This window comes from Neomonachus schauinslandi, chromosome 8 (genome assembly GCF_002201575.2).
Source record: "Neomonachus schauinslandi chromosome 8, ASM220157v2, whole genome shotgun sequence".
Taxonomy (NCBI): Eukaryota; Metazoa; Chordata; class Mammalia; order Carnivora; family Phocidae; genus Neomonachus; species Neomonachus schauinslandi.
The window spans coordinates 8,928,143-9,000,231 of record NC_058410.1 but is presented as its reverse complement, the minus strand read 5'-3'; the positions used below and the strand labels follow the sequence as shown (position 1 = coordinate 9,000,231).

Below are 72,089 nucleotides of genomic sequence, written 5' to 3'. Positions count from 1 at the left end.
GAAATAATGTATCTCATTGATTCATCTTATAAAAACACAGGACTGAATATTAGAGACTCAGGAAAAACCAAAGCCATTGGGAGAGGCATGAAAAACAGGTTGACACAAAAAACATTCCTAGTTGTAGGATAAAAGTGAACAAGGTGGTGGTCATTCGGGCAACCAGTGTTCATTAAAAATGTGACCTATGAGTTGAAGTGAATTTTAAGCACAGGTCCCTGCAAATTAAGGGTCAGTGGAAAACAGTGAAGCAAGGGAGTCTGATGTAGTAGCTAGGTTCACCTTTAAGCCAGTGCTGGCTTCTTTTGGCCACTCCAGCCTCCATTTATTCATGCAGTGGACGTTTGCTGATGCCTGTTGTGTCATACTGGGAATGCAAATGCAAAATCCTCACAGACCAAGACTAGTGGTAGAAACAGGCTCGTTAACGGTCCTAACACCACATGACAGGGGCTAACAGTGAGGTGAGACCAACTGCTGGCAATGGACTTCTGGCCCTGGAGCCAAGCAGGCCATCCTCATCCTGCCAGGATGACAAGAAATGCCATCCGGGGATGCGTGGGAGCAATGCTGCCGACCATGGTCTCATGGCATCCCGCGCCCGTGGCTGGGGAGAATGGCCAGCTTAGGGTATGTCTGCCTGCTGGCCAGCACGTTGTGTTGCATATGGATCAACACCGGGGGGGAGGTAGAGAAAGGATGGCTGTTTATGATATCCCAGTGAACACCTCTGGGCAGCTGCTCCCAGTTAGCCAGCTCTGACCCTGTGAAGTCTTTCTTTGACTGGATCTGGATCTGATGGCCACTGGTCTGTTCTGCAATGCCTCTTGAGAGTGATGTCAAGGCTGGACTCTTAGTCCTTGTGGTTGAAATGGTGGTGAAATACTGATGGGATGAGGTGTCCTTTGAATTTAGGGAGGTGAACTGAGAGGTAAGGGTCAACTGGTCCAGGACTCATCCTTGAAGACTGGCCTTCCAGAGATGGAGCTGGCCTCCTGTGGAACAGGACCACTGGAGTCTGGACCCTGCTCCACAGAAACTGGCTACAGCTGGATGCGTGAGGCAGGACAGTCAGTCCTGATAGAATGCTGAGGGGCAGATCGGGGCGTGGGTCCCAGACTCCGATCGTGCCAGGGGAGGACCTGGCACTTAAACTATTAGCAGCTGCTCATATGCACAAAGTAATGCAGGGCTGAGCTTCTTCTCTTAGAGGCGAATGCCAGCCCAGTCCCTGTGAGCCCTCCCGCGGTGGTACGGGATGGGGAAGCTCTGTAGGTTGCTACTCTTGTCTCTAGGTCTTTCTCCCCCAAGTGTTCTTCAGGTGTGCTCTGTGTGCTGCCAGAATGCTGGAGCCCCAAGGAAGGGACGCTCATACTGAGTATTTAAGGATGAGAAGTTTGCTAAGTAGGCAAATGGCATGTGTGTGTGTGGGGGGGGTGGGGTGGGGTGGATGGTGGAAGAGATGACTGTGGGCAAGAGAAATAACAGGTGCAAAAGTAGGGAAGTAAAGCAGAGCAACTGAAACTCAGGAAACTGTTAGTCATTCAGTTTGGTAAGAACAGAGGGTGCATGTGGGATAGTCATGGGCAATGAGGCTGGAAAGACAGGAAGGGACCATATCAAAGAGAGCCTTTATTTTCTAGCAAGGACTTTGGGGTTTTCAGGGGGAAAGTGACACAATCAGATAGGAGTTTTGATGGATCACTGCAGCAGAAGTGAGGGATGTGAGACGAAGCAGGCAGTCACAAGGCTCCAGAGGAAGATGATAAGAGAGGGGACCCTGTTGGGTTGAATGACTGCTCATGGGATTATGCCAAAGAGGCTCTGAAGCCACAAAATGGAAGAGCCATAAGACAGAAGGAGCCTGCATACTTTATTTTTCGGAAGGGAGCTGCTTAAGAGAGTCACTTTCCCAGGAACATCTGAACTGGGTTTTGCATAGGAGTAATATAAAGTTTTATTGTGTTTAAGCCATTGAGATTTTTGGATTTATTTTGTAAGTATTTTTCCGGCTTTTAGCCTGTACTGATGTAGAGAAGTAAGGAAGTCACTGGTAGTACCATTAACCCAATATGGTGAAGTCAGAAAGGCACTGATTCGAAAGATGATGATGAATTTGGTTTACCTCTGCGTTGAATTTGAGACCAGTGGGATAGTAAAATGGAACCTGCTGAGAAACCATTCTCCATGAGTCTCTTGAGTTTCTGCAGATCTTGAGAGCAAGGCACTGACTGCCCTTTGTTTTAGACTATCTTTTCAGGGATGTTTGTACAGCAAACAACCTGAAAAAACTTGAACAACTTTTGAAGAAAAAGATAGCGTCTCCCTCTGGAGTGAAGAAAAGGAAAGACTTGCATCCTCCAAGCTCAGAGCTCCTCTCCTATAAGGCAATCCGTTGCATGTGCAAGTCTTACCTGGCCTTCTTCATCTGCCGGGTGGGGAACTTTAATGTCCGTGGAAGTCAGGGAGATAAGCGCTCTGGATTTGAAACTTGAGAGCTCACTGGAGACTTCAGTATGACCAATTTCAGGGGGTGATGAAGACAAAATCCAGATTTCTATGGATTGAGGAGCCAGCAGGAGATAGGAGTGGGAGGGCGCGTGCATCCAGAAGAGGATGTGAAGGAAAGGGGACGGGGTTATAAGGAATGAGGCGTCTAGGGCTTGGAAAAGGGCTTCTAATATGATACACGCATGCACGCATGTGCGCACATATCCCAACACGTACACGTGTACATATATATGTGGCCATACCTTACCTTGTGTCCTGGGTTTTCTAGTCTGGCTCCACTTTACTTTTCTAAACCAATTTTACACCTGTTTCCAGCATGAAATATTAGTGTAAGTTTAATAAGGTTACTCACTCCATACTCCCTCCCCAAAACGATTTGCTTATTCCTACTTGAATGCCAGTAGAAACCCTAACCACTGTTCAAGGCCTATTAAAAACCCCTTCCTTCACGGAGGTTTTCCCTGCTTCTCTCCAGTCTCTCTCCCGTTAACACTGCGGGCTCTTCTCTGTATCTCTTTCCTGGCTTTTCATAAGGCATTTCCAGGTGTGTCTCAAATCTTCTAGACCAGATAGGTTGGTTCTTCCAGAGGCAGGAGGGTATAAGCAGTTGAGAGCTCGGGCTTGAGGATCAGACAGAATTGGAATCAGGTACCGGCTCTGCTATGCATGTCACCCATGTTCTCACACACACAGTTGCCTCTCACGTAAAAAGGGGATTCTTATCTTACAGGACTACTGCGACAAATGAGATTGGTGCATGGAAAAGGCTTGATATGGTGCCTGGCTCATAGTAGGTATGTACTGTTGTCCACATAGATGCTCATTTGCTGCGTAAATAAACATTTAACTTTTGATTATCAAGAACAAAATTATTTTTATGATTTTTGCTTTAAACAACTCCATGACTTTTAAGAATTTAAAAGGAGGGGCGCCTGGGTGGCTCAGTCGGTTGAGTGTCTGCCTTCAGCTCAGGTCATGATCCCAGGGTCCTGGGATCGAGTCCCGAATCAGGCTCTCTGCTCAGTGGGGAGCCTGCTTCTCCCTCTCCCTCTGCTGCTCCCCCTGCTTGTGCTCTCTTTCTCTCCTGCTCTCTCTCTCTCTCAAATAAATAAATAAAATCTTTAAAAAAAAAGAATTAAAAAGGGGAAAAGTGGAGAGAAGAAAACCATCTTTTGCGTGTCTCCAGATATTTACTCTTTCTCATCCTTTTTATTATTTTCGAGGATCCAACTTTCTCTCTGGTATTATTTCCTTTCAGCCTGAAACGTTAGCATTTCTGGTAATGTAGGTTTCTTGGTGATGAATTCTTAGTCTTCTTTCATCTGAAACTGTCTTTGTTTCATTTTCATTCTGGAAGGTTGTAGAATTCCAGGTCGATTGCTATTTTCACACTTTAAAAATGTTGGTCCATACTCTTCTGGCCTGGATAGTTTCTCAGCAGATTTCATTTGTTAATTAGATCGCTGCTCCCCAGGATGTAATGTGGTTTTTTTCTCTTACCGCTTTCAAGACTTGCTATTTATCTTTGGCCTTCAACAGCTGGACTATTGATGTGTCCTAGTGAAAGATTTTTCCTGTTTAGGCTGCTTGGTGTTCATTTACCATCTTATATTTTTCTTTCTTTTCCTGTTCTTCACACTGAACAATTTTTATTGATCTTTTTTCAAGGATGCTTACTTTTTTCTCTGTCATCTCCCTTTGTCTATTAAGTCGATCCAATAATTTTTAAATCTCAGATATTATTATTTTTCATTTCTAGAATTTCATCTGGTTCTTTCTTTAATCATTTTTATTTCTCTCCTGAGATTTATTTTATACTCACTGAAAGCATGTTTTACTGACTTAATCGAGGAGAGTTCTTTTTTTAAAAGATATTTATTTACTTATTTGACACAGAGAGAGAGAGATAGAGAGAGCACAAGCAGGGGGGAGCAGGAGAGGGAGAAGCAGGCTTCCTTTTGAGCAGCGAGCTGGATGTGGGGCTTGATTAGGTCATGACCTAAGCCGAAGGCAGACACTTAACTGACTGAGCCACCCAGGCGTCCCTGTTGAGGAGAGTTCTAATAGCTGTGTAGAATCATTGTCCACTACTCCCAATATCTGGAACATCCTGGCATTAGACTCTGTTGATTTTCTTCTCTTTTGAGAATGTGTTCCATTTTCTTGGTTCTTCATATGATTGGGTAGTTTTTGATTATAGACTGGACATAATAGATGTTAAATTGTGGAAATTCTGGATTCTGTTATTTTTCTCTCATGATCATTGTTTCTTTTGTTTCACCAGTCAATGATCTGTTTGAATTGCAAAGTCTATTTTTTTGGGTGACAGCTCCAGTCTCAGTTCGGATATTTTGTCTAGATATGCTGCTGAGTTTGATTCACGCGTGCGCGATTCAGGGGTCACTCAGACATGTTGGTGGGGACTTTGTGAAACCCTCTCTTGCTTTTTCCCCTCTGAGATTCCTCCATTCTCTTCAGTGGCCATGATTCTGTAGTTTCAGGCTTTTCTGGCCAAAGAGACTGCTGTTTTTAATTAGCGGCCCCTCTAAGACCATGTACTCTTCGTGGACTACATTGAGCTCTGAAATAGAAGCCACGAACACAGGGGACCTCCCTGGTACAGCTCCCCTCCCTCCTCTCCTCCTCATTGAGGGATTTGCTTTTTGTATCAGTCCTGCAGTCAGGTCTTATTCTGTCATTACTGGAAGCGGAAGTTCCTATTTGTTGTTTAGCATAAAAGATGATTTATCACAAGAAGGCAAAAATATAACTTATCCGAATTCCACTGGCCTTGATGGGAAGGTAAAAAGCTAGTCCAATCTTTCTGGAAGGCAGTTAACATCATATGTATTTAGAACCTAAAATTCCTTAATGACGAATAGTAGGACATTGTTAAGTCAATGTTTTTGCTTTAAGTACTGTTTATAAACAATATCAAATAAGATGGGAAAATGCAAAACAAATTAAATCTACCAGTTTATTTATCCATTCACCTACTGAAGGACATCTTGTTTGCTTCCAATTTGGCAATCATTAATAAAGCTGCTATACACATCCATGTTCAGGTTTTTGTGTGAACCTAAGTTTTAAACTCCTTTGGGTAAATATCAAGGAGTGCAACTGCTTGATCATATGTTAAGAGTATGCTTAGTTTTGTAAGAAACCACCAAACTGTTTTCCAAAGTGGCTGCCCCATTTTGCATGCCCACCAGCAATGAAAGAGAGTTCCTGTTGCTCCATATCATGTCAGCTTTGGTATTGTCAGTGTTCTGGATTTTGGCCATTCTAGTAGGTGTGCCGTGGTATCTCATTGGTGTTTTAATTAGCATTTCTCTGATGACATATGATGTGGAACATCTTTCCATATGCTTATTTGCCGTCTGTATATCTTCCTTGGGAATGTATCTGTTCAGGTCTTTGGCCTACTTTAAAAATCAGGTTGTTTGTTTTCTTACTGAGTTTTAAAAGTTCTTTGTATATTTTGGATAACAGTCTTTTGTCAGATACGTCTTTTGCAAAGATTTCCTCCCAGCCTGTGGCTTTTTTTTTTTTTAATTCTCTTGACAGTGCCTTTTGCAGAGTAGAAATAATTAATTTTAATGAAGTCCAGCTTATCAATTCTTTCATGGATTATGCCTTTGGTGTTGTATTAAAAAGTCATCGCCAGGGTGCCTGGAGGGCTCAGTCAGTTAAGCATCTGCCTTCTGTTCAGGTTATGATTTCAGGATCTTGGGATTGCAGGCTCCCTTCTTTGTGGGGAGTCTGCTTCTCCCTCTGCCCCTCTCCCCACTCGTTCTCTCAATCTCTCTCTCTCAAATAAATAAAATCTTAAAAAAAAAGTCATCACCAAACACAAGGTCAACTAGATTTTCTCATGTTATAAGAAAGTTTTATAGTTTTGCATCTTACATTTAGGTCTTGATCCATTTTAAGTTGAAGAGTGTAACGTCTATGTCTAGATTCAGTTTTTTCATGTGGATGTCCAGTTGTTTCAGCACCGTTTGCTAAAAAGTCTATCTTTTCTCCATTATATTGCACTTGGTCTTTGTCTGGATCAGTTGACTATACTTATGTGGGGTTTATTTCTGGGTTCCTTATTCTGCTCCACTGATCTATTGTCTATTCTGTTGTCAATACCACATTATTTTGATTACAATAGCTTTATAGCAAGTCTTGAGGTTGGGCAGTGCCAACTTTGTTCTCATCTTTTAATATTGTGTTGGCCCTATGGGTCTTTTCCCTTTCCATATAAACTTTAGAATCAGTTTGTTGATATCCACAAAATAATTTGCTGGGATTTTGATTGGGATTGCATTAAATCTGTAGATCAAGTTGGGAAGAACGGACATCTTAACAATATTGAGCCTTCCTATCCATCAACATGGAATGTGTCTCCATTTATTTAGTTCTTCTTTGATTTTATTCATCAGATTTTGTGGTTTCCCTCATATAGATCTTGTACATATGTTGTTATATTTTTACCTAAGTATTTCATTTTGGGGTCTAATGTAAATGGTATTATGTTTTTAATTTCAAATTCTGCTTGTTAATTGCTGGAATATAGAAAAATAATTGACTTTTATATATTAACCTTGTACCCTTTAACCTTGCTATAATCAGTTATTAAATTTAGGACATATTTGGGGACTCAGATTTTTTTTTTCTTTTTAAAAATTTAATTTTTTTTTAAATTTAATTTTTAAATAAGTTTTAAATTTTAATTCCAGTATAGTTAACATACATTGTTATATTAGTTTCAGGTGTACAATACAATGATTCAACAATTCTGTACATTACTCAGTGCTCATCAGGATAAGTGTGCTCTTTAATCCCATCACCTATTTTGCCCATCCCCCACCCACTTCCCCTCTTGTAACCATTAGTTTGTTCTCTAGAGTTAAGAGTCTATTTCTTGGTTTCTCTCTCTCTCTTTTTTTCCATTTGTTCATCTGCTTTGTTCTTAAACTCCATATATGTGTGAAATCATGGTATTTCTCTTTCTCTGACTGATTTATTTCACTTAGCATTATACTGTCTAGTTCCATCCACGTTGCTGCAAATGGCAAAATCTCATTCTTTTTAATGGCTAAATTATATATAATTTAAGTTCTTTTCCTGTTGCTTCATTAGTAGTATATAGAAATGCAAAGGATTTCTGTACATTGATTTTGTATCCTGTGACCTTACTGAATTCGCTTATCAGTTCTAGTAGTTTTTTGGTGGAATCTTTAGAATTTTCTATATATAGTATGTCATCTGCAAATAGTGAAAGTTTTATTTATTCCTTACCAATGTGGATGCCTTTTATTCCTTTTTCTTGTGTGATTGCCATGCCTAGGACTTCCAGTACTATGTTGAATAAAAGTGGTGAGAATGGACATCTTTGTCTTATTCCTGATCTTAAGGGGAAAATGTTCAGTTTTTTACCATTGAGTATGATGTTAGCTGTGGGGTTTTCATATATGGCTTTTATTATGTTGAGGTATGTTCCCTCTAAACCTATTTTGTCAAGGGTTTTTATCATGAGTGGATGTACTTTGTCAAATGCTCTTTTTGCATCTATTGAAGCAATCATACGGTTTTTGTCCTTTTGATTTGCAAATATTGAACCATCCTTGCATCCTGGGCATAAATCCCACTTAATCATGGTGGATGAGTTTTTTAAATGTATTGTTGGATCCAGTTTGCTAATGTTTTGTTGAGGATTTTTGCATCTGTGTTTATTAGAGATATTGACCTATAGTTCTTTTTTTGTAGTGTATTTTTTTTTTTTTTAAAGCAGGCTCCATGCCCAGCATGGAGCCCAATGGGGAGCTTGAACTCATGGCCCTGAGATCAAGACCTGGGCTGAGATGAAGAGCTGAACACTTTATGACTGAACACCCAGGCACTCCTGTAGTGTCTTTATATGGTTTTGGTGTCAGGGTAATGCAGGCCTCATAGAATGAACTTGGAAAACTTCCTTCCTCTTTTATTTGTTGGAATGGTTTGAGAAGAATAGGTCTTAAGTCTTCTTTAAATGTTTGGTACAGTTCACCTGTGAAGTCATCTGGCCCTGGACTTTTGTTTGTTGGTAGTTTTTTTGATTACTGTTTCAATTTCATTGCTGGTAATTGGTCTGTTCAAATTTTCTATTTCTTCCTGATTCAATTTTGGAAGGTTATATGTTTCTAGAAATTTACCCATTTCTTCTAAGTTGTCCAGTTTGTTGGCATATAATTTTTCATAATATTCTCTTATTATATTTTGTCTTTCTGTGGCATTGGTTGTTATTTCTCCTCTGATTTTGTTTGAGTCATCTCTCTCTCTGTCAACAAATTTGGCTAAAGTTTTATCAATTTTGTTGCTTTTTCAAATAATCAGCTTCTGGTTTCATTGGTATCTTCTATTATTTTTTTAGTTTCCATTTTGTTTATTTCTGGTCTAATCTTTATTATTTCCTTCCTGGTTTTGGGGTTTTGTTTGTTCTTTTTCTAGCTCCTTTAGTTGTAAAGTTAGGTTGTTTATTTGAGATTTTTCTTGCTTTTTGAGGTAGGCCTGTATTGGTATAACATTTCCTCTTAGAACAGCTTTTGCTGCTTCCCAAAGTTTTTGGACTGTTGTGTTTTCACTTTCATTTGTCTCCATGTATTTTTTGATTTCTTTGTTGATTTCTTGGTTGACCCATTCATTGTTTAGTAGCATATTATTTAACCTTCATGTATTTGTGTTCTTTCCAGACTTTTTTTTTTTTGTGGTTGGCTTCTAACTTCATAACGCTGTGGTAAGAAAAGATGCATGTAATGACTTTGATATTCAACCCTGAGATCATGACTCAGTTGCTCAACTGGCTGAGCCCCCAGGTGCCTCGTATTACTGGTTTTTTGATTTACAGTTACCAATCGGTTTGTATATCACATCTTCTGGGTATAGCAGTTTATATTAAGTTGATAGTCACTTACGTTTGAACCTATTCTTTACTCCTTTCCTCCCCATGTTTTAGGTATATGGTGTTATACTTTATATCCTTTTGTGAGTTCCTTGACTGATTTTTACAGATATAAGGTTATTTTTATTGATTTTGTGCTTCCTACTTGCCTTACTCTTGCTTATGGTCTTTCCTTTCCACTCAAAGAGTCCCCTTTAACATTTCTTGTAGGGTTCGCTTAGTGGTCATTCTTGGGAATGTTTGGGAAATTGTTTCTCCTTCTATTCTGAATGATAGTCTTGCTAGATAGAGTATATAGTCTTGCCTGCAGATTTCTTTTCTTTTCTTTTTTTTCCCTTTCAGCAGTTTGAATATATCATGCCACTTCTTTCTGGCCTGGAAAGTTTCTGCTGAAAAGTCAGCTGATAGCCTTATGTGGTTTCCCTTGTAGGTAACTGCTTTCTTTTCTTGCAGCTTTTAGAATTCTCTATCACTACTTTTTGCCATTTTAATTATTATGTGTCATGGTGTGGACCTCCTTGGGTTGATTTTTTTGGGGGATTTGTGTGCCTCCTAGATCTAGATTTCTGTTTCCCTCCCCAGATTTGGGAATTTTTCAGCTATTATTTTTTTCAAATAAATTTTCTGCCCCCTTTTCTTTCTGTTCTCCTTCTGGGATCCCTGTAATGTGAATGTTATTATGCTTGATGATGTCACTAAATTCCTTAAATCTATTCTCATTTTGCATAATTTTTTTTTCTTTCACCTGCTCAGCTTGCTTACTTTCCATTACTCTGCCTTCCATGTCACTGATTTGTTTTGCTTCATCTACTCTACTATTTATTCTATCTAGTGTATTTTTTTTTTTTTTAGTTCATGTCTTTTATTATTAAGCCATATACAATTACTTGTCTTCTGGTTTGTTGAAGCAATAAGTCAGACATTTGCCACAATAATGTCTGTCGAGTGGCTAGCCACGAAAACTCCAGCACCACACTCATCTAGTATATTTTTATATTTCATTTATTATGTTCTTCATCTCTGATTGGTTCTTTTTTATTTTATTGTTAAGGGTCTCACTGATGTCCTTCACTCTTTTTTTTAAGTACAGTGCGTATCTTTATGATCATTTAAGATCTTTAAATATTCTTTAACAGGCATATTACTTGTCTCCATTTTGCTTAGGTCTTTTCCTGTGATTTTATCCTCTTCTTTCATTTGGGGCATAATCCTCTGTCTCCTCTTTTTGTCTATCTCTCTGTGTCTGTGTCTGTTTCTGTTTCTTTTTTTTTTTTTTTTAAGATTTTATTTATTTATTTGACAGAGAGAGATATAGTGAGAGAAGGAACACAAGCAGGGGGAGTGGGAGAGGGAGAAACAGGCTTCCTGCTGAGTAGGGAACCTGATGAGGGGCTCGATCCCAGGACCCTGGGATCATGATCTGAGCCGAAGGCAGATGCTTAATGAGTGAGCCACCCAGGCACCCCCCTCTGTGTCTGTTTCTGTGTGTTAGTTAAGACAGCTATGTTCAGGGCAGTGTTCAGTTCCTGTGGTGTTAATTGGCCAGTCTGGGCTGCCTTGGGCTTGAGGTGAGCCAGACTGGGCATTTGCCAAAGATGCAGTAGCACCAAACTGCAGGGCACTTTCCTTCTGTTGTCCCCTGAGAAGATTTCATTGGTGGGCAGGGCCTGCAGTCAGACCAGATATCTGCCTCCAGACCACTGCTGGGGGTTCCATCTGACTGGTGGGTATGGTTATCTTTCCTTCCTCCCAGGGCAGGAGTCACTTGGAGTGGTGCTGGCCACTGTGGGGGCTGCTTGTGCATGGCCAGTTCTGTGGTACTGCCCTCTATGGACTCTGGCCAAGAGTGCATATGAGAGGGTAGATCTGAGGAACCCCAGTTGGGAAGGTGTGTCAGGGCCCTGGTGCTAGCAAGCTTTGCTTGCCACCATTCCTCTGTGGGCAGGGCTGTGCAGCACAGGGACTGAGGTGGGCCATCTGGAGGGGTGGATTGGTGGAAGCACTGGGCAGGGAGGATGGGCAGCAGTGTTAACCAGCTAGGTAGCAATTTCTGCAAGGGGCTGTGTGTTTACACTGGGGGGCAGGGGAAGGAAATGGTGCCTGCCAGCTCCTTTGTTCCTGGATGAGTACCCCAGAGTTTTCTGTCCCTCTGAGACGCACTGTGACATTAGTAAATACTCTCCTTCCTGTATGGATTTTCAAACCGCTTCCTCTATGCTGTATCTCCACGGGCTATTTGTAGTGCCATCTATTTAAAGGCAGGGACTCAGTCTCCTCTGCCCACTGGCTCTTCCAGAGCCGAGCCTGCTGATTTTTAAAAAATTCCAGGTTTTAAGTCCCACTGGTTATAAGAACTCATGAAATTCAGTCCCTCTGGTTTTCAAAGCCAAATGTTATAGAGATTCATCTTCCCCATGTGGGCTTCCCAGCGTGGGGGTCTCTTCTCTCCCCTTTCCATGCCCATGGCATCCTTCCCTCCTGTGGATAGTCCTGTAAGTCCATTTAGTTTCTGACCACTTCTCTGCCTTTCCAACAATCTTCAATGTGTCATCTTCTCTACATTTATTTGTGGAGTTTATTCTGCCAGTCTTCAGGTCATTTTTTCAGTTATTTATACTTATGTGAGTGTTATCTAGTTGTATGCATGGGATGAGGTGAGCCTAGGGTCCTCCTACTGCACCATTTTCCCCAGAAGTCCGGACTAGATTTTCTACATAGACAATCATGTCACCTGTGAACAAAGACAGTTTTATTTCTTCATCCCCAATCTGTATACCTTTCATTTCCTTTTCTTGTCTTATTGCATTAGTTAGGACTCCCAGTATGATGTTGAAAAGGAATGGTTATAGGGGACATCATTGCTTTGTGCCTGATCTTAGTGAGAAAGGTTCTAGTTTCTCACTTCGATGTTAGCTTGTGGCTTTTTATTCCTCAAGTTGAAGGTTTCTCCTCTGTTCCTAGTTTACTGAGAGTTGTGTGTTTGTTTGTTTGTTTGTTTTAAATCATGAATGGGCATATTGAATTTTGTCAAAATCTTTTCCTGCATCTATTGATACAATCATGTGATTTTTCTTTTTTAGCCTGTTGATGTGATGGATTATATTAGTTGATATTCAAGTGTTAAGCTAGCTTTGTATACCTGAGTTAAATCTAAGTCATGGTAAATAATTTTTTTTATACATTGTTGGACTCAGTTTGCTAATATTTTGTTGTGGATTTTTGCAACTAGGTTTATAAGAGATACTGGTCTGTAGTTTTCTTATAAGGTCTGGGTGGTTTTAGTGTTAGAGTAATGTTGGTCTCATAGAATGATTTAGGAAGTATTACCCTTCCTCTGTCATTGGAAGAAATTGTAGAGAACGGTATAATTTCTTTGTTACATGTTTGGTAGAATTCACCAGTGAACCTATGTGGGCCTAGTGCTCTGTTTTGGAAAGTTAATCATTATTGATTCAATTTATTTAATAGATATAGGCCTATACAGACTATTTCCTCCTTCATTTTTTTTTTTTTTTAAGATTTTATTTATTTATTTGTTAGAGAGAGAGCCCAAGCAGGGAGCAGCAGGCAGAGCAGGCAGAGGGAGAAGCAGGCTTCCCGCTGAGCAGGGAGCCTGATGTGGGGCTCGATCCCAGGACCCTGGGATCATGACCTGAGCCAAAGGCAGATGCTTAACTGACTGAGCCACCCAGGTGTCCCATATTTCCTCCTTCATTTTTAAGAACAGTTTTGTTGGACTTCTTGAATGGCAGCATTTTCTTTTTTAGTTCCTTGAATATACTCATTGTCTGCCCTCCATGGTGTCTGATGAGAAATGAGCTGTTCATCTTACTGAGTACTTGTATATAAGTTATTTTTGTCTTAACTGATCTCAAGATTCTCTCTGCTTCTGTCTCCTGATAGTTTGACTATGATGTAATTGTGGATCTCTTGAGTTTATCCCACATGGAATTGAGTCTCTTGGATGTAAATATTAACATTTTTCATCAAGTTGAGGATGTTCTCAGCCATGGTTTCTTTGAATGTTCTCTCTGTACTTTTCTCTTTCCTCTCCTGTGATTCCCATTATGTGTCTTTAGTATACTCATGGTGTCCCACATGTCTCTGAGGCTCTGTTCATTTCTCTTCATTTTTCTTTCTGTTCCTCGGAGTGGATTCTTCCATTTGACTTAACTTCAATTTCATTGACTCTTCTGCCAGCTCAAATCTGTTATTGACCCTGTAGTGAATTTTTCATTTCAGTTATTGAGCTTTTCAATACCAGAATTTCTATTTGGCTCTTTTTTATGATTTCGAACTTCTTGATATTCACTCTTTGGTGAGACATCATTCTCAAACTTTAATTCTTTAGACAGGGTTTCCTTTAGTTTTTTGAACACATTTATACTAGTTGATTAATGTCTTTGTCCAGTAAGTTTAAAATTTGGACTTTCTCAAGAATAGTTTCTATCAAGTGCTTTTTTTCTTTGCATGGGCCATACTTTCCTATTTTTTTGTATGTTGGTTTTTTGTTTTTGTTTTTGTTTTTTTGATTGACGTTTGGACAACTTAAAGAATGAAAATATGGTAACTCGATATCAGATTCTTGTTCTACCCCTCCAACCTGGATTTTTTTGTTGCTGTTTGTTGTTGTTGCTGTTTATCTGTTTAATGGTTTTCCTGAATAAATTCTGTGAAATCTGGATTTTTTGCTGTGTGCTACCTCTGAAGTCTCTGCTCAGTTAGCTTACTTGGTCAGCTAATGATTAGACAGAGATTTCCTTAAATGCCCTGAACCGGTAAGTCTTTCACCCTTTGCTGAGGGACTTCTATGTAGGTTGAGACATGCCTTCAATATTTTGGCAGCTTACAACCCTGACTTAGCTTTTAACTCCTGCTTATGCAGATCCTGAAGGTCAGCCAGAGATGAGAAATTAGGGCCTTCTCAGGTCTTTCCTGGGCATACACACAGCCCTACAAAGCACCCTACATATGTATTTTCAGTAATGCACTGAAGCTTTTCAAATCTTTCTATGGTCATCCCGTTCCCCAGGTTTCCATTTCAAGTTTGCTGTTTGCTCCAACAGATACTTCCGCCTCAGGCAGCTGCGATGTTAAATAATTGCTGATTTTTTTTTTTTTTTTTTTAACACAAAATGCCCTGGTATTAGGTAGGACTTTCCTTACTGAGCAAGCTCTGAGTCGGGTCAAATAAAGAAAAGCCCTGTTAATGGACTTTTCTAGGGAGCTGCCAGACAGGTCAAACATTGACAATTTTCTGGGTATGTGGCTTTTTGGGGAGCTCTAAGCCCATTTTGCTTCTTTTTAATGGCTGATAGGCTACTGGTTTTCTCAGTTACTGTGGCTCTGAATCTGTTGGTTTTCGTGGTTATCATGGAACTGGGAAGAAGGAGATGGGAATAGGGCAAGGGAATAGGGCAAATGCCATGAGGCTTACTGTTTTTACTGAGATTCAGTCATTTTTCTTGAATAAATGTTGTTCATTGTTGTAAATTCTTGGTTAATTTCCAGAGTTCTTAAATGTTGATTTTTGACAATTTTTGCCTGTGTTCTCCTTGCCCTTATGGAGGAGATTTCCAGAGGTCCTTACTCCACCATTCTAGAAGTGTTTCCTCCATAAACAGTAATCTCTGTACTGTGCTGTAATGTAATGATGTATTCAGGGCATGCTGAGGAACATTCAACTTTGGCTCCAGACTGCTGTGCTTTTTGAGTTATTGCTTTTTTCCCTGCCTTTTTCTTATAAATGTTAGCCTATGGGCCTTCCCACAGCAGTTCCTCTTTCCTTGTTAATATGCTACTTCCAATATGTTGTGGAGTTAATAATCAAATAGCCAAATTAGTTAGCAATATTTAAAAAGAGCTTTGGATGGTCCACTGCAATGTGTGTGGACTTTGTGACATAGTGACTGCTTACAAATCATTTTGGCCTTTTCTCTCCTATGTTTTAAAAATGAGGTTTCTAGATATCTGAATTTGGAAGTGAGTTGGTGATGTCCAAATCATGGGAGAGAGCAGTCCCACAGTACTCCCTGCTGAGTCAGATTACATCTCTAGTAGAATAGCTAATTCTGGTGTTTAAGATGATGTTGAACAAATAGAGGAGTTTCGAGGTAACAGTAGCCAGGATGGAGGGTGAGGAAGCTCTGAAACTGCCATATGAGGAATAATTGGGAAGAGTGGTGATATTTCACTCCGAGAAAGAAAAACTTGGAAAAAAGGAAAAGCTTATTGGAGTGTAGGATAGGGCTGAGTTGGCAATAAAATTATTCTGTTTCCCTGCATCATACTCATGCCAAATGGCATGATTATGACAAAAAAGCATAGGCTATAATGGGCCAGATTCTGACCCAGTAGAAGATAAATTTCTAAAAATGAGAACTATCCAACAATGTAATTGAGTAAGCATTTATTTACCACAGCCTGGGCCTGGGCAGACAAAATTAAATGAGATAGAATCACTATTCTAGAGCTGCTCATCAAGTGAAAGCCCCCTCCTTAGTGATTAAACCAGGACTAAATGATCGTCTGTCAAACATAGTGTATTGGATGGAAGACTGGGGTATATGACAGCTAAGGTCCAGTCTAAAACTACCATTTTCGGGGTCTGAGATACAGGTTGGAGTCCACTGGCATCCCTGCAGAGCTGGCAGATGAGCTTAGGGCAAGATAAAATATTCAGTGTGAATCTAGAGTCTCCAAGGAATACAATGTATTTTTGAACTCTTTGTCTCCCAAGGTCTCTCTTTGTAGTTACCATGTGCGAAGCTGGAGGCAAGTTAACTTTACCTTAGAGTTTTACTGACACCTAGTGGCAAATATGGATATTAATAAAATCTAAAATGTTAGAAGACAATACATAAGTAGCACAAATAAAAATGCTTAATATTTACAAAAATTATAAATGTATATAGTGATAAAAATGTATTCATGCTTTGAACTATCTTCTCAAAAAATATTTAAAATTGTTTAAATGTTATCTTCAAGATATTTTTATCCTGGAGTTTCAAGCTCTTTAGTATCTTCGGAGGTTTTATTTATAGGCAAACTTACAGTGTCATTACTGTCTCTTCTAACTCATATATTTCATTTATACTATTTTCATGAACTATCAATGTACTAAATTTTGGTTACAAATTAATTAAAGTTCATATCACTAAACCACAAAGGTAAATATCCTCCTATTCAAAGGGAGAATTACAGGCACCAATCCAATACCATTAACAGTATTTTTCACTGTAGTGACACCTGATTTTTAACATTCTTGACAAGCCAGGAGAAGGTTGGTTCTGGTTAAATCTAGGAACTACTGCTAAGAAACAACAGGTGCTAATTGGTCTGTGGGGAAATTAAACCCCTGTTTGGGCCTCTCCAGAATGCCTTTATGCTAAATAAGTTGAGATACATGGCTACGGCTACTGAGCTATAGAATATATATAAAAATTTTCTGTAATTCACCTATAAACAAAATAGAAAAGCATAATGTGCCAAGTTTTTCATAGTAAGTGAAACATAAGAATATTAAGATTACAGATAAAAAAAATGTAGCTGTTGTGGTTGATAACGTTTAACGACATGATAAGAAAATGAAAGTCTTCTAGGATAGAAGAAGGTCTCATTAACATTTTCATGGTTATGGTACCATAACATTTTGATATGATATGAAAATGCCACTTGCCCCTTCCCCATTAAAACTTTCAAAGGAATTATAACCTCCAAATACTTTTTCCTTCTGCAGGTCTTCCACCCTCCCACATTTCAAAAATAAAACATGACTGATAAGCCAGTTCTTTTTCCTTTTTTTTTTTTAAATATTTATTTATTTATCTATCAGAGAGAGAGAGAGAAGGAACACAAGCAGGGGGAGTGGGAGAGGGAGAAGCAGACTCCCTGCTGAGCAGGGAACTTGATGTGGGACTCGATCCCAGGACCCTGAGATCATGACCTGAGCCGAAGGCAGACGCTTAACCGACTGAGCCACCCAGGCGTCCCAAGCCAGTTTTTTTTTCCTAATTACAAAAGCAAACCACCTTATGCGTGGAGAAAGCAAGCCCAGGCGGCTTGGCTCTGGTGTCTGAGCTTCCAGGCACCACCCTGAGCTGCTCTGAGTGACTTTCAAGGCTGTGCCAAGCAAAACAGAAGTCAGAATGGTTTGCACGCGATGATGCCTACACTGGAGAAAATTACTTTGATTTCCCTGACCTATTTTAGTGATACGGGAATTTATCACTATCAGGGCTGGCAGTCTCTATAAATTCATTACATAACATGCATTTTATTACTATTTAGCTTCTATTAGCTTAGTGTTACAAACAATGGAAAGGAACAGAACTCATAAAAACAGTATTAGCAAATGTAGGCAGAGCCAATTTAAAGTTTCCATTCAATATTTTTTCTCCAGATAATATATAATCTGTTTCTCTAAGTTTTCTCACACACAGTGACCTAACCTCTACTTTTTTTTTTTTAAGATTTATTAACTTATTTTTGAGAGAGAGAAAGAGAGAGAAAGAGCACGAGTGGGAGGCGCAGAGGGAGAGAGAGAATCTGAAGCAGACTCCCCCGCTGAGTGGGGAGCCGGACCTGGGGCTCCATCTTAAGACCCTGAGATTGTGACCTGAGCCGAAACCAAGACTCAGATGTTTAACTGACTGTGCCACCCGGGCATCCCCAGACCTAACCTCTTAATCATTCCTGTTTCTCTCTAGCATTGAATAGGATGGCAGTTAAGCTTAACCAATTTCAGTGTGGGGTCTACAGATTTTCATATATTTAATAAATTGAATTAATTCACGGAATTATAGAGCACAGGTCTGGATGTTGAGCAGAACATCTGTTAAGTGTTTAATGGATTAGGCTGTTGTAGAAGAGGATTAGAATTGTAGAAGATAATCAACCTCTAATCCATTTTGAAAGCATTTTAAAATTGTAGGTATTTTAAAATCAGTAACAATAATGATTCACCGTGACCCCAATTAAAAAAAAAAGTCTTGCTCTTCTTGCCATAATTAAAATCTTGTATATTTTAGGATGCTCATAAAGACTTAACAACATGGAATAACCTAGCAATGGTAACAGGTGTGATTCCAATTTTTTAAATGCTACTAATGAAATAATTTATTGAAAGTTATTCTTGGTACTTCACAAGGGCTCAAGGCTATTTACAAGAAAGTACAGTGGATTAGAAGGAAGAAGATTTGGGTCCCAGCTTTCATCCCATTACTTACTAGGCTTGTGACTTAAGGCAAATCACTTAGAATCCCTGAGCCGCTGTTTCCTCATTCATACCCTACCTCATTCAGCTCCACCACTAGGCTGGCGTGCACCCTGCTGGCCTCCCGCATGGTGCCCAGCACACCTCACGCACGCAGTTAACGTCTGCTGGCTGACCTAACCAACAAGATTGGTTGAAAATGAAAATAAAAATATTGTCATGCATATCTCAGAAGGGTTGCTACGAGGTTAAACTGATGAAGTGGTATAATATACGGGAAAATGGTTTGAGAACCATATAATGCTATATAGACACACGGTGTGTTTCTTTTCAAAAATGGAGGAAGAAGTTCTTTCTCCATTTTTAAAATGTGGATACATTTTTGGTACCTAACTTAAAAAGAAATTAAGATAAATGTGTTAATAACTGCAAGTTATTTCAAATCACTACAGCTTACAAATCTATAACTATTCTGAGAAAAATAGGCTATATCTACCTACAGCTTCAGAGGACTTCAATGATTGCTTAAGATTAATATGACTTTAGAGATAAAAGATCTGTGATTTTCAATAGCACAGGTAAACTTTTCAGATAAGTTCAGGTTAAAAAGTCACATTTGGGGGCGCCTGGGTGGCTCAGTTGTTAAGCTTCTGCTTTCGGCTCAGGTCATGATCCCAGGGTCCTGGGATCGAGCCTCGCATCAGGCTCCCTGCTCAGCAGGAAGCCTGCTTCTCCTTCTCCCACTCCCCCTGCTTGTGTTCCTGCTCTCTCTCTCTATCAAATAAATAAATAAAATCTTAAAAAAAAAAAAGTCACATGTGAATTCCCTATAACACGGTCATAATATAGAATAGCTTACCATATTTTAAAAAGAGATTTATATGGACTAATGTTTAAGGTCTAAGATTATACCGTTAGGTGAAAAATGCAAACTAAATATTTATATTTATATAAAGAAAAATGAACCCACATATTTTCTGATGTTCAAATATATATGTATATGAATATCTTGAAAAAGGCCTAGAAGGTACATACCTAATTATAGCAATGATAACAGTGATTATCATTGAGGAGGGGAATGGAATTGCCTAAGGGCAAGTAGGGACTTTTGCCTTATTGGTATTGTTTGAAATGTTTTAATAGCAGGAATGTGAAAAAACAGACAAGAGCATATTACCAATTCATAGAATCTCTCTTTTTTTTTTTAAAGATTTTATTTATTTGACAGAGAGAGACACAGAGAAAGAGGGAACACAAACAGGGGGAGGGGGAGAGGGAGAAGCAGGCTTCCCACTGAGCAGGGAGCCTGATGTGGGGCTTGACCCCAGGACCCTGGGATCATGACCTGAGCCGAAGGCAGACGCCTAATGACTGAGCCACCCAGGCGCCCCAATTCATAGACTCTCTTGAGCCTTACGTGAATATTGAAGATGGAAGGGGTAATGATCTATTTAGTATTACACAACTAAGGGTGTATATGTTGGTCCTTGCAAGGAGGGAGCACTAAAGCTTTTGGTGACACGACATTTAGGTGTTCTTTCATGGAGTAGGTGAAAAAGTTTTCCTATGGAGCAGACAGTCTCGATGGCTGACAGCACCAATATCTTACATTAAATAGGATACTAAAAAAGAAAAAAACCCCACAAAATTAGAAAAATTAAGGGAAAATATATTTGTTAGTTATACTCATGGTAATGGAAAGCTGGTAATTAGACATGATTCTCATTAGAGTTACAACATAGCTTCTAGATATTCTACCATTAAATAAATGAATTAAATTTCATTTTGAATTAGTTTTATTATTTCAACATATTTGATTTGCCCAATCCATGAGACAAAAAGACATGTTGAGTAAATACAACATAATTTCCATAACCTGAGGGGACCTGCGCATCGTTACCTGATTGCTCGCAATGCTGACTGGCCGCTGAGTGGTGTCATGGCTCGAAGACTCCCCTCGGTTGCAATAGTTCTCTCCCTGAGGTTTTCCTTATTGTTTGTTCATCCTCTCCTTCTTCCATAAGCTTCCTTTCTCGGGATGACATGTTCTCCGTGTACCTTCCATCGCTTGGTGTTCTTTGCAGGGAGTCTCTGTCCGAAAGGGGCCTCTGTGGCTGTGATGTACTTTGCTCATGGACTTCATCACCCATCAGTGGTTCTCCCATTGCTCCAGGGCCACCGAGCCCATCCTCAGCCTTCACATATGGGGGCTGGTCCTCCTTACGCTCGTACATAGACAGTCTCTTCTCGACCACCTCACGGATCAACACTGAAACATTATATGTGCAAAAATCACTGTGATTGTTCATATTTGAGTAGTTATAATGCTGACTTACAGATGAGCATAAAGCAGGCCTCAGCCCTTCCCTGTGTTACTTTTATACAAAGTCAGCACATTTAACTTCTGTGCCACTTAATGCATTGAATATGAATTATAGTCAATGCCTGTTTTAACAGAATATCATTTATAAAGTAATGACAGAAGATATTAATTCTGATCAAATTACACAAGAACCAAAAATATTATTGAGGGTAAAAATTTGTGCCTTTGTTAATTGAGATAATGAAACTTTAAAAACTAAAACTATAAACTAAAACTATAAAACTAAAACTATAAAATTTTTTTTTTTAAATCTTGTGTGAGATTTTTTTTTTTTAAAAGATTTTATTTATTTCTTTGATAGAGAGAGACAGCGAGAGAGAGAACACAAGCAGGGGGAGTGGGAGAGGGAGAAGCAGGCTTCCCGCAGAGCAGGGAGCCCGATGTGGGGCTTGATCCCAGGACCCTGGGATCATGACCTGAGCCAAAGGCAGACGCTTAACCGACTGAGTCACCCAGTCGCCCCTAAAACTATAAAATTTAACATCTTTCTTCTATTTATTCTTTCTGCTGAAAAATTTCAGAAATGACTTTTTTTCCAAAACATTTTATTTAAAAAAAAGATTTTTTTTTTAAGTAGTCTCTATATCCAATGTGGGGCTCGAACTTACAACCCCAAGATCAAGAGTCGTATGCTCTACCAACTGAGCTGGCCAGGTGCCCCAGAAATGATTTTTTTTTTTTTGAGGGAGAGAGAGAGTGCAAGCACACTCGTGAGTGCGAGGGTAGGGGGTGGAGCGAGAGGGAGAGAGAATCTTAAGCAGGCTGCATGCCTAGCACAGAGCCTGATGCGGGCTCGATCTCATGACCCTGAGATCATGACCTGAGCTGATATTAAGAGTCGGATGCTTAACTGACTGAGCCATCCAGGGGCTTCCAGAAATGACTTTTAAATAAAATAAAAGAGCTTACTGTCAAGCACTGTCCTTCCCACCATACTGTTTTCCATGGTTTTGTCAACTTCATTCATTAGCCATGGAAGGAATCCTATCTCAATATCTGTAATAAAAAAAAGTTAATTTTGTTATAGTGAAATTCAATCATTATAATGATTTTTATGAATCATTATAGATAGGAAGAATCTGTGCTTTCTCCCTAATTGTTGAAGATTCATCAACACTGTTTTCTTAATACAAAATGTCAAATAGATTTATACAGCGTGACTTTTGCCACATTCTCTATGCATGTTCTGGTCCATCTCCTTTCTACTGTGGTTAAAATAGTATTTTCAAAACTATGAGGTTTTCCTTGGCGTCCAGGCCTTTGGACCTGAGTGCACAGGTGCAATCTGACGTGGATGAAGGAGGTAGGGGAGGGGAGTGGGGAGGAAGATGTGGGTCTGCGAGCAGAACTCTAACCCAAACGTGATACAAATCTGGGATTGAGCCATGCTGACAGAAAGAATGCCCCCATCTGAAGCCTGGGGCCTAAGAGAAGCTGACCAAGAGCCAGGGGACAAGGGCCAGAGAGTGTCTGAGAAGAAGGCCACCTAGAAATGGGTCAGAAACTAGGTGCTTCCATTAGTGATAAATTTGTTCAAACTGAAATGGAAATCTACTCTACTGTGTGAGCCTTTAAAAAATACGGTCCATTACAATATGTACTTTAATGTTTCAAAATAGCTTTTTAGGGGGGCTGGCATCTGTTACTTTTCAATGAGGTGATGAGAGAGTGCAATAGGATATTATCTAGGATATCACTACCAGAAATAGTATTTTTAATCCGGGGCATAAATCTCATTTTCAAGCTTCTAAATGATCCGTAACTGACTTTTTCAGCAATTCATGAGAGAAAAAAAGGTTGCTAGCCTCTTTGACTAACGGCAGAGGTCTAGCTAGACCCCAGGGGTTGGCAGGGCAGCGTGGAAGGAGCACTGGATCTGGGGTCAGAGTCCGAGGCCTAACGGTTCCCCCTGGCTGTTTGGGAGAAGGCATTTCACTTCTCTGAGCTTCAGTTTCTACTTCTGAAAAATGGGAATTAATCTGCCCTATCTACCCCCCCCCCCCAAGGGTTACTGGGAGGGTCAAATGCTATCGTGTATGGAAAATACTACAGAAATGGTAAAGTACAATATAAATGTAAACTAGGAGTTGTGTGTAACCTGACCTCTCTCTATGTATGTGTCCTGAATTGAATACGTATTCAGTGAAAATTAACATTACTAAACTCTGCCCCACAATACTATTAGCCATTTGAAAAAGAATATGTATACAAAAGCTATGTGGATTTAAGTGCTTTTGGAGCTGAGGAAGGAGGGTGAGGAATGGTAACTCCTACCCTTCATTTGGCGGGGCTAGCTGAGGGGTGGGTCTTGGCAGGTGCTCACCGAGACTGACAGGTGTGAGTTCTCTAAAGGTAGAGACCAGGTCTCCTCGTTTTTTATCTCCCACACCTAATACAGTGCCTGGGATGGTGGAAACACCTAATTAAATGAATACACGACTTTCACTGTTGCCCCCAAAGGGTTTTTGAGTGGAACAGGAAGTCAGCTGAGAAAAAGTAGAAAAACTACTTATGCACACATTTTATACATATTATGTTCCATACATATTATGACATTTAGCTCCTAAATAACCCTTATTTCAGCCGTGAGGAATTGAAGGTCATATAGCTGATTGATGATGAAACTGGGACCCAAACTCAAGTTTTTGACATCAAGTCCGTGTTTCTTCCTACTATCCAATGTTGCTTCTTAGTAAAGACAAACTGACATCCTAAACTCACGATCTTTATAGTATACCTCTCATTAATAATAGTACTTACTTAAAACAACTATAATTGACTTTAAAAATGTGTTTTAAAGAGAGATTCCAGTTCAACATAAACATGGGCATGGGATTCCTTGGAAGCATTAGGAGGATGCTTCTTGTAGCAGGGATCTAGCAACACCTCCACGAACGAACCTCTTTCAATGGGATCATAGAAGTAGCCACCGTCCCTGAGACTGCCAAACACGGACGGGAGGAGGTCCGCCAGGTAGCGCTGCGCGAACGCCCGAGCGGCCACTTTCTGCGAGGTCTCATTGTGCTTGTAGACCACCTCCCACTGCTGTTGCTTACGCCGCTCCTGCGCACAGAAAACACCACAGTGCACAGTTACTTAGCTGCGATGTCCTCCCCAAATGCCGGACCTAGTGAGTGGAAGAATCTGGACACATATATGTATCAAAAAATGGAATCTATTCATGGTTCACAGTTTTCATCAAGATTTTAGTGAATTTCAACAGCTACTGGGTGGGTATTGTTTTAAAAAAAGAGATGGAGCTTAAGGTAAGATTCATCTCCTGACCCATTTTTAAGTAAAATCATTTGAAGATGTACTTGTTTGACTATATGGATAATATCAAAGAATAATAATAGTTATATGTATTTGTAATTAGTATTATCGGAAATTATTATCAATATGAAAATTATAGTTGCTCAGACATCTTCAGTTAACTGTCAGTGAGTTGTCTCATTTGTAAGCTTCTTTGGATTCATTGAGCTCTGAAAATTATAAACCTCTCTTTTGTTGTTGTTGCTTCTTGTAGACCACAGGGTATCTATAAAGCTAATGAACCGTCTCCTCTACTCCCATGTGGAAGCGGGAGCATTAATAGAGTTACTTATGAAGTCTATTTTCAGAGTTTAAGCAGATATAAATCTAGATGTTTGTACTCATTATTTTCATAGTATATTTCCTAATAGTAAATAAACAAGTAAGTTTCCTTTGATAAAGATTTCCCTGATTATTTCAACAAAGCTAGTATTGCCTCTATTCATTTCACATTCGTAAAAAAATAGTATTGCATTTGCATAATCTCTACCATAAGCCCTATGCCCTTTACACAATTACTTATTCATTTTGGAGAAAAATTGAAAGTCCATTTGATTAGGTATTGAGTAGAATATCCCAACAACTAAGCTATTCTGTTCAGTAAACTAGACTCTTTGGGAAATTATTTGAACTCTTTTAGGTATTCAGGCACTCATATATAATTTATCCATTCAGTGTCCGACATAGGGCAACAATTTTTGCCAGAACCAGACAGACTGTTAAAGATTACTGAGCCTAGAGTTTCCTAACTGAATGTTATTGGCATATTTTAAAAACTAGGTTCTAGGGTGCCTGGGTGGCTCAGTTGGTTAAGCGACTGCCTTCGGCTCAGGTCATGATCCTGGAGTCCCTGGATCGAGTCCCGCATCGGGCTCCCTGCTCAGAGGGGAGCCTGCTTCTCCCTCTGACCCTCCCCCCTCTCATGTGCTCTCTGTCTCTCTCATTCTCTCTGTCTCAAATAAATAAATAAAATCTTAAAAAAAAAAAAAACTAGATTCTAAAAGTTTTCTTCCTAAAAGTTCTAAAAAGCTATAATGTAAAATATTCTATAAAGAAGTTCTGGAGAATCCCTGGGGTATAGGGAAGGGCCTGGCCACTGAGAAAAAGATCCAGAATTCCATCCAGATCCTCTGCTCCTTCATGCCACCTATCCCTAATATACTCCACTTCTCCCTTTCACTTTTTGGCCACTGGTGTATGGCAAACCAATATATTTCCTTCGCTAGGAATCTTGTTATTTGAGAGTGCCTTTCAGTTGGGATATGTGTAATTTATTACATTTAGAAACTTTTGGAAACTCTGTTTAGGTACATTTATGTAAGCTGGTGTTTAAAGAATGTGATTCTGTGCATGAAAGACCTGTGATCTACAGAAGAGGAGATAACTGAGCAACTAACTCTTTTCTAACGTATTTGCAAAGATCTTTAGCTCTATAACATACCACATATGATTCAGAACATAATCTGTTAAATAGCCAAAGACTGTCTAAGAAAAAAAACTAGAATGCTATACTTTTTCTTCTCTGTGCCGTCTCTCTTGCTCTTCAAGTCGCTGAACTTCAGCTAGTTCAACATTGCGTAACTCTTCATATGCATGCTGACTGGCCCGCAGGTTAGCCAACTCTTCTTCTTCCATTACTTCCAGAAGCGACTGCTCAATGGTCTTCCCCACCAGAACTTCTAACATTGGTTTTACTTCAAGATCAAAGTCAAAGAGCTTAAACACACAAGACAAAGCAAATTTAAAATTTTAATCATGAACCAAATGCTCAAAGAAAAAATATCCAGAAGAGCAGTCATGACAGGGTTCTATTTATTGAGGATCTTCTTTACTTATGGTTTCCAAAACTCACAACGGCCCTGCAGGGCACACAGAATATCAGTCAAGAATTATAAAAAGACGTATGTAGTCATCAAAATGAACCCTGTTACTCAACAATTTTAAGATCAAACTCTGAAACCCAAAGGAAATATCCTTATATTTCTTAATTTTTGCCCTATTAGATTTTCACTAGTTTTCACCAACAGTTTGAAGAACTGAGGAACTAAGAAACAAGAATAATGGGCATTTTGGTGATTCCTCTCTAGGATTTAGAGGCAAATATACCCTTCTATATAGTTTGTGAAGACTTAATTTATTTCCCAATTTCAAGTTCCTTCAAGTAAGTCTTAAATCTCACGTAAGTCATTATGCACGTAAGCATTGTCTTCTCTTCAATTTCATAGACTGGCTTATTTATGCATTCTACACTGACATGAAAATGTAATTATTTTAGGATTTTTTCTCTAACATAGATTATCTTCATGAAAACTATATAATTTAAAAGCAACTAATAGTGGAACCTCTTATACCCGAGATACTATTTTTCTTTATTTGGTACAAATTTACCTTGTATCCATATATTAAGTATGCAAACACACAAGAATCAAGGTGCAGATATTCTATAAATATTTCTAATGATTTTTATATCTTATCAGCGAAGAGGGGAAATTAGAACACTCTATTTCAGGATAAAACTATTATAGGTACATTTGGAAAGAAATCCAGTAAGTGGAATCTTTCTGATTATGAAGTGGTTTGTAAGCTTTTAACTAAACCTAACTTCACCTATTTATAAAGAAGATAGAAGGAAGTCCAAATAATGTACTATACCTCTCCTTCTAGTATTTGGGTGGCCACATCTTTGCCAGTTTTGGCAGGAATAAAGAGCGGTGTTGGTGGTCTGTCCAAAAATGCATCTGTTTGGCATTCCATATCAACTTCTATTATGCGGTCAGCAATTTCTTCAAGGTATATTTCTAAGAGAATACCATATACATTGAGTTTGAAATTCTTGTCTATTTCAAGCATATATGTGTATTGAAAGTTTAGCTTCTACAAAACAGAATTAAATGGATCAGAAAAGAAGCGCTCAAGTGTGGGATTAAATTCACATACTGTACTAAGCAGTTTTATGTATTTGGAAGACCACAGAGTCAGTCAGGCTAGGACATTTCTGGAATGTTGAGAAAGCACTGAGTTTTGTACTTGAAAATGGAAATAAAGAAGAACATGAAGCCTAGATGTATGTAAGATGCAAAGTATGATCGGGAATGGAAAGTTAGTAATCCATCTATATAACTGAGTCCTAAGATAGTAAATGTATAAAGATTTCAAAATTCCTGAATATTTAAAAAATTAGGCACCATGTCACTATGTTACTTGATGTTCCCTTTAGGCTATAGATTATAAACAGATACATGAAAACAAATTTCACTTTAGGAATAATATATGTGAGGCAAGGGCAGTGTGGTATCATGCAAAGAACATGAGAACTGGAGTCAGATGTTGAACATAGGACCTAGTCAAGTTATATCTTCCTAGAGCCTTAGTTTCTTTATCTGTAAAAGGGATCATAATTATTCGTCACAAGGAGTCTTTAATAATAAAGGAGATACACAGGTAGAAGACTGGAATAGTCTCTGAGATATAGGAAAACTTAAAATTCTGATGGTATAAAGAACACTAAAATTTAGCTCACGTAGAATTACACTACATTGGCTAATTACAGACATATACGCATTCTAGACTTGGCCTCAAGGTAGGAGGGAAATGCGTGGAATGGTTCACTTCCTTTTGTACTAACTACCCAGCAATAACTGATAAAGCCACTCACCATCTTGTCAAGATGCAAGGTGAATCCTGAATAGTTATGTCAATCTAAGGAAAACACCAAGTGTTGCCAAAACACCAGAATCTTGTCATCAAGATTCTGACAACAACACAGCTCGGCCTTAGAGGTCCAGGTAAGCCTCCTCTAGCTGAGAACAGCCAGACAAGTAGGAAAGCCTGGCACTGGCCGAGCAAACCTGTGTGGCCTTGGGGAATGTGTGCAGTGAAAGGAGAATAAAAGGAGAGAAGAGAGAGGCTGTGGGGAGAGAGATGGAGGACTCAGATCTGGATGAGTTCAGGCCTCTCAAGAGAAATAAAATGCCAAAATAGAACTACATTGCTCTCTTCTCCTGTAGGTCCAGCAGTGATTCATGTTGGGGTATAAAAGAAAAAGTGAGAAATAATCCCAGTTTGAGAAAAAAGTATGTGAAAAGGGCTGAGAATTAATTTGGTCATAAAATTCTTTTTTAACCCCATCTCATACCTACAGCTGTACCCAATATAATAATAAAATATAGTCTATGAATTTGTTTAATGAATGCACTCCTCTGACCATGTAACTGGGGCAGTACTGAATAGCATACCAGATACATAAGTAATATAAAAGCCAAATAAAAAATGAACTGACTTAGAAAACTGAGCAAACCCAGGAGCCACAATGCCCGTGGCATGGTCACGTACCTGTTTGCACATCCACATGCTTTCTGCCTTCCACGGGTTCGGGGGTTCGTGGTCTGAGCTGTTCTTGGGCTCGTTTTCTGGCAAGAGCCCTCCTCTTAGCCTGCTGCTGTCTCTGAACCTCTATAGGATCAGGCTGCCCAGGCTGAGTGACAGAAAAGGCTTCTAAAATTTAGAAGATATTTCTCAAAGCATACAGAACTGCCATTCCAGAAGTGATTCCTGGATAGCATAAGAGCATCTGTCATATAATTCTTCCTGATTATCAGTGACTTCATGATTAAAGTTCTGTTTGAACTTTGTCAGGTAATTATAAAGTTATCTGATGAAGCACATAAGTAACTTCAAAGTATGACTGATGACTAGAATAAACAGTTGCAGAATCCTATCTAATAAATTGTTTTTCCTCATTCAAGCATTTTTACCATGAATTCCTTGAATTCCTAGTAACCAAGTATACTATAGAATTACTTGGTTACAATACATTTTAATGTGTAGTTAAGGAACTGAAAAGCACTAGGATTTAAAAAAAAATCTGAATTTCTTTTAGACAAAATTCCTGAAAAAATATATTAGCTCACAAAGAAAATATTCTCAGTCCAAACAAAGCCTGTCCCAGTGCACAAAACAATAGCTGATTAAGGGTTAAAATATATAATTATTTACAGTAGTTCTGCAATATTTGGAGGTCCTTGATTTCATATCTGTATCTCATTCTATGGTCATTTCCTGTAGCTAACCTGTCTTATCTCAAGGTAAATATGAAAAGAGAGGGGAAATATGAAATACTTTGCAAGAAAAAAATTTTAATACTTAAAATTAGAATTGTAAAAGCATTTTAATTGAAATAACAATGTTGGTAACATTAAAATTTATTAAAATTATCCCATAATCCCATTTCCCTAATACAATGGCCATTGTCATTTAAATGCATAGTTTTTCTGAAGTTGTGATGATATCATAGATTTATTTATTTTTTTGAGAGAGAGAGAGCGAGCACATGAGTGGGGTGGGGAGGGGGAGCAGGAGAGGGAGAGAGAGAATCTCAAGCAGACTCCTTGCTGAGTGTGGAATCCTCACTGGATTCTATTTGCTAATATTTTGTTGAGGATTTTTGTATTGACATTCATGATAGCTATTGGTCTATAGTTTTGTTTTTAGTGTCTTTGATTACCTGAAGTGTTCCTTCCTCTTTTATTTTCTGGAAGAGATTGTGTAAAGTTGTATAAAATCAATGAGAATTTTTTTAAATGTTTGGTAGAATTTTCCAGTGAAACTATCTGGACCTGGATATTTCTTTTTTGAAAGCTTTTAAATTAGAAATTCAATTTCTTTAATTGTTATTAGACACTTCAGAATATCTAAATCATGTTAGGTGAATTTTGGTAGTTTATAGTTTGAAGAATTAGCTCATTTCATTTAGTTTGTTGAATTTATATGTATAGATTTGTTTGTAATATTCTATTATGATCTTTTTACTCTTTTAATAGATGCAGAATCTCTAGTTATATCCCTGATATTTGCTTGTTTCTTCTCTTTTACTTCCTTTTTTTTTTTAAGATTTTATTTATTTGAGAGAGAGTGTGCGAACAAGTGGTGGGGGGGGCACGTGGGGTGGGGACAGAGGGAGAAGCAGACTCCAAGCTGAGCAGGGAGCCAGATGTGGGGCTTGATCCTAGGATCAAGGATGGCCTGTGGCCTGAGCCAAAGATAGACGCTTAATTGACTAAGCCACCCAGGCATTCCTCTTTTTCTTTCTTTGTTAGTTTTGCTAGAGGTTTATCAATTTTATTGATCTTTTCAAAGATAAGAAATGGCGTTTAATCTTTTCATGGTTGCAGGATCTATGGTTATACCCTCTGAAAGTCATTCTGGCATTTGCTATTTGTCTCTTCTTTCTCTTTTTTTCTTTGATAGTCTTGCTAGAGGTTTATCAATTTTATTGATCTTATTCAGAGAACCAGCTTTTGGGTCCATTGATTTTCTCTATTGTTTTTGCATACTTTTAAAAAAAGATTTATTTATTTGAGAGAAAGCATGTGCATGCAAGTGCACATGCATGGGGGGGAGAGGGGCAGAGGGAGAGAATCTTCAAGCAGACCCCCTGCTAAGTGCAGAGCCTGAAGTGGGGCTCAATCTCAGGACCCATGAGATCATGACCTGAGCCAAAACTAAGAGTCCCATGCTTAACTGACTGAACCACCCAGATGCTCCTACTTTTTTTTTTTTTTTTGAGAGAGAGAGAGAGTGTGCAAGTGGGGTGGGAGGGGAGAGAGAGAGAATCTTAAGTAAGGCTCCACACCCAGCACAGAGCCTGACTTGGGGCTCCATCTCACCACCCTGAGATCATGACCTGAGCTGAAATCATGAGTCCCATGCTTAGCCAACTGAGCCACCCAGGGGCCCCTACTGCTTTGTTTTCAGTGTAAGTGATTTCTGCTTTTATCATTATTATTTTCTTCCTTCTGCTTGCTTTGGGTTTATTTTTCTCATCTTTTCCCCATTTATTGAGGTAGGAGCTTAGATTATTGATTTGAAGTCTTTCCTTTTTAGCTTTTTTCCATCTCCGCACTATTCTGGCATGAAACACAAATTTTGATTTGTTGTATCTTCATTTAGTCCTGAGTAGTCTTTCAAAATTCCCTTTAATACTTCCTCTATGGATTATTTGGAAGCATGCTGCTTAATTTTCAAGTGTTTGAAGATTTTCCTGTTATCATCTATTATTGATTTCTAGTTTGAAATTTTGAAAGAGACATTATTCCATCATGGTATGATTTCAAATATCTTAAATATATTGAGATTTGCTTTGTAACCTAGGATATGTTCTATCTTGGTCAATATTTTACAGGTGCCTCAAAACCATATGTATTCGGGGGCACCTGCGTGGTGCAGTCAGTTAACCATCTGACCCTTGGTTTTGGCTCAGGTCATGATCTCAGGATCATGAGATCAAGCCCATCATTGGACTCTGCGCTCAGTGTGGAGTCTGCTTGAGGTTGTCTCTCCCTCTGCACCCCCCTGCCCCCACTCATGCTCCCTCTCTAAAATAAATAAATAATCTTTAAAAAAAAGCATATGTATTCTGTTGTTGTCAGGTGAAGTGTTGTATAAATGTAAATTACAACCTATTGATTGGTGGTGTTGTGTAGTTCTTCTACATCCTTGCTGATTTTCTGAGAGAAGGATGTTGAAGTCCCGAACTAAAATTGTGGATTTGTCTATTTCTCCTTTCAATTTTAGCTTCATGTATTTTGAAGCTTTGTTGTTTGGTGCATATACACTTAAGACTGCTAGATCTTCTTGGTATATTGGGACCTTTTTTTACCATTATGTAATGTCCTTCTTTGTCCCTGGTAATATTGTTTTTCTTAGGTCTACTTTAGCTGTTATTTAGATAGCCACAACTACTTCTTAAAAATTAATGTTTAATTTGTATATCTTTTCCTTTCCTTTTACTTTTGACTTACCTACATCACTATGAATGAAATGAGTTTCTTGTAGACAGAATATAGTTGGGTCATTTTTTTTTTTTGTTTTGTTTTTTAATCTACTCTGCCTATCTGTCTCTTAATTGGCTTATTTAGACCATTTATATTTAAAGAAGCCATTGCCATATTAGGGCTGTCTGCCATTTTACTTTTTGCTTTCTATTTGTTCTGTTTTTAATTTTTCTGTTTTCTTTTTCTTTCCTTCCTGTGAATTAGTTGAAACATTTTTTAGAATTCTTTTTTTATTTATCTGTAATCCTTTTGACTATATCTCTTTCCATAGTTTTTATTTATTTTTTATTTTTATTTTTTAAAGATTTTATTTATTTATTTGAGACAGAGAGCACATGAGAGGGGGGAGGGTCAGGAGGGTCAGAGGGAGAAGCAGACTCCCTGCCGAGCAGGGAGCCCGATGCGGGACTCAATCCAGGGACTCCAGGATCATGACCTGAGCCGAAGGCAGTCGCTTAACCAACTGAGCCACCCAGGCGCCCCTCTTTCCATAGTTTTTAAAAAAATAGTTGTTCCAGATTTTACAATATACTATGTACCTGATCACAGTCAACATTTAATATCAACATTTTACCACTTTAAGTGGAAGGCAGAAACTTTACTCCCACTTAGATACCCTTATTTTCCTTACTTTTAAAATATAATAAAAATCTAATCATCTTAAATATTTTACCTACATATATTAAGCACTACATCAGATGATGTTATAATTTTGCTTCACAATCAAACACAATTTTTAAAACCCAGAAGACAGTTTATTGTATTTACCCCTATTTTCACCTATTCCATTGTTCTATCTTCCTATTCTTTAAGGGTAAGTCTGCTGGTGACAAATCCTCTAGGTTTCCTTCATCTGAGAACGACTTGATTTCCTCTTTATTCCTGAAGAATATTTTCACTGGATTAGAATTAGGGCTTGATAGTCCTTTTCTTTCAGGACTTGAAAAATACTATGCCACTTTTTCTGGCCTCCATTGTTTCAAATGAGGAACCCACAGTTATTCAAATAATTGTTCCCCTTCTGGTAATGTGTCATGTGTCTATAGCTGCTATCAAGATATTTTGATTTTAGTTTTGAAATTTGATTTTGATGTGTCTTGGTGTGAATTTCTTTAGGTTTTTCCTGCTTGGGGTTCAACTGACTTTTCAGATCTGTAGGTTTTTGTCTTTTGCCAAATTTGTGGAATTTTCAAACACTGTTCTTCAAATATTTTTTCAGTCCCTTGGCTTTTTTCCTCTCTGAGACTCAGATAACATGATGTTAGACATTTTGTTATTGTTCCTCAGCTGTGAGGCTTTGCTTTTTTTGTGTGTGTGTGGTCTGTTTTCTATCTGTTGTTCCAACTGGGTAATTTCCATTGATTTGGCTTTGAATTCATTGATTGTTCCCTATGTCATTTCTGATGAGTCTGCCCTGTGACTTTTTAGATATTTTCCATTTTTTTTTTTAAGATTTTTATTTATTTATTTGAGAGAGAGTGAGCAAGAGAGAGAAGGAGCAGGGGGAGGGGCAGAGGGAGAGGGAGAAGCAGACTCCCCGCTGAGCAGAGAGCCTGATGTAGGACTTGATCCCATGACTCTGGGATCATGACATGAGCTGAAGGCAGATGCTTAGCTGACTGAGCCACCCAGGTGCCCCCATTTGGCTCATTTGTATATCTTCTATTTCTTTGCTAATATTTTGTTTTTTCATTTGTTTTAAGAACATTCATAATTATTCACTTTTGATTGAAGCGTTTTTTTTTATGATTACTGCTTTAAAATCCTTGTCAGGTAATTCCTACATCTGAGTCATCTTGCTGTTGTCATCTCTTCATGGATTTTTCCCATTCAAGCTGTGACTGCTCTGGTTTGTGGTATGATGAGTGATTTTTTTTTTTTTTTGTATCCTGGAAATTTTGGGTATTAGGATGTGAGATTCTGGATCTTAATCTTTTTTAGCAGGAAGTCATCCCTTTTTGTTTTAGCATGCAGGCATGGGTGGAGATGGAAGTTCAGCATCCTGCTAGGCCCCATGTGAAAGCAGAGGACCAACTTTTATCACCTTATTGGTGCCTAGTGGGGGTAGTATTTCAGATCCTTACTGTGATCCACTGACATCAGTGTTGGAGTATAGAGGAGTGGAGCTCTAACACTGCCTCATCTCACCTGTTTCTCTTTGTTGCTGCCAGATAGGATTGAAAATTCAGCTCCCTCCTAGCTCTGTTGCCATCACCCCAGGAAAAGTAGGGTACCAACTTGTACCATCTCTTACCATCTCACTGCCCCTGCGTTAGAGTGGAAGGTCAGTTTCCTGCTCTACCCTTGTTGATACCACCTCAGTGAGTGAATCAGAGCACCGATTAGTACTGCATTGTTGCTGCCATGTGGGGATGGAAGTCCAGTTCCCCAGCTCCGTCTTGCTGACTCCACTGGGAGGGGCGGGACAGTTTTTCCATTGGAGTTTGTCTGGAGGAGGGGTAGTAAAAAGGTTTCTGTTCTGCTAAGTTACCCTTTTGCAGTCTTTTGGATAAAGGGAGCAGGCTTGTGCCTGTTGGTTGTTCTGGGTTGCAAGCTTCTCCAGTGCTCTGAATGGGATATAAGAAGACTTAGGGAACTCATCACTGTGTCACTCAAATCCTGAGGTCCCTAGCCAGTCCACTTCCTTCTTTCCACTTCCAGAGTCTTCCTGTGTTTGCTTGTGCTATTGGCAAATTCCTGCTTGTCTGGAACTGGAAGTCTCAGTATAGAGTTTTTAGGTAAGTTGTTGAATAATTGACTAAAGAACTAAAAAAAAAAAGGTATATCAAATCATCACAATATTAATTGAAAAAAACTAAAAAAAAAGGTGATTCTCCTTTTTAGTTGAGTTCTAGGTGTGCCAGTGTTTATTGCTACTGCCACAAGATGTTGAATCACGTATCTATACTGCATGTTTGAGCTGTTGTTTTCAAATGTTGGTCCCTGAACTGGCTGTACCAGACTGCCTAGAGAAGCTTATTAATGATGCACATTCCTGCGTCCAACCCTTGAAGGTTCTAATGCAGTAGATCCAGGGTATGGCTGAAACATACAATATTTTTAGTGAGTTTTCTCGATGGCTTTGATGTATGTGCTTCAGAATGTCTGATATTCCATATATCACCATGTATATATCATACAGTGTTTATAGATTAACTTAACTATATTTCATTTCAGTGCCAAGAAATCATCACTCTTAATATCATGCCACATCCTAATCATCTCTGTATCCTAGGTACTCAGCACAGGACCTAAAACTCAATAAATATTTGTTGAGTGAATTAAAGAAAATAATTTTTGATTAAATAATGAAGATAGTATTATAGTATGAAATAATTTAAACAAACCTAAGTATGTTATACCAGTGCTACTCAAAGTGTTGTGTGTGAACTGTTTAAGCTGGTCTGTAAAAAATTTAATTATAGAAATTGAGAGTAAAAGTTTATAAGCTTTTAGAGCAGTTTTACAAAGTTCTGTTAATCTAATAAAATATTGGGGGTTTTGTATTTTTAACATTGTTTTTAATTGTGGTAAAGTACACATAAAACTTACCATCTTAGCCATTTTTAAGTGTAGAATCCAGTGGCATTAAGTACATTCACATTGTTGTACAACCATTACCACCATCCATCTTCAGACTCTTCTTTTTGTAAAACTGAACCTCTGTACCCATTAAACACTAATTCCCTATTCCCCCACTCTCGTAGTCCCTGGCACCCACCATCAGCCTTGTATTTAGCATGTCTTTTTTTTTTAAATTTAATTTTTCTAGTAATCTATCAGTATTTTATAACTGTTTTAGTCTGAAGCAAATTAGAAATTAAAACAAACAAACTGGTCCTTCAGCACAAGTAGTTTGAAAAGCTCTGTGTTAGAATATTCAAATTATGCTTACCAGTGGTCCTGTCTGTAGAGCATAAGTATTGCCTCGGATCACCCTTCTGTCATACATTATGTTTCCATAATGCATAGGTTCTTCAGCTCTGTAAAATAGCAAATTCTAAATAACTATTGTAATAGTGTTGGTCTATGCAGTTAACTCATTTTTAATTGGATTTAAACTAAGATACAAATGTTATGAAAATAGATTTTTGTTTTGGCACAATTTTAGTCTGGGAAATGACTAGCATTTATGGAATGCTTATTATATGACAGGCCCTTCACATATTTTATTTATTGCTCACAATAAGCTTCAAGTTGGAAACTATGATTTCCATCTGACAGAAGAGGAAGGAGATTCAGAAAGGAATGTGCCCTAGGTTACCTAGCTAGTAAGTGGCAGAGCTGGATTTAGGGCTGTAAATCTGTTAGACTACTTGACAAATATGAAAATGGACAGTTGGAAAGGGGCCTGCCTTAAAGTACTGACAGTAGTTGGATTCAAGGATTGAAAGGATTCACAGAATCAGGCTTAAGAAATAAAATAAGTCCAATTTCTCATTGTTTCTTTAAACTCAAAGATATGTTTTAAATTTTAAAAAAATTTTAATTTTGAGGATCAGAATATCAGTAGTGAAAACCATACAGTTGATGTTTTCATTCAAAGTTCTTTAAATGATATCATATGTATGGCTATGAAACCAAATATTGACCTACACCAATAATAGTACTCTACCAGAAATGATTTTGAGAGGGGCAGTAAGTTGCTTTTTTTTATCATACATTAAAACCACTATTGGATAACCTGACTTCATGTTACTTAAAAACCAGGCATGTAACACTGCTCATCTTATGTGATCTCGGGGCAGTGTTTAGCTCAGCTGGCTACTCCTTCACTGAAGCACTCTCTTTTCGGATCCACCATAGTCTTAGGATTGTTCTTCTAGGACTTCTTTGACTTCTCTTTCTCATCCTGTGTTGGCTGGCTCCTCCAGGACTGGAGGATTTCCTCTGGGCTAGGTCTTCTCTTGCCCTTCCCTGAACTCATCCATTCTCAAGGCTTTACTCATAATCCATATACCTAAAACTCCCAATTTTATTTTACCTTTAGCTCAGAACTCTCCTCTGAGCTCTAGGAATGTATATCCAATTGATATGCCCAGTGACATCTCACTGAGATGTCTCAAAAGCAACCTCAAAATTGAACTAATTATCACTCTCCCACTCCAACTTGTTACTTCTTTAGTGTTCCCTATTTCATTAAATGGTACCACTAACCACCCAATTGGCTTAATCTAGAAGTCTGGGAGTCATCCATGATTCGTCTCTCTTCCTCACTGCTTGTATCCAGCAAGTCTTACTGATTCTACTCCCCAAATCGTTTTCATATCTCTCCATCGCTCATTGTCACCACTATCTTTTACCTGGACTGCAGCAAGAGTTTCTTAACTGTCTGGAACAACATTTTTCTCTGAATCTGTCCTATACATTGTACCCAGTGATCTTTTAAAATAGAAAAAATCTAAAGGATGCTTACTTGATTAAAACCCCCTAGTGCTAATGAACATAATAATGAGGAAAAATTTTGGTTTTGATTTCACACTATCAAAAGCCAAAAAGAAGGAAAAATCCGTAATGCCTATTGCTGGTGAGGATGTAGGGAAAAAGGATATGTTTAAACATTACTAAAGAAAAGGCATATTGTTCCATCTGTTCATGTTAAAAATATACATGACCTAGCAATCCCATCCCAGGAATCTGTTTCATAGAAATAAAAAGGCCAGCAAATAAAGTTGTTTATTGAAACCTTCCTCTTTGTGGTAAAACCTTGAAGCAAACTGAATACCTATCAAAATTGGAAAATTTTAAGAATGCGTAGTACATCCATACCCCAGGGGATATCATGCTATTAAAAATAATTGGAGGGATTTTTGCAAAGAATTAAGTGAGAAAAGGAAGATGTTGAGAACTGTGTATAATGTTAGCATTGCTATGAGGCAGACAAACCCGTGTGTACTTGTATGTATATATTTATATATTCATACAAAAACATGTGAGTGTGGAGAAAAGTCCAGAAACATTCATGTAAGGGCATTAACAAGGTTTACCTTGGGGACAGGAGGGAAAGAGCAAGTTTACAAGGGAAGGGGGTGGGGCACTAAGAATGTACCCAAGCATGAACCACAGGAGTCTATATAAATTAAGTATGTATGTATAGGTATATGTAAAGAAATTAGAAAAAAAAGAATTAGAGGTTATAAAAAAGGGGGGGAAGCTAATTGCAGATTAATATGTGTAGTATGATTCAATTTTGGAAATAAACCTCATATAAATGTACATATGCTCAAGTACGGAGGTGTAAAGGACTAATATAAGAACAAGCATATATTACTTTTATAAATTGAAAATCACCACTGAGTATAATTTTAAACTGAAAAATCAAATACACACACATACACATATACTTCTTCCAATAGTTTTAATCAACAGATTGCTTCAATATAAGCAAGGTCCTGCAACTTGCTTATCAACTAGCTATAAGAAAAAATCATTCCTAATGAACCACCATTGATTCTTATTTCATTTGTTGGTGTAATTTAATAGTAATGATTTGTGAGCAACTACTTAAAGCCACCAGAAAGTGTTTTTGAAAGTGTTTTTAAATGGAATCCTTTTATAATATAAATAATCCCTCTATAAATTTAAATTTTCTGGGGTGCCTGGGTAGCTCAGTCAGTTAAGCATCTGCCTTCGGCTCAGGTCATGGTCCCAGGGTCCTGGGATCGAGCCCTGCGTCTGGGATCCCTACTCAGTGGGGAGCCTGCTTCTCCCTTTCCTCCCTGCTGGTGCTCTCTCTTTATCTCTGTCGCTATCTCTGTCTCTCTCTCCCTCTCTCTCAAACAAATACATGAAATCTTTAAAAAAAAATTTAAATTTTCCATTTTGGTTTCTTTAAAGTGACAGGCATTTCTTATTTAAGAAGGTCTTTATTTGCCATAATAAGGTAATTATGAATTTAGACTTAGTGTTTGAAATACGCATCAAGAGTTACTTGGCTGATGTGTTCCATCAGTTACTTCAACAATTTGTGTAAGTGCTTCCTATAGGTCAGGAACAATCCCAGGTGGACAAAAGACACAAAGGTTCCAGCTTCCATGGAGCCCGTATGCTTGGGAAGTTTGGCCGGTTCCAAAATTTGAGGCTTATAGAAAGAACTATAAGCTTTAGAAAGGCCCGTAAACATTATTATGGATAATAATGAAGTGGATATTTGAATATTTGCAAATAAATACTCAGTAATGTAAAAATACAATTTGGGGTCCAGCATGGAAAGATAACCTGATTCCTGACCAAAGACTGGTGTGGGAAGAGCTTTACTTGGCTGTTATTCTGCACATGCTGTGGCGTCTGACACCGTAGTACCTGTTTCTCCATTTGCATAATGGAGTTATTAAACCAACTTCACAGTACTGTGGACTAAGGAGAAAATGTACAGGAATGCCCCTAGTGAGGTGCATGCATATCGTTGGCCAACAGTAGTTAGCTGACTCGAAAGTTGTGAAACCAGTGGGTTTCCTGTACATGTTAATCGATCACGCCCGCAGCTCATTATCACTAAAAGTTCACTAAGGGAGGCCGGGCCGACCGTGCCCCTTCTTGCTTCATTCCTCCACGCCACGGGAGACTTCTTTAGGGAAGAAATTTTATTTAGGCAGGGTGTGGAGGGGAGAAAGCAGCACAGGCAGGTTTGCCAGGGCGAAGGGGCCCGCGGCCCGCGGCCCCGGGACTGGGGCAGGTGGAGATCACACAGGGGCTGGTTGCTCACTCACGGCTGCATTATGCTGTCCCGGTAACGGCGGCGCTGGCAGGGCAGGGCCCGGGGCCGGCTGGTGTAGGTGTAGGTGCCCATGGCTGGGAGGGTGCGGTCTGTGAGCCTGGAAGCCACGCCTGGGGCCCGGTCGCTTCGCTTCGGGTGGAGACTGGCTTTCAGGCAGGTGGGCGCTAAGTGGTAGTGGGAGCCGGAGACGTGTGCGTAGTGCCAAGGGCAGGGATTCCGCGACGCAAGGAGAGGCGGCAAGAAGGAAGGCGGGCGGGACGGGAGGTTGCCAGGACAAGAGGTGGGAGCTACACTCGGCTTGTTCCAGGGAACACTGAGCCTGCCGAAGGCGCCCACTTCGGTTGCCCAGCAACCCGGAGTTCCGCCTGGGGGCGGGACCTCCTGGCAGTTCCGGCCGGCGGTTTTCGCGGGAAGGCCGGCCCTCCGGGGCACTTCCGGCCCTTGACTCCGCCCATTGGCGCCTCCCCGGCAGGTGAGCCTACGGGTTAAGAGAGCTCTCCTGACTGAGTCGGGCTTGGGGGCTTCGGGGAACTGGGCAAGCACCGCGGCGGTCCTCGTTCCCACTTTGGAGTCTGGCTTTGCCGGGCTGGTGTCGGCGCCATTCTTCCAGGCCCACGTGCTCCCGTTCCTTAAGGGGCGCCCTCGGCTGTTTCTGCTCCCGCCACTGCCGCCGCGCCGCTGCTCGGGGCTGCTCACCTGTGATCGCACGCACGTGGCCCCCGGCTCCCAGCTCTGTTACGTGCTAGGGCGCGGCGAGGGCTTACTGATGTCTCCCAGCACCTACACCTCTCCACTTTGGCCTGCGGGCTGCCGCCGCGCTGCGCAGCAGTGTCTCCATTTCCCGCCTTCCTTTTCCTCTTACCGCTCGGTCGCTAGCACCTAAGCGGATCCTCGGGCGCGCGAGCAACAGGGGCGCCCCGCAGACATCTAATTTTGGCAAAGGGGTGGGTGCTTTGTTGAGTCTATTAGGCCTGCTGTATCTTAATCTCTCAGGCCCCAGACTCTGGAGAACGAAGCGTCATGGCGTGGGTCTGTGCTTAGAAGAGCAGATGCTTTGGTTTTAGTATTAGCAATGCTGATATTCTAGTCTGTGTAAGTGAAGTGTATGTATCCCTGAATGATCAGTTATTTACACTTGCATTCACTCCTTCAGCTCAGCTAAGTGCTGTCTGGATTTGAATCCAGGTTCTGCAGTGTACCGAGCCCACAGCCTCTGGCAGGCTTTTGTGCTTCATTTTCCTGATCTGTAAAATGGGGGTAGTAGAATTTTATCTGTTAGGGTTTGTCGTGAGGGTTAAAAGCGTTAGTAAGTATAAAATGCTTAGAACTGTGTCTGGTAAATGATGAGCCATTATATTAAGATCTAGATTCCTCCTGCACTTTGAAGATTAAGATCTAAAGCCAGTGTGTAGGTATGGTATAAATAATCCTAACATGTCAGGAGAAAGTGACATTTTAATAGTGTTTGATGGGTGATAGTGTTTTGACTGGTGAGAGTCTTGGGGATGTACATTCAGAATGGCTTGATCAAAGGCTGAAAAGCCCAAGGTCCTTGGAGAACTCTAAGTGAGTAAAATATATATGTTAGATAATTATAAGAGCTAAAACGCGGGCTAGGAGGTGTCAGAGAGGGAGGGGGACCTAGAGATTTTAGATTGGTCAAGAAAGGCTTCACTGAGAAGGTGACATTTGAGTAAAGATGTGAAGGAGGTGAAGCAACAGAACTTGAGACTAACATTCCAGGCAGGTACAAACCAGGTGTGTGCAAGGTAAGACTAAGGAGGCTAGGGTGGGTGGAGCAGAGGAGAGCATTAGGAGATGAAGTCAGAGGTAATGAAGTCAGTGTAAATACGAACTTTTACTCTGAGGTTAAAAACCCCAGTGGATTTTGAGTAGAAGCTTGACTTTATTTATTTATTTAAATTTGAGAGAGAGAGCCTGCACGAGCAGGGGGAAGGCCAGAGGGAGAGGGAGAAGCAGACTCCCCGCTGAGCCTGGAGCCTGAAGACATGGGGTTCCATCCCAGGACCCTGAGATCATGACCTGAGCCGAAGGCAGACACATAACCCAATGAGCCACCCAGGCGCCCTGACATATTTTAATTTTTTAAAAAAGCATTTCTATTCTAGTTGCTGGGTTGAGAATAGACTGAAGCGGGGCAAGGCAGAATCAGAGAGACCAAATCGAACCAGTAAGCCTGGCTGAGAAAGTGGTTTGGATCAGGGACCAGGCAATGGAGGGGTGAGATGCAGTCAGAGAGATCCTGAATCTGTTTTGAAGGTAGATACACATGGATTAGAAATGGAACACTAGAGAAGGAAAGGAGTTAAAGATCACTCTAAAGTTTTTGATTAGATGTTAAACGTGTGGAAAAAATTGTGGAGAGGCTCTGGCTGATGTTCTCTTTCTGGAGGATTTAATTTTATTCTGGCTGGCAATTAGAGTAGATGACCTTTAATCGAGGATTCAGGCTTTGGGAGGGCTGATTGCTTTCTGGTTTGCCCTGATCTCAGGGCATAAGCCTTTAGGAATCTCAGCAGAAAGCCTGGGATGTTCAACAGGTACCCATCTCTGGGGACCTTGCACTCCAATTTTTGTATTCCCAAGTCTGTGAGGTTATTGAAAGGTTTGCTTACCTTTTTAGCCACTTTGCAGTGTTTTGGTTTCTTGATTTCTAGTGTCCTTGCAGCTTAGAATTCAGCAAATGCCATAAGGATAAAAGCCAAACAAATTGTCAGTCTTATTTCTCTGTGATCCCCCTTTGTCTGGGGTCTTGTCCCTTCAAGTTCTGTCTGTAGTTCTCAACTATAATTTTTATTTGCCCGGATCTGAAAGACTCCTGACACCTCTGACCACTGCTTTCTGCTTGCCCCTAAATGCCCTGCTCCGAAACTCAGCAAATGCCCCAGGAGAAAAGCAATGGAGAAGTTCTGTATCCCTATGAATTTTCTTTCTCCCTGGGATCCCAGTCCCTCATGTCCTCACTGGTTTGGTTCTCAAGTGCCTTCAGTCTGTGTGGTTTTTATTTTTGTTTTTAGTTTTAGTTTCGGCCTTTACAGTTATTCCTGTAAGAGTGTTGTCTGAGTCAAGCTACTGCTCAGTCCTAGCTAGAAGCTATACCAAGAATGGAGTTCCCACTTACTAATAGAGGGAACAATGGAGAGGTACAGGTTTTGGAGCAGGAGCATTTTTTGGAGGGAGTTCAGTTTTAGGTACACTGAGCTCGAAAGGCATGTTAGTCTTCCAAGTGGAGGTGTTGAGTGGACAGTTTGACATGGGAGTCTGGGGCCTCAGGGGATTGGTCCAGAATAGAGATCCGGATTTTTGGGTTAATGGCATAAAGGTGCTATTTAAAGCCATGAGATTTGGTGAAAATGCTAAGGAGCGTAGAGAGAAGACAGATGAGCCCTTGAGCATAGTTAGAGGCTGCAGAGATGAAGAATAACCAACAAAGGATCCTGGCAAAGAATGGGCAGAGAGACGGAAGAAATTGCGGAAAGTCTGGTCATTGGGAATCACGTGATGAAAGTATTTCTCGAGGGGAAGGGAGTAAGGATGGCTAATGCAAATCATGGGTCAAGCAAGCTGTGCACACTGGATCCAACAATGAGATCTACATTGGCTCTAACATAGAGATGGTTGGCGGTGGTGAACAAGGGTGCCTGTAGTGGAGTTAGGGAGGACAAAGTTCAGTTAGAGATTTAGAAGAGAGTGGAGGAGGCAGGTTTGCTGCAAAGGAAAAGAAAGAAACACGCTGGTAGCTAGAGGGAAGCTCAGCCAAGAGGAAGTTTTATATTTTTAATGGGAGAGTTGACCGTACTTGGGGATGCTCTAGGAGTGAGTAGAGAGGGCGGAACGGACATTGTAGGGGAGAGAGCCAAGAATTGATGCGATGATGTAGGCAAGAAGGGATAGGTTCTCGTGAACAATTGGAGGGGCTGGCCTTCCCTGGAAGCATGTACAGTTCATCCATAGTAATACAAAAGGTAGATGTGACTGCCGATGCAGGTAGGTAGATAACAGTTTTCAAATTCCTTACTGATTAACGGGGGTGTTTCTGATACAGCAGAAGCATTTTACATACATGATTTCACGTAGTTCTTGCAATGACCCTGTGAGGTAGGTTCTTAGATCATTTCTACTTATAAGGCAACAGAAGCTTAAAGAAGTTCAAGTCACTTACCAATGTCATACAGCAAGTAAGTGACAAAACAGATATAAACCCTTATCGGCCTGAGTCTAGAACCTATGCACTGAAGTATCAGCTTATGCTAGTTAACTTCCCATCCCTAAACCTCTCTTGCTATGCTTCTCTTTTTCTCCCTCTTTTTCTCTCGTTCTCCATATCCCCAATAATCTCCAAGTCCTGCCCATTTTACCTCCTAAATATTTCTTGATTCTGAGACCTCTTTGCATCCCTACCTACTATTCTTACCAGCTTTTGACCTGATCCAGACAGCCTGAGTTGGCTCTTCTGTGCAACCACAGAATGGTCTAACTGAAATGCTACTCTGATCATGCTAGGTGCCTCCTCAAACATTTCTGTAACCTCTGTGCCCTGTGAATCCAAGTTCTTTACATGTGCCGTAAGCTCTTCACTACCTGGTACTGCCTATTTTTCCAGTCTCTGATCTTGCTAGTTTCTCCTTGTACTTTCTCCCCCCAGAGTAGCTGAACCTGCACAATAGTCCCACTGTGCAGACTGTTGTATTTTCTGCCTCTATGATTAACGCTTTCCCTTTATCCCTTTTCCTTTTTTTTTTTTTTTTTTAAGATTTTATTTATTTATTTGACAGAGAGAGACACAGCGAGAGAGGGAACACCAGCAGGGGGAGGGGGAGAGGGAGAAGCAGGCTCCCCGCAGAGCAGGGAGCCCGATGTGGGACTTGATCCCAGGACCCTGGGATCATGACCTGAGCCGAAGGCAGTCGCTTAACCGACTGAGCCACCCAGGCGCCCTATCCCTTTTCCTTTTTAAAAAGATTTATTTATTTATTTATTTTAGATTGAGAAAGAGGGAGAATGAGCATAGGAGAACAGGGAGGAGTGGCAAAGGGAGAGAGAACCTAAAGCAGACTCCACGCTGAGCATGGAGCTCAATGGCGGGGCTCGATCCCATGACCTTGAGATCACGACCTGAGCCAAAAACAAGAGCCAGGCGCTTTAACGGACTGCGCCACCCAGGCCCCCATCCCTTTATCCCTTCTGGCCGATTTTCTGCTCATCCTTTAAGCCACAGCTCCTGTTGTTTTCTCCAGGGACACATTTCTGAAAACTTTAACTGAGGCTCACACAGTCCTCGATCATATTTCCATCTTTTATTTGCCGCGTGGCATTTACAATAACTTGGCTAACATGTTTGCCTCCTCAACTAGGCCACGAGGTTCTTGAGCATGGGAACTGGCCTTACCTCATGGCTCAGTGTCGGGCTCTAATAGTTTATTGAATGAATGAATGAATGAACGAATGAATGATTGAATGAATAGCACAGGTTTATCCAAGAAAAGAAGGGGGCGCTTCTTTTCCTTTTAGAGTATGAAAATGAGTGAATGGCTATAGTTTCTGAAATACTTCTTTTTTTTTTTTTAAAGCTTTTGTTATTTTTTAGGTAATCTCTAAACCCAGTGTGGGGCTCAAACTCAAACCCTGAGATCAAGAGGCACAGTCTTCTGACTGAACCATCCAGATGCCCCTGAAATATTTCTAAGCTTAGGTAAGAGAAAGTAAGAGAGAACTTACACAGCACTTCTTCTTCTTTTTTTTTTTAAATTTTTTATTATTATGTTAATCACTATACATTACATCATTAGTTTTAGATGAAGTGTTCCATGATTCATTGTTTGTGTATAACACCCAGTGCTCCATGCAGAATGTGCCCTCTTTAATACCCATCACCAGCCTAACCCATCCTCCCACCCCCCTCCCCTCCAGAACCCTCAGTTTGTTTTTCAGAGTCCATTGTCTCTCATGGTTTGTCTCCCCCTCTGATTTCCCCCTTCATTCTTCCCCTCCTGCTATCTTCTTCTTTTTTTTTTTTTAACATATATTGCATTATTTGTTTCAGAGGTACAGATCTGAGATTCAACAGTCTTGCACAATTCACAGCGCTTACCAGAGCACATACCCTCCCAGTGTCTATCACCCAGTCACCCCATCCCTCCCACCCCACCCCCCCACTCCAGCAACCCTCAGTTTGTTTCCTGAGATTAAGAATTCCTCATATCAGTGAGGCCATATGATACATGTCTTTCTCTGATTGACTTATTTCACTCAGCATAATACCCTCCAGTTCCATCCACGTTGCAAATGGCAAGATCTCATTCCTTTTGATGGCTGCATAATATTCCATTGTATATATATACCACATCTTTATCCATTCATCTGTTGATGGACATCTTGGCTCTTTCCACAGTTTGGCTGTTGTGGACATTGCTGCTGTAAACATCAGGGTGCATGTACCCCTTCGGATCCCTACATTTGTATCATTGGTGTAAATACCCAGTAGTGCAATTGCTGGATTGTATGGTAGCTCTATTTTGAACTTTTTGAGGAACCTCCATACTGTTTTCCAGAGTGGCTGCACCAGCTTGCATTCCCACCAACAGTACACAGCACTTCTTATTCAACAAACATCAAGCACCTTCCTTACTCCAGGCACTTTAGTAAGAACTAGGAATAGAGGGGGCTCTCATTCTAGTGAAGCGAGACACATAAGAGGCAAATGAATTGAAAAAGAAACGATTTCATGGAATGATAAAAGCTGTCATGAAAACACAACAGTGTGTTAGGATAGGGAGTGTCTTAGGGGCTGCTTTAGATTGACTGCAGCAAAAGGCTGAGAAGGTACTAGTTAACATGAGACCTGTCTGCCATAGGAAGGAGCCGACTATGGCAAGTTGAGGGGGAGAGCAGTGCAGGCAGAGGGGAGCAGCTGGTGACTGTTCCAAGGCAGAAGCAAAGTTGTCATGTTTAAGTAACAGAAGGAAGGCCGGTGTGTCTAGGACATGGAGAGCAAGGGGAAGAGAGGCTGGAAATGAGTTTTTAGAGGTAGCTAGGAGTCCAGTCAGGTAGGGCCTTGTAGAATGGGGAGGATTGGATTATGGGGAGCCATTCAAGGGTTTTAAGGTGGGATGATGATACATTCCGAGTTCTCTTTTACAAAGATCACCGATTGCCATGTGAAGAATGGATTGTAAAAGGTGAAGAATAAAACTAGTCGGGAAGGTGCTAAGGCTAAGAGGAGATGTGGCTTGAGTTAGGGGATCATAGGGAAAATGGACAGAAGGGGCACCTTGGGGACATTTTGGAGAATGAGTCCAGGTAACTTACTGATTGATTAGATAGAGGGGGAGTAATAGAGGAAGAAAAGATGACCTCTAAGTTTTTGACTTGAGTAAAATAAACATGATAATCATGTCATTTACTGAGATGTAGTCGATGGGGTGGAAGAAGCAGGAAATCAAGAGTCCCATTGGGGCATCTTAATTTTGAGAGGCTATTGAACATCAAACGGATGTGTCATGTTGGTACGTTGGAGATGTGAGACTGGAGTTCAGTGAAAAGGTTGGGGCCAGGGATCTAAGTTTGGTACTTGTGAGCCCTGGGAAGTCTTGAACGGCTTTAGAGGTAGGAGAGAAACATCATAGCGTTGCTGAAACCCAGGGTTTCAAGAGCAGCGGGCTGAACCTGGTCAAATAGTACGAGGGCTTGTGTAAGATAGAACCGAGAAGTAATCATTGGGTCTGCCCACATGGATGGCGTCTGGAACTTGAGAGTAACAGTAGTTTTGGGACGTGGGGACTGAAGCCCAAGTAGAGCGAATTGGAGAGAGATCTAGTTATGAGGAGAACCTATACATTTAGATTATTCTTTCCAGAATTTTTGCTGTTGTCTTAACGACTTAATAAGGCCTTTGGACAAGTCTGTCAAGTGAGTGTGGGTGATAGCACATGAATCCATACGTTTTTGCCACAAGGTGTCACTATTCTTGATTAGCTTTTAGTAAGTAAAATCGTAGCCGTGCAAGTAGACCTGGTGTTAAGGAGATGCTGTTTGACAAAACCACATTACGAAATAGACCAAGTAGAAAGTAGATCTTTACATTGTGGGAAGGTTTCCTTTCTAGAGCCAGTCTCTGTAGCATATTCGACCCATGTGCTTAGGTGTGGAGGGATGCCCTGAGCAGCAGGCTAGGAATGAGCACATCGGCGGTTGGGGGGGGGGGGGGGGGGAAACCCCCCCCTCCCCCCAGAAGACTCCAGCTCAATTCCAGTTTTGCACCTGCTAGCTGTGTGACCTTGGGCAAAATGTAAATGATTCTTTGTCTTATCAATAAAGACATTTTTTTGGTTGTTATTTTTAAGTAATGCTATCTCTAGGGTCGACGCTGCTTTACTATCTCACCCAAAGATTTTTACGTATCCAAAGAGAATGTGCATAGCAGTGTTTAGACAGTTGTGGAGAGCTGTGTAAATATAAGATTAAAAATTATAAAAATTGTTTATGCCCAACTTTATAGCAAAATAGGTGTTACATAAAGTGGTTGTGTTAGTGAAGGCTCGGTTGCAGATTGTAGAAACCCAGTTGGGGCTTGCCTGCCAAGAAGGGAGTGTTTTGAAGTTTATAAGGGTAGTTCATGTGACTTCCGGAATGGTGGCTCTGGCGTGGGAGCAGTGCGGGTGGGGCGCTTTGAATGTGTACCCCCCTACTCTACTCTTTTGCTTCCATCTGGTGTCTTCTCTTTGGCTCCAACTTGCTTCCTCTACCTGATAGGGAACATTTTGATACTCTGAAGGTTGTAGGATATACACATGACAACATCCTATAGGTTGAGAAGAAGGCAGAGCTGGAGAAGTAGATGCCATAGAATTACCTTGATTCTGGTGAAGAGAATATGAATTTCAAATTTATGAAAGCCAATGTCATCTAATACTAACCTTCAGATTTAAAAAACTAAAACCCAAGTGTTCTGAAATAGTCTAATATCCTAGGGTCTGCGTGTCTTTAATTTTTAAAATTAGATCCTATTACATCATTATCTTTTTTCAATAAATTGACATTATAAAGGGATAGATGCACCTAAATTAAAGAAATGAAAGATTTAAAAAAAATGAAAATTTACCTAACATAAAAAGACAGTTATATATATATATATATATATATATATTTTAAAGATTTTATTTATTTATTTGACAGAGAGAGCCACAGTGAGAGAGGGAACACAAGCAGGGGGAGTGAGAGAGGGAGAAGCAGGCTTCCCGTGGAGCAGGGAGCCCACTGCGGGGCTCGATCCCAGGACCCTGGGACCATGACCTGAGCCGAAGGCAGACGCTTAACGACTGAGCCACCCAGGCGCCCCAACGGTTATATATATTTTTATAAAGATATAATTTATTTATTTGACAGAGACATAGCGAGAGAGGGAACACAAGCAGGGGGAGTGGAGAGGGAGAAGCAGGCTCCCCACAGAGCAGGGAGCCCGATGCAGGGCTCGATCCTAGGACCCTGGGATCATGACCTGAACTGAAGGCAGATGCTTAACTGACTGAGCTACCCAGGCGTCCCAGACAGTTATAATTTTTCAAAAGAAATCTTCACTTACAAAATTTCACAATGTAATTTTTTTTTTTTAAAGATTTTATGTATTCATTTGAGACACAAAATACAGAGAGAGAGAGCATGAGCAGGGGGAGAGGGAGAAGCAGACTCCCTGCTGAGCCAGGAGCCCGATGTGGGGCTGGATCCCAGGACCCTGGGATCGTGACCTGAGCCGAAGGCAGATGCTTAACCATCTGAGCCACCCAGGCGCCCCCACAATGTAATTCTTCTAAAAGGAAATGTGCTCTGAAATATATGTTAATATAAGAACCTGTTTTTACAAAACTCTTCAGGAACATATACACCAGTATTATGAGGCAGACTTGCTAGATATGATACATATATTTAACTTCTTCTCAACCCAAACAAATATGGTAATTGCTTTTAACAAAAGAATCACAACTAGAACCGTTACTAAATGCTTTTTCTACATATGCATTAGTGACTCACAAGCCATTTTAGTTATCTGTGAGATCTTACCGGAAAATAAATTCTCGTGACCCGAATTCCCTCAGCAGGAAGCAGAAGCCAGTTTTCGTACATGTTCTTGTATTGAATGAATGGAATCTCTCAACCCTGAGATTCTGTGAAAATCCAGGAGATGGAGCCACTGGTAGGTGAGTCCCCTGCCTGCCAAAAGGGAGCCATCTCGAAAGCGGGGACCATTCTCTTTCCTGGGAGGCTGGTGTCTCCCTCCTGGCTGTACAGCTTACCTGATGTCTGAGAATACTCATAACATTGGTGCAGTTGTGCTTTCGTGTATGTGTGCCTCAGCTGTCTGCATATCCCACAGTATTTAGGTCTCTGTGGTAAGAATCTCTAATATTATATATGGACATAACGAAGGCTCGAAAGTGTGTTCCAGGATGCTTCTTGAAATGTAATGTCCATGTCCCTGAGATTTGTTTAAAAAGACAGAGTCAGGGACTCCTGGTTTAAAATGGCATTGACCAAAAGGAGAAGGCCTTCCGACTTTGAACTACCTCCCCAGGGCGGCAGGGATATGGTGTGTCCCATTTCTGTCTAGCAGTGAATGTGGACGAGGGGAGGGGGGACGGGAGTTGTGCAAAGCAGGCTGGGTTGTAGCTTGAGAAGGATGTTCCAGACACACCCAGGAAGGCAGAGTGAGGCCAGGGGCAATGATGATGCTGTGTCTGCTAGTAAACACCAAGTGTGGATTTATTTCCCTTCTTCGAAGGTGAGGGTGAGGAGGAAGAGGAGAAACATGAACTTTGCCAGGTGAAGTGAGGGGGGATGTGTTCTGGGGAAAAGAGTACCACGTGAGAAGCCCTTGAGGTGAGAGAATGCCTAAAATTTGGGGGAGTTGAGAGCTCAACATGTCTGAATCAGTGCAAGGCAGAGTCTCAAGAAATATGGGATTAAAGGAAAATTAAAGACACAGTAACAGAGTTCAGTTCTACACACTCGAGGATGTTGTCAAATATCAAATCAGTCATTTAAAGAACATATTGAGGAAGGTTCTCAGAATCTAGAGGAAAAGATTAAAAATAGTGACCCAGCCTGGGAGGTGATAATTAGGGGATAATAATTCAACCTATGATTGCTAATCCTATGGGAAAATAGAAGTCACAACTAAAGACTTAATTTAACACGAGTTTCCTAACTACACAGATCAAGAGGGTTCACTGCATTCCAAGAAAAAGAATGGCAACATTTTTTTTTTTAAAGATTTTATTTATTTATTTGATAGAGAGAGAGATAGCGAGAGCAGGAACACAAGCAGGGGGAGTGGGAGAGAGAGAAGCAGGCTTCCCGCCGAGCAGGGAGCCCGATGTGGGACTCGATCCCAGGACCCTGGGATCATGACCTGAGCCGAAGGCAGATGCTTAACGACTGAGCCACCCAGGTGCCCAAGAATGGCAACATTTTTATATTACAAGGACAAAGGAAAGAGATATTATGAGCATTTAGGCAAAAAGAAGCAAGTTAGCTATGCAAGAAATAAAAATCCCACTGGCCTTAGGCTTTTCTGCAGTATCCAAGATGAGAAGACAATTAAATGACATCTAATGGTTTCCAGGGGAAAGTGCTGGGAACACCTTATATCAAGCTAAGTCCATTGTCTTTCAAGGCAATAACGCTTGCTTTCAGATTTGCACGGCATCATGGGCCATCCTGTCCCTTCGTTAAACAATGCTTGAAGACTTCTACTACCTAAAAGAGTGGTCAAACTCAGTAATGAACAACTCAGTAATGAGGAAATGATGAGCCACAGGATTTATAAGAATAGCCTTACTCACTTTGGACCAAAATGCAGCTATTCGATCGGCCTGCGCGTGCTCTGGTTGGTTGTGTGTTCAGAGGGTGAGTCTCGGTCTGCAGAGCCTCCCTGATCTATTCCTCCTGAGGCTCCTCTCCCATTTCCCAGGAAATGTCTTTCTTGCACCTCATGTTTTACCCTCTGTTTCAGAACTATTGTTTGATGACCACTTAAACTGACTTGGTTCTAGTATGTGTTAATATTGGCTTAACTGTTTACCTGGTTGAGATACTAACACTCCCCCTTTCTCAAAACGAGGGCTGAATCCTCTGGCCATGTGGCATGTTGATCGTTTTCGTTTCCAAGAGCCTCACATGTTTTCTGCATCTGTTAAGACTCTGATGTTTGCCTGACTTGTACTTTTAAATGGGTGAGTCTAGTAAATCATGTGTTAGCAGCCACTGAATTAGAAGGCTTTACTTTGTCTCTTCTTCCACCTGGGATTTGGGAATGTCCCCGTGTTCCCTATGGTTGGAATCGTTATATTCATTTTATACGATGCTAATGTTTAGAAATGTAGCTTATCTGCTTTCCTATTTCTTAAAGAAAATCTCAGAATCAGATAAACAATTTGTCATTTCCTTTTGATCTAAGAAGTCAGTGACTCACTTCAGGGAGATATAATTTTAAAGGTACATTAAAAAAAACTAAGAACCATAACATTTCTAGGTACTATTTCTGTGTAACTAGTTCCCCCACAAATGAGTGGCTTAAACAATAACTGTTTTCTTGTGCTCCCAGGTTCTGTGGGTTGGGAATTGGGACAGGATGCAGTAGGAGTGCTTTGTCTTTACTCAGTAGGTCTGGGACCTCAGGTGGTAAGACTCAAACTGGGAATGACTTGACAGTTGGGGCTGGAAGCATCTGGAAGCTCCATCACTCCCCGTCTAGTGGTCTAGTGCCTGGGCTCGCATGACTTGAATACTAGCACCCTTGAGCAGAGCTGTCGTCGCCTTGCCCAGACTCAAGGAAAGGGGACTTGGATCCCACTTCAAGTGTCAAAATAATTTGTGGCCATACTTTTAAAAACTACCCAGTAATCAATTGCCAGCACTGGTTTTCTTTCACTGATAGGTTTTGGGATAGTGTGATGGGTTGAATTGTCTCCCCTTCAAATTCGTGTGTCGGCTCCCTAACCCTTGGCCGATGTGACCTTATTTGGAAACAAGATCTTTGCTGATGTAATTAGTTAAATCAGAATGAGGTCATCCTGAAGTAGGATGAGACCCTAATAAAATATGACTGATGTCCTTTTAAGAAAGACATAGACCTGCACACAGGGAGAGCACCGTGCAGACAAAAACAGAGACTGCCAGCGACCCCCCAGAAGCCGGGAGAGAGGAGTGGAATTGATTCCCCCAACAGCCCTCAGAGGGAAGCAGCCTTCCTAACAGCTTGATGGTGAATTTCTAGCCTTCACAGCAACGAGAACATACATTTCTGTTGTTTTAAGCCATGTGATTTTGTGATAGCAGCCCCAGAATATAATACAGATGGTTTTCAATGTCTTTTCAAGATTTTTCCTATTTTTGACAAGGAACATATGTTGCTTTAAAAATGAGGAAAAATGGGTTTATTTAATGTAATAATTTCAATTGCTATGTTCCATAAAACATGAAAATATACCAAAATCTTATTAAGGTTGTGTCTAGGTGGTGGGGCTATAGGTAACTTTTTTTTTTATTCCTTCTTCATCTCTATACTTAAATGTTTTCTATTCTGTGGGAAAAAAGGCTGTAGGAAGCAGCCTTTGAACATAGAGTCAGGGCTTCTGGGATTTTGCCCTGGGTCCTGCTCTGCTCCTTCGTGACTCTGAGCCTGTTTCCCAGTCTGAACGTGGGGGTAGTGCTCCTCAGTGTCGCTGTGAGAAATAAATGAACGTGTATATGCGAAACCACCTAACCTGGTGCCGGATGTCTGTGCTGACAAGACAGCACTCTGTCTCCACTCTCCACGACTGTGATTATGGAGATGAGTTCTTGAAGAGCTCATGCATGTGTTTTTCACTGATTGGTAGTGGCATTCTGAGGGCCGAAAACGCTAGGGAGCCCAGAGGTGGCTTTTATTGGGAAGTAAAGGCAGCTTGAGCTAAGTAAGGGCCTGTCACTTCCCCAGGTCCCTCCTAAGGCTTTGGAAAGGGTCAAGGTCAAAAATGGATTCACATGATGATATGGTTTATAAAATTTGCAAAATATATTTTAACTATAATCAGTTACGACTCCTGTCTCTTTCCACTCGGACCTCTGTGTCCCCCTCACCCACCCCCTTTGGAGTGGCCATGGGGATTTTGGGATTGGGCTCAGGGACAGTTGACTTATGGATACTTTTAATTTGGGTTCTGTGAGATTTATGTATGTGGTTGGCAGTTAGTTCCCTGAATAGGTAAGCTATTGATAACTGTCCTGGGGTACGAAGGGCTTCCAGAGATACTCCCACTGGCTACGATGCCTACTCACTCAGCTTTCTGTACAAGAACACATACACGAATGCTTTTTACAGAGCCTCGTACAGAAAGTATGTGGGTAGTGGAGGAGAAACAAGATTTGAAATATATGGAGCCAGTAGGTAGTCTGTGGGAAAACTTCCCAGACTTTACAGCTTCTATATGAAACTTGAGGGGTGCCTGGGTGGCTCAGTCATTAGGCATCTGCCTTAGGCTCGGGTTGTGATCCCGGGGTCCTGGGATCGAGCCCCACTTCAGGCTCCCTGCTCAGCAGGAAGCCTGCTTCTCCCCACTCCCCCTCCTTGTGTTCCCTCTCTCACTGTCTCTCTCTCTCTCTCTGTCAAATAAATAAATAAAATCTCAAAAACAAAAAGAAACTTGATAGGGATTTCTCCAAATTTGACAATCTTAAAACTTTATATTAATAATGAGTTGAGAAGCTGAAATTTATTTTAAGCTATTAATGTTGAAGAGAATCCCAAGTTTTAATCAAGCTAAAAAAACCCACAAAAACTCTCCAGGATTAACTTTTATTCTCTCTACAGAAAATCATACAAAATATTTACAGGAAGAAGTGATTAAAAAGGGTACATAGCCAAAAATTGTAGAAAAAGAAGCATTACTGAAATGTGTCAGGAGGTTGTTAATAAAAATATTACATAATTTTGAGGGGGTGGATTTTGCTTGTTGTTAGATAAACCACAGCTTCATTAAATTTATAATTTATCTAAGGTCACTCCCATTAAATTTATGATTTATGATTTTGTTCCTCATTCTATGTAAATATTTGTGTTCATTCTTAAATTTGTATTTGTGAGTTTGCATTCTTTTTCTTACAGGGGGTCTCCAAAGTTGTATGAGTGGCAGGCCCCCTCAAAACCCGGGTCTGACTTGAAAGAGCCTGTTTCCAGATCAGTTCTTACTCTTCTGCAGAGTTGTTCTTTGAACCTGATGCTAACATTTAGGATTGCCCCTTCTCCGCTTTTCCATTTGCTACAGAAGAACTCAGAATCGAAGCGTTTACCGATCATTTCCTTTTCATCTAAAAGGTTTCAGTGGCTCTCTCTAGCAAGGGTTTCAGGATGCATGCTGTTTACCTCATCAGAGCAAAACGGTGACTCAGAGTGTGAGAAATGGCTCTCTGCTTCCTAGGAAGTTTTCAATATAAAAACATGCTGTGCTTTTGAATGAAAAGTAAAATTAAAAGCCAACGAATGGAAATTTCTTGTAAGAGGATATAAAAAAAACCCCTAACTCTTCCTATTCGTAAAAATAAGAGTTGTTTTTGTCAAAGGGTCTGAGACCTGAATGACACTTTTTGAAGTGCCTTTGGCAGATTGTGAAAAGGCCCATGAGTCTCTGGTGCTTCCTTGGGGAAGCCCCTCCATTGCCCTCCTTCTGCACCCACTGTGCTAAAGACCAAGGAAAACTGGTCTTGAGTAATACAATTACCTTTGCATACATGTGGTTTTAACTCAAAGCTGGGAGCTTCTTTGCTTTTATCTCTTGTCAAAGATAAGCTTTACCCATTTTGATGGGAACTACTCTGTGGCTTTAAAAATATTTCAAGTCTGTGAAACATAATAGATGTATTATAGGAAGGACGGAAAGCCAGTATCCAGCCTAGAATATTTGTTCCTCAGGTCCCATGCTGGGATGGAGAAAAGGAATGTGTCTTCAGAAAATGGTCGATCCATGTTCAAGTGCTGCCTTTTTCTCTCATTACTGATGTGGCCTTGGGAAAGTTACTTCATTTTCTCATCTGTAAAAACATGAATATTAGTATTCACCTCACAAGGTTGTTGTGAGAATTAGATGAGATACCCCCATCCCCATTTAGTTATAGCACCTGGTACAAAGAAGGAGCGCAGTAAATGTTTGAAGTAAAAGAAAGATAATGCCTTCAATATCTTCCTCCCCCACCCCCCGCCAAGGGGTTTGGGAATCTAGAATATAGTAGGAAAGAAGGATCAAAGCGAAAGGGTTGAGTCACAGAGCCTTTGAAGTTGATGAATATCGAATGAAGTGGCAGAAAGATGAGTGGTTGTAGTTTGGGGAAATTCTACTTCAGAGGAAGTTTTGTGTAAAGCTGAGATGTAAGCAGGTGAATTATGTGTAGGGAACCACTGTCCTGTTTTCCTGGTTGAATTAAAGAGTACATGTTGATGTATCTGTTCTTTCATGAGCTACATTTAACATTGGTAACAGCATGTAACATGTAACAAACATTTAGCATACGTGAGGATGATTTTTAGGACTGGGGAATACAAAGAGAAATATGATCCATGTTTGCCCTCAAACAAGTTAGACTCTACTAGGGGAGAGAGAGCCGTGAAAAAATAAGGACATTAAATTGTGGGATACAGAAGAGGAAGGGTCAGTTTTACATTGGAGAGGAGGTGGGCTCCATGAAGGGCTTGGTGGAAGAGATAAGGTGTCTTCATGGCAGGGTAGGCAGGGGAGTGTGGACTGTGCAGATAGTCCAGGTAGAGGAATTGGAATGAACAAAGGCACAGGTGTGGCTTTGCATGCTTTGCATGTATGTGGGAGCTGCACGCAGGGCCAGGGCAGGTGGTGCAGGGGGCACCCAGAGCAGTGGGCTGGGAAAATAAGCAGAGTCAGATGATGGAGAGCCTAGCCTGCCATGCTTCCGTGGCAAGGCTCTGAGGGGGCCCCATCCAGGAGTAATGACAGTGACTATGGAAGGGACGCTATGAGCAAATAGACATCCTCTAGCGAGTCAGGCAAGAGGGTGGGATTTGAAGGTTTTGGTAAACACAGTGAGGTGGGATTTGGAAGATGAGGCTTCCAATCATCGCATGCTGTATAAATTGGATGGGGAAGACAGTTGAGGCAAGGATATTAAGGAAGAAGACATTTTTTTAAGTCTAGGAATTTGATATGAGCTGGGGCCAGTAGATTGGAGTTTAAATTTTGCCTTTCAGTTTTCTAACTCTTTAATCCCTGGCAATGGCTGGAAATGTAGAACAATTACTATCTCTGCTATTGGAATGAATAGTCAGACACCAGTGTTCACAAATTAGACTTGAAATCCCACTCTACTTGTTTAAAAGCTTATGTAACAAGAGGAATCTTACACATGCAAATGAACACCTGTGAAAATTCTTAGGCAAGAAGTGCTAGATTTAGCAACTCCAGTTTAGCAATTTGAGAAGGGATGAATTTTACAGATTGTTTTGCTGCTTGGATCTGCCATAATGTTTGTTGGATTGACAATTCCTGTCTTTAAAGGAGTTATTGAACTTTCTTTATAAATTAAATATCCTGAAAGGAATGAATTTAAATAGCATGCATCTCAGTGTACTCTGAGGCCTGTGGATGTTTGTTGTCTTTTTAAGCTTTAGATTTAGACATCAAAGTCTTGCCATATACAATTTTTCTTAGGAACTAAGTATATACAACTCAAGTGTCATACCACCTACAAATTTGCCAGAAACCAAGCCACACTTTTTCTCATTTCCAACCACAGCGAAAACCTTATCACTTTTTTGCTACAGATTCATGGATAAAAATAAATAAGGTCATGAATGAAATGACCAGATGGCCTCCGCATCACCCTAAAGTGAGCATCTCCCCACACCCGTGTTTCTGGTTCCTTAAAACTTCAATATATTTTTCTTAACATTTGTTTGAGCCATATTTACATCTTTGGAAACTGGTCAATTTCTACATATGTCTAAATGCCTCTTTTTACTTGACAGTACATTTAACGTGCCAAAAGAATTCTCCAAGTTCTGATGACATTTTATCCTTTTAATAAGTCTAGTGGGGACCAGGGACACCAGTCCATGTTATGTGGAGAGCTTTTCACTAGGTAATGCATATTCAGTGTTGAAGAAGAAATGTACCCAGTGTCACAGGGGAGCAGGCTCCTACCAGACCGACAGTTTCGGAAACTGCAACTATAAACTCTAGACAAACTACAAACAACAACTACCCAAGGGCTCTGGGGAGTGAACAAAAGCAGACGGGGGAGTTGAAACTTGGGGGAGGAGAGTTTCCTGGTATTCAGCTTTGGCCAGAGAACAGGTCATGGTTGCAAAGATTGTGTGGGTGGCTAAAATTCCAATAGAAAGCTTGTCATGTTTCTGGCCTGACAAATCAGAGGTTGGAGCACAACCAGGAGAGAGTGAGGGATCACCCAGAGAAGGAGTGACCTAGAATCTGTATTTGAAGTCTGTCCAAGTCTCTAGCTGACCCACACACTACACATGCACAAGGCAGACTCAAAGCTCCTTGCAGCTAAGGTTTAGAGTAGTGAACTGAGATTTAATTGCTACCCACCACAGGTGAGGCAAACTTTGCAGTTTGAGAATCTAACCAAGTCAATTGCCTGTTGAAAAGAAATTTCAGCGATGGAATCAATCCATCAATACCACAGAAGTCAGTTTTGATGATATAACATTCACAATGTCCAGGATACAATCCCAAACTATTCAAAATATGAAGAAACAGGAAAATGTGACCTATTTTCAAGAGAGAAGACAAGAATTTTAAAGCAGCTATTATAATTATGTTCAGTGGGGTAAAAAAGAATGCTCCTAATAAATGAGAAGACAGGAAATCTCATGAGAGAAATTGGAAATGTATAAAGTAAACATTTTAGAACTGAAAAATATAACATATTAAATAAAAAAAAATGTAAAGACAGGGGCTCCTGGGTGGCTCAGTTGGTTAAGCATCCAACTCTTGATCTCAGCTCAGGTCTTGAGCTCAGGGTCATGAGTTCAAGCCCCGCATTGGGGCTTGAAAAACAAACAAAAAACACACATAAAGACACAAAAAAGTTGAAAATAAAATGGATGGAAAAAGACATATCATGCAAAAAAAAATTAAGAAGATTGAAGTGGCTATATTAATATCAGATAAAATAGACTTCCAAACAGAGTATTACCAAAAACAAATAGAAACATTACATAATGAAAGAAAACCCCTATTAGGATGGTATAACAATCATAAATGTGTATGCATCTAAAACAGACTCTAAATAAAAGAAACAAAAATTGATGTAATGGTATGATCACAGTGGGAAACTTAAACATCTCTTAAAGAGCAACTGATACAATAACTAGACAAAATGTCAATAAAGACATAGGTGATCTGTAGATCAATTATCTTCACCTAACTGATTTTTAAAATTAATTATTTTTATTTAGACATTATTTTTTATTTTTTATTTTATTTTTTTAAAGATTTTATTTTATTTGACAGAGAGAAACAGCAAGAGAGGGAACACAAGCAGGGGGAGTGGGAGAGGGAGAAGCAGGCTTCCCGCGGAGCAGGGAGCCCGATGCGGGGCTCGATCCCAGGACCCTGGGATCATGACCTGAGCCGAAGGCAGACGCCTAACGACTGAGCCACCCAAGTGCCCCTAGACATTATTTTTTAGAGCAGTTTAAGGTTCACAGCAAAATAGAGGGGGCCAGAGATTTGCACATATCCTCTGCCCCCCAACACACAGCCTCCCCATTATCAGTATCCCCAATCAGAATGGTACATTTGTTACAATTGATCATCCTACATTGACACATCACCCAAAGTCTATAGTTTACATTATGGTTCACTCTTGCTGTTGTACATTCTATGAATTTGGACAAATGTATAATGACATGTATCCATCATTAAGTATCAAACAGAGTATTTTCACTGCCCTAGAAATTCTCTGTGCTTTGTGTATTCATTCTACCCCAGTTCCAACCCCCAACCCCTGGCAATCACTGATCCCTTCACTCTCTCCATAGTTTTATGTTTTCCAGAAGGTCATATAGTTGGGAGTCATACAGTATGTAGTCTTTTCAGGTTGGCTTCTTTCACTTAGCAATATACATGTAAAGTTCCTCCATGCCATTTCAGTTTTTCATAGTTCATTTTTTTTAGTCCTAATAATATTCCACAGTTTATTTATTCACTCAAGGGCATCTTGGTATTTCCAAGTTTTAGCTTCAAGATTCTCTCCCTCTGCCCCTCCCTCCTCAAAATAAATAAGTAAATCTTAAAAAAAAAAAAAAGAGGCCCAGGAAAGAAGAGCAAAGCAAATCAAACAAATTGGAAGGAAAAAAAGAAGATCAGAGAAGAAATAAATTAAATGGAACAGATTAACTGGTAGAGGAAATTAACAGAACTGGAAGCTTGTTTGTCGGGAAGTTCAGCCTAACTGATAAACCCTGACTTAGATTGATGAAAAAAGGGATATATAGAGAGAACACGAGTTACCAATATCATGATTGAAAGAAGTGTTATCACTACAAATCCTACATATATCCTACATATATTAAAAGGATAATAAAAACAAATTGATTATGAGCAACTTGATTCCAGCAAACAATAATTTTGATGAATTGAATATTTTGAAAAATACAACTTACCAAATTGACCCAAGATGGAACAGAAAATTTGAATAGCTCTATAGCCATTAAACCACAGTAACTCTGTAACTATTAAAAACCTTCCTATAGGGCGCCTGGGTGGCTCAGTTGGTTAAGCGACTGCCTTCGGCTCAGGTCATGATCCTGGAGTCCCGGGATCAAGTCCTGCATCGGGCTCCCTGCTCGGCGGGGAGTCTGCTTCTCCCTCTGACCCTCCCCCCTCTCGTGCTCTCTCTCTCTCTCTCATTCTCTCTCTGTCAAATAATAAATAAAATCTTTATTAAAAAAATAATAAATAAAGTTTCATTGGGCGCCTGGGTGGCTCAGTTGGTTAAGCGACTGCCTTTGGCTCAGGTCGTGATCCTGGAGTCCCGGGATCGAGTCCCACATCGGGCTCCCTGCTCGGCGGGGAGTCTGCTTCTCCCTCTGACCCTCCCCACTCTCATGTGCTCTCTCTCTCTCATTCTCTCTCTGTCAAATAATAAATAAAATCTTTATTAAAAAAATAATAAAGTTTCATTGGGCACCTGGGTGGCTCAGTTGGTTAAGCGACTGCCTTTGGCTCATGTCGTGATCCTGGAGTCCCGGGATCGAGTCCCGCATCGGGCTCCCTGCTCGGCGGGGAGTCTGCTTCTTCCTCTGACCCTCCCCACTCTCATGTGCTCTCTCTCTCTCATTCTCTCTCTGTCAAATAATAAATAAAATCTTTATTAAAAAAATAATAAATAAAGTTTCATTGGGCACCTGGGTGGCTCAGTTGGTTAAGCGACTGCCTTCGGCTCATGTCCTGATCCTGGAGTCCCAGGATGGAGTCCCGCATCGGGCTCCCTGCTCGGCGGGGAGTCTGCTTCTCCCTCTGACCCTCCCCCCTCTCGTGCTCTCTCTCTATCTCATTCTCTCTCTCAGATAAATAAATAAAATCTTTAAAAAAAAACAACCTTCCTATAAAGAAAACTTCAGTCCTGATGATGTCACCTTTTTTTTTTTAAGAAGATAGAAGACAAGTGAACACTTTGCAACTCTCTTTTGTCTTTCTCCAAGGTGGCTGCTGGGTCTTGGGGGAATGGTGACAGGAGTAATGTGAAGCTGTCTTTCATACCTACTTCAGTGTATCTTTTCTTATTCCTGTGCTCCATCCAGGTGCTGTGATCCCTTACCTGGAGTCCTTAGCCTTTGTAAAGGTATTTTTGTGCATGGAGTGTTTTTCTAAGTAGTATTTCTGTGAGGGTACGAGTGCTGAAAACTCCTGTTCCACCATCTTGCTGATGTCACTCCTCTCTCAAAGTTGTCTTAACCTTAGAAAATCGATGTTTTGCCATATTAATAGAATGAAGGAGAAAACCATAGGATAATTTTAATACATAGAGGAAAACATATGACAAAACTCAACATCCATTCACATGAAAAATTCTCACCAAACAAAGAATATAAGGTACTTATTCAACTTATAAAGAGCATCTATGAAAAACCTCCAGCTAATATCGTATGTTCATGTTAAAATATTAAATTATTTTCTACTGGAATCAAGAACAAGGCAATGTGCTCAATTTTGTCACTTTTACTCAACATTGAATTGGAGGTCCTAGCCATTGCAACAGAGGAAGAAAAAGAAATATAATGATAAAGATTGGAAAGGAGGAAGCAAAATTGTACTCATTTTCAGTGTGAAATAATATGAAAAAATATATATTGGTCTCTGTCCCCAGTTCTTGGCACAGAGCTTCTAAAATCCGTGCAATTTCCTAAGTGGTATTAGAACTAGGAACATCTTTTGTTCTAATATTTGGTCTTTGAACCTGGTTCCTGACACAGGGCTCTTGAAACCCTTGTAATTTCCTGAGTAATAGGAATATTTTTTGTTCTAATGAGTTGACTCTGGCTGGGCTCCTTGATAAGGACTGATCACAGGAAGGACCAAGCTATGATTAGAAGCTTGAAATTTTCAGCCATACCCAACCCCATCCCCATTCTCTTGTGAAGGGAGGAGGACTAGAAATAGAGTTAATGATTGATCAAACCTATGTGAGGAAACCTCCATAAAAATTCCCAAAGCATGGGATTCAGAGAGCTTCCAGGTTGGTGAACACATCTACATACGGGGATGGTAACCCAGCCCAACAGTTTCTGTACTTGGCATCCTCCCGACCTCACCTTATGTGCCTCTTCATCTTTCTGTTCATCTGTATCCCTTATCATATCCTTCAATAAACCTGTTAACATAAGTAAGTGTTTTCCTGAGTTGCGTGAGCCACTCCAGCAAATCAGTAGAATCCAAAGGGGGAAGAGGTCATGGAAACCATGATTTGTAGCTAAGTCAGGCAGAATTGTGGGCAATCTGGGGACATACTAGTATTTGCAGTTGGTATCTTGAAATAGGGGGCAGTTTTGTGGGACTGAGCCCTTAACCTGCAGGATCTGATGCTATCTCCGGGTAGACAGTGTCAGAATTGAGTTAAAATGTTGGAAACCCCGCTGCTATCACAAAGAATTGCTTGTTTTGGGGAAAGCCCTCATCTGGTGTTGGAAGTATTGTGAGGGTGGTAGTGGTGTAAGAGTAAAAGAGACACACAGGAGGAGGACTGGGTTTTTCTTAAATAGCAACTAACATGATTGTTTACATAGGAAACCCTGAAGATCTACAAAACAACTAGAAGTAATAAGTGAATATGCAAAGCCATAGTGTATAAAGCTAAAATTTATAAACTCAATTCTATTATTATCTTCTAACAGGAAAAAAAATTGTGAAATGTAATGGAAAAACAGTTCTGTTTATAATAGGTCCCCAAATCAGATTATTTAGAAATAAATGTAAACAGATATACACTGAAAACCACAGGGCATGGCTGAGAGATATTTTAAGACTTAAATGAGTGGAAAGATATATTATCTTCATGGATTGGAAGACTCAATTTTAAGATGTAAATTTTTCCTAAATTGATCTATATATTTAATTTAATCCCGATAAAAATCCCTAGAAGTTTACAAACTGATTTTAAAATTTATATGGATGCAAAGGACTTTGAATTGCCCAAATAATTTTTAAAAAGAAGAACAAAGTTGCAGGACTTACTATAAAGTTCCAGTATTCAAGACTGTACTATAAACAAAAGGATAGGTATATTGATAAATCAACAAAACATCAGAGTCCAAAAATATCTCTACACATGTCTAATCAATTGATATTTTTAAAGATTTTATTTATTTGTCAGGGAGGGAGGGAGAGAGAGAGAACAAGCAGGCGGAGTGGTAGAGGGAGAAGCAGGCTCCCTGCTGAGCAAGGAGCCTGATGTGGGACTTGATCCCAGGACTCTGAGATCATGACCCAAGCCAAAGGCAGCCGCTTAACCGACTGAGCCACCCAGCACCTCTAATCAATTGATTTTTAAATAAAGGCACAAGGCAATTCAATGGGAAAAGGAAAGTCTTTATTTGAAAGTTAATAAGAGTATAGATCTTAAAATTTCTCATAACAAAAAAATTTTGTGACTATGGTGATGGATGTTGATAGAATTGTGGAGATCATTTCACAATACATACAAATAATGAATTGTTATGTTATATACCTGAAACTAATATACTGTTACATGCCAATAAAAACATGGTCTTTCAATATGGGGAAAAAAATGCATTGACTCTTACCTTATATCACACACAGTAATTAACTTGTAATGGGTCATAAACCGAAATGTAAAATCTCAAACTTTATTATAAAACTTCTATCAGAAAACAGGAAAAAAAATTTTGTGACACTGGGTGAGGAAAAGATTTGTTAAACAGAAGATGAAAACACAAAGGAAAGACATATTAGAATGCACTTCATTAAAATAAAAAAACATTTACTTCCCCAAAGACATAGGTAAGAAAACAAAACCAAAAGACAGGCCATTGATTGGGAGAAAATATTTGCAAAATGTGTCTGTCAAAGGGTTTATATCTGTAGAATACGTAAAGTACTCTTAGAACTCAATTCTTTTTTTTTTTTTAAGATTTATTTATTTATTTATTTATTTGACAGAGAGAGACAGCGAGAGGGGGACACAAGCAGGGGGAGTGGGAGAGGGAGAAACAGGCTTCCCGCAGAACAGGGAGCCCCATGCGGCGCTCGATCCCAGGACCCTGCTTAACGACTGAGCCACCCAGGCGCCCCTCAGAACTCAATTTTTAAAAGAAAGACAACCCATATTTTAAAAAAATGGGCATAGGATTGGATATTTCACAAATGACTAGTAGACACATGAAAAGATGCTCAACATCACCAGCCAATGGAAGATGCAAATTAAAACCACAGTGAGATAATACTACATACCCACTAGGATGAATTAAACCAAAAAAATCTGACAATACCAAGTATTATCAACAATGTGTTCTTTATTTTGACAGTGATGTTTTCATGAGTTTATATATAAGGCAAAATTAAAGTGTACATTTTTAATGGATATATCTTATTGCATGTAAATTGTATCTTAATGAAATTGACTTAAAGATACACCTATGGAAGAATAACAATTTATTATCCCAATGGCCAAGATTGAAAGATGCTTGGGTACTTACTAAAGTAGTAAGTGTAGCTGGGATCAGACTTTAGTTCTCAACCCAGACTGTTTTCCCTTCAATTAGATCACGGGGCTGAGCATAGAATGCAGAATTGAAGGAAGGAAGAAGAAAGAAGGGGAACAAGTGTCCTAAGAATGGATCTGCTATAATCCAGACCCTTAGTCTTGTCCCAACCAGGGATGTCAACACATTTCCCCACGGGACTGAAGACTACGCCTTGCTGTTAACTTGAACATTTTTCATCTTTTAAAATAGCTTCCTTATTTTTCTTTCTCTTCCCTAATCATGACAGAGTCACTTTGAATGATACAGACATATATGGAAACAAAGTCCGGGTGACTTATACTATGTACCGTTAAAGGATGTGAATAAAGAACTCTGGACACATCTCCACCTGTCACTTGATGAGTGAGTGCTCCTTGGAACCTATTTCATGGATTCCAAAGTACGTAATTAAAAGAACATAAAGAATTAGATGGATTGAAAGTACGTAAAGAATTAGAATCAGGAAATGCAAAGAATGTGTTGAGTTAATGCTTTTTAGAATTAATATGTAAATTTGCCAAATTTCTTTCCAGCTTATTTTTAATATTTTAATATCCTATATATTTTACATGTGTTTTCTCTATGCTTCTCTTGGGCTTAATAATAGGTTCATTGAAATTTGATATTTTTTCTCTAAGAGGACATTTTATCATCTTGAAATTACTGAGGTACTAAACTGTTGTCACATTATATTTGATGTTAGTGTGCAGATTCCACTGTAAGAAAAAAAATGAAAGATAATCCAAGGGAGGAGCACTTACTTAAATATGCGTTCACCGGCCTTTGTTATCAAACTGAAGTGAAATCAGGTCATCTTTCATGATTTCCAATACAGAACTGTGTCCATGAAGGGCTTGAACTGGATAGGTTACATTTCTGAAAAGCTCCTGTGTTCAAATAGCAAAAAATCACTTTGAGAAATTGAAAAATGTCCTCTGTGAATCTGAATTTTTATAGCATACTTTATTTGAATTTATGGGAAACAAATAGTGTAACAAATGAGTTCATGGGAAATAATCTAAATTTGACGTTCCAGAGAAAACTAGCATTTATTGAACACCAGCTGTGCTTTGGGTACTGTAAAGTACTTTATGCATATGATCTTATTTAGCCCTGTCAGCCTACAGAGTAGGTAGTACCATTATCCCCATTTTGCAGATGGGAAAATACAGGCACAAAGAGATGATGTAGTTTCAAGATTTTAACCCTGGCCTCCTGTCTGTGGAGCCTGCACCCTCTCACCCCTGGCCAAACACACAGGAGTAGGTCTTCGCTCTTCCCTGCACCTGCCCTGTTCCTTCCCACCCGCATTCATCCTGTTCGTCCTCCTGGAGAGCCCAGCCTGCCCTCTCCACTGGTCACGTCCTGTCTATTCTTCACTGTCTGGGCGCTTAGACCTTCTGTATTCCCACGGCAGCTACTCTGCCTGATTTCCTATTGTCCAAACGTAATTGTTCCCTAATGTTTGGGTACTAACCTCAGAACCAGCTGTCCTGCCTCACATTGTCCTTCCTCCAAACCATCCTATGTAATCCCCTTAAATACATATTCTTAGAAGCCTTGGTGGCGCCCACTGTTGTCCTTGGAATCTTAGTTTGGAGAACACTCAAGGCCTTCCAAAATCTTTGACACACTTCCCAGTTCTAGTCAGATGTGGAAACACCAACCCCAGACAGGTATTTCTCAGGTCATTTCAATGTGCTTGGCATATAATAAACATTTAATGTTAGTTTTCATTGTTTTATATTTAATATTTGAAGATAATATTCATAGTTACATAGTTCAAACACTAAAAGTATAGAAATGGATCATTGAAATGTCTTCTACTTATTCTTGGCCCCATCATCCCACTTCCCATTCCCCATCCCCCACACATTAAACTATTAAAATTAATTTCTTTTTTTTTAAGATAAATGACAATATACATTGGCCTACATGTTGCCTTTTTCTACTTAATATATCTTGGACATCTTTTTGTATCAATAGCTGAAGAGCTTGCTCATTTCTTTTTTTACAGCTGCATAGAAATTTTTATAGCTGCATGGACATATCATAATTAACCATAATTTAATTATTCCCTGATGATATACATTTATGTCATTTCCAGGTTATAAACAAAGCAAATATCCTCATTACACTGTATGCATGAAAACTTATTTGTGAAGTACATTCCTAGAGGGAGAAGTAGGAAAATGATTTATGCATTTGTGATTTTATTTATTTATTTATTATTTTTTATGCATTTGTAATTTTATTTTATTTTATTTTATTTTAAAGATTTTATTTATTTATTTGACAGAGAGACACAGCAAGAGAGGGAACACAAGCAGGGGGAGTGGGAGAGGGAGAAGCAGGCTTCCCGCCGAGCAGGGAGCCTGATGCGGGGCTTGATCCCAGGACCTGGAATCATGACCCGAGCCGAAGGCAGACGCTTAACGACTGAGCCACCCAGGTGCCCCGCATTTGTAATTTTAATAGATACTGCCAAACTGTCCTACTTAGGGGACATATCGATTTCTACTTCCAACAGAAACAAATGAATCAACAGTTTCCCCACAGCCTTGCCAACACACTGTGGTATTAAACTTTTCATTTTTGCCTATAGATGGGAGAAATGGTGTTTTAGTGTAGTTTTAGTTTGCCTTTAAAAAAACGAGTGAGTGTGAGCATTTTTCAAATGTGTAAAGGCCATTTGTTTTTCTTTTTCTGTTTTGACTGTTCATACCCTTTGCACATTTTAAAATTGTTCTGCACTTTCCCTTATCAATTTACAGGTAGTGTATATGTTATGGAAATTAGCCCTTTTCCTGTTACACGAGATGCAAACATTTCCCCAAGTTTGTCATTTGTTTCTTGTTTATGGTGTTTTATTTCCTGCAGGTGTTTTTGATTTTGACATTAACTTGTCATTTTCTTTCATGCCATCAGAACTTTAAGTCATGTTATAAATGCCTTTCCCACTCTGAGATGATATGAATTTTCCCTTATTTCTCCTAGAAGTCTGGTTCTTTGACTTCCCACATTTAAATCTTTGAGCCGTCTAGAATTTATCCTGGCACTTATTATGAGATAATGTTCCCCGTTTTTCCCAGATGGCCACCAATTTATACCAACATCATTTATTAAATTATCTGTATATTCCCCACTGCTTTGAAATGCCATCTTTACGTGCTAAAGTCCTGTATGCACCTGCCTCTATCCTTGGGCTTTCTATTCTGTCTGGTTGGTTTGCTGATTGTTCATGTGCCAGGACCCATCTGTGCACATACTAAGCATAGCTGAAAATCAAGCAGGGCTGGCTTTCCCTCGCAGATCCTTCTTTTCAGAGAGCTCTTTCCTCTCAGCATTTACTGATTCTTTAAATGTGGTTTTCAGTAATTAACAACAGCAACAAAAAACGACAAACAACAAAAATCCTTCCTGTTGCATATTTTTTCGTGATCATATTAAGTTTATAAGTTAACTTAGGAAAACTTGATGATTTTGAATCTTACTCTCTAAAAATATAGTCAGTTCTATTTTTGTTCCATTCTACTCCTTTGTCCTGCAAGAACAGTTAAAGATTTTTGTCAAATTGGTTTTGTTATGTTTCTTCCTAGGTATTTTATCCCTTTGTTGCCAATGTGCATGGAGCCTTTTCTTTCACTATATTTTCCATTAGTACGTATGGAGACTTTTGGTTTCTGTATATTAATTTCACAGCTTGCTAGCTTAATGTATTTTCTTATTTCTAGGGGTTTTTGTTTTTAATTGATTCTCTTGATTTTCCAAATAATCATATAATCTACAAATAGGAAAGCCTTGTCTCCTCGTTTACAATATTTATTCCTCCGGTTTCTTTTTCATCTGGTTGCTTTATTTTATTTTTAAAGATTTATTTATTTTTGAGAGAGAGAGAGCTAGCACGGGGGTGAGGGGCAGAGGGAGAAGGAGAGAGAATTTTCATTCAGACTCCGTGCTGAGCCCAGGGCTTGACCTGGGGCTCGATCTCAACACCTTGAGATCACGTCCTAAGCCGAAGCCAAGAGTCGGCTGCCCCCACCAACTGTGCCACCCAGGCGCCCCATAGCTTTAGATAGTACCTCCAGAACAGTGATAGTTAATGGAAATAGTACCAACCTGACCTTTTTCTGGCTTCAACAGGAGTTCCTAGTGTTTCCTCAATAAGCCCATGCAGCCTTTTGGTCAAAGACTGACATCTTAAAAAAAAAAAAAAATCATGCTCATCAGTTTCTCTTTCATTAAGAATCTTTTAAAAATTCAGTACTGGAGATTAAATTGTGATAGGTGATTTTTCAGTATCTATGGAACTGGTTATATTTTCCCTGTAACTTACCAAAATGATGAATCATGTTAATAAATTTCACATCGAGTTAGACTTGCATTCCCATACTAACTCCAATTAGTCGTCATACATTCCATCTACTATATTTTATTCAGGATTTTTGCATCAATATTCATAAGGTTGATCTATAATTTTCTTTGTTTCTTATATAAATTCATCTTTTTAGATTTTCCCTCTCTTCTGGAGTTAGATTGGTAAATTATGTTTTTCTTTTTTTAAGATTTATTTATTTATTTTAGAGAGAGAGAGCATGAGTGGGAGGGGCAGAGTGAGAGGGAGAGAGAATCTCGTACAGACTCTGCACTAAACATGGAGCCCCATGCAGAGCTGGATCTCACAACCCTGAAATCATGACCTGAGCCAAAATCAAGAGTCAGCCCTTAACCAACCGTGCTACCCAGGAACCCTGGTAAATTATGTTTTTCTAGACATAGATAATCTCATTCACATTTTCAAATGCATTGGCATGGAGCTCAGCAAAGGAGTCCTTTGGTCCTTTTAATTTTCAGTTTCTGTTGTTATTTCCCACCATTATTATTTCTCCTGTTGTGTACTTTTGATTTCTCTTTCCCTTGCCTAGATTAGGCAGAAGTGTGTTTTCAGGGAGCCAGCTTTGATTTTACTTATTAGTTCTACTCTTTTTTTTTAAGATTTTTTTTTAATTTTTATTTATTTATTTGAGAGAGAGAGAGAGAGAGAGAAACAGCATGAGAGGGGAGAGGGTCAGAGGGAGAAGCAGGCTCCCCGCTGAGCTGGGAGCCCGATGTGGGACTCGATCCCAGGACTCCGGGATCATGACCTGAGCCGAAGGCAGACGCTTAACGACTGAGCCACCCAGGCGCCCTATAGTTCTACTCTTTTTTTTTGTTTTTGAAATTACCGATTTCAACTTTAGTTTCTATTTTTATTATTCCTTTTCTACCTTCATGAACAGTATGCTGAATACATTTACTTTTATTTTTGTTTATTAATATAATTGTATAAAGACATGAATTTTCATCTAAACACAGCTTTGGCTTATCTGCAGTTCTGAAAGGTGGTATTCACATGCATTTTTCACATTAGCTATTGTTATTATTTATTGTAGAAGTCACTGGAGATTAAGGAAAGAAGTAAGGTTGGGTCCCAGGATGGAGCTAGGTTAGGTGGGCCTTGAGTGGTAGGTGGTAGGTGGCAGGCTTTAGACTTGATGAAAATGGTATTAAGAAGCCATTGGAGGGACACCTGGGTGGCTTAGTTGGTTAGGCATCTGACTCTTGGTTTCCGCTCAGGTCATGATCTCATGGGTTGTGGGATCAAGCCCCAAGTTGGCCTCCAAGATCAATGGGGATTCTGCTTGAGATTCTCTTCCTCTGCCCCTCCCCCCACTCACACATGCTCTCTCTCTCTCTCTAAAATAAATAAATAAATCTTTTTATAAAAGCCATTGGAGGTCTCTGGTTAGGAAAGTAACAAGATGTAAGTGTTGTTTTGAAAATATATGCATCCACATATTAGTTATCTTATGTAGTACTTCATCTTTTCCAAAACCATTTTGGATAGGAAATGCCTTTTTTGACAAGAATGGAAAAAAGAAGTCGTCTACTTCCTTCTAAACAGTGATGTGCTCTGATCACATAAATGAACGCCTTCCTGGAACCTCTCATGATTATTTATTTATTTATTTTTTAAAAGATTTTATTTATTTGAGAGCAAGAGAGTGCATGAGCGGGAGGCAGGGGCAGAGGGAGAAGCAGACTCTCTGCTGAGCATGGAGCTCAATTTGGGGGCTCGATTCTAGGACCCCGAGATCCTGGCTTAATCTCAAGTCAGATGCTTAATTGACTGAGCCACCTAGGCACCCCTTATGATTATTTTAAATGTCGTACACTTGGCTGAAATCTTTTGTTACTGACTCTGGAGTTTCACATAGGAAGCACCTTTAAATTTGAAGTATATCCTAAAATTAATTGGACCACGAGCAATTATTCATTTCTACTATAGCACCTGATGTTATTTCTCATTTGGAATGTAGCTTTGCCTTCAACACTGTCTTATTTCTCTACTAGATTGTGAATTCCTTACATAAGTACAGTATGTTTTAAGTTCTAGGAGGTTAATTTGTATTTGTTAGTAATTTATTTTACTTAAAACTACTCATATAATTATAAAATTCTCACAATGTGCATATGCATGATTGAAACACTCCAAAATTATTATCTGCCTTGTCTTTATATTATCCCTAATCATATTCAACATTTCCGGTTGTCTCATTATCCTAAATAATCTGTGCTTTATCCTGCTTTCTATTATTAGAGCAACTAAATTAGTATGTGTTGTACCATATCCATGATCTCTTTTATTTGATTTTTGTGTCAAGGGCTAATAATTCCCACTCCTACTGATTTTGTTGGGGAAGGCAATATGACCATGAGAAACTATTTTCTAGACTCCTCCATGGGTAAGAGTAGCCATGGAAATAATTTCTGGCTGCTGGGATGTAGATAGAAGTTACTAAGCAGAACGTTCCTGCCTGGAATTTGGAGGTCAAGGCTGGAGGAG

The 72,089-nt window shown here is 39.9% G+C and overlaps 1 protein-coding gene across 1 annotated transcript; it reads right to left on the bottom strand.

Moving 5' to 3' along the window:
- Positions 1-20,478: 20,478 nt before the first annotated feature.
- On the bottom strand, positions 20,479-61,862 carry RSPH3 (radial spoke head 3). Its single transcript, XM_021693224.1, has 9 exons — positions 61,762-61,862; positions 39,890-40,375; positions 36,076-36,163; positions 28,681-28,822; positions 27,001-27,146; positions 25,861-26,064; positions 23,937-24,099; positions 21,946-22,032; positions 20,479-20,922 (listed from the first exon to the last, which is right to left on the bottom strand). Exons 1-9 carry the CDS (start codon positions 61,860-61,862, stop codon positions 20,591-20,593), a joined length of 1,749 nt encoding a protein of 582 aa, XP_021548899.1. The 3' UTR covers positions 20,479-20,590.
- Positions 61,863-72,089: the final 10,227 nt, after the last annotated feature.

Bases quoted from the DNA above. Each gene is read 5' to 3' on its own strand.
- RSPH3 (XM_021693224.1), bottom strand. From the start codon at position 61,862: ATGGTGGAACAGGAGTTTTCAGCACTCGTACCCTCACAGAAATACTAC. The intron at 26,065-27,000 runs GTATAGTACATT...TGTGTGTTTAAG, and splicing joins CCCAAATACTAGAAGGAGAG to CTCTTTGACTTTGATCTTGA. The intron at 20,923-21,945 runs GTAAGCTCTTTT...ATAATGTTTCAG, and splicing joins GGGAAGGACAGTGCTTGACA to TGTTGATCCGTGAGGTGGTC.